General features: G+C 42.3%; 3 protein-coding genes and 1 non-coding gene across 6 annotated transcripts in view; 3 read left to right on the top strand and 1 right to left on the bottom strand.

Annotated features, from left to right (window-relative positions):
- The first annotated feature begins 686 nt into the window (after window positions 1-686).
- Window positions 687-834, top strand: LOC116084049. Its single transcript, XR_004116013.1, has one exon. It is a non-coding gene; the product is annotated as a U12 minor spliceosomal RNA (small nuclear RNA).
- Window positions 835-17,784: 16,950 nt separating this feature from the next.
- Utp15 (UTP15 small subunit processome component) lies at window positions 17,785-35,916 on the bottom strand. 2 transcript variants are annotated; one of them, XM_031360050.1, is made up of 13 exons: window positions 35,755-35,916; window positions 33,102-33,274; window positions 31,348-31,440; window positions 31,079-31,263; window positions 29,714-29,892; window positions 28,992-29,117; window positions 27,021-27,156; window positions 24,880-24,964; window positions 23,972-24,121; window positions 23,170-23,271; window positions 21,994-22,127; window positions 21,770-21,828; window positions 17,785-20,323 (listed from the first exon to the last, which is right to left on the bottom strand). In XM_031360050.1, exons 2-13 carry the CDS (start codon window positions 33,189-33,191, stop codon window positions 20,076-20,078), a joined length of 1,587 nt encoding a protein of 528 aa, XP_031215910.1. In that variant the 5' UTR covers window positions 33,192-33,274; window positions 35,755-35,916; the 3' UTR covers window positions 17,785-20,075. The 2 variants fall into 2 exon arrangements, with proteins under 2 accessions (XP_031215910.1, XP_031215911.1); XM_031360051.1 differs by lacking the exon at window positions 35,755-35,916 and adding an exon at window positions 35,419-35,747.
- Window positions 35,917-35,962: 46 nt separating this feature from the next.
- Window positions 35,963-47,109, top strand: Ankra2 (ankyrin repeat family A member 2). Of its 2 annotated transcripts, XM_031360052.1 has the most exons (9): window positions 35,963-36,360; window positions 39,162-39,539; window positions 40,269-40,427; window positions 42,134-42,199; window positions 44,374-44,471; window positions 44,953-45,078; window positions 45,554-45,620; window positions 46,096-46,176; window positions 46,571-47,109. In XM_031360052.1, exons 2-9 carry the CDS (start codon window positions 39,251-39,253, stop codon window positions 46,624-46,626), a joined length of 942 nt encoding a protein of 313 aa, XP_031215912.1. In that variant the 5' UTR covers window positions 35,963-36,360; window positions 39,162-39,250; the 3' UTR covers window positions 46,627-47,109. The 2 variants fall into 2 exon arrangements, with proteins under 2 accessions (XP_031215912.1, XP_031215913.1); XM_031360053.1 differs by lacking the exon at window positions 35,963-36,360 and having other exon boundaries at window positions 39,328-39,552.
- Window positions 47,110-54,118: 7,009 nt separating this feature from the next.
- LOC116083238 (low-density lipoprotein receptor class A domain-containing protein 1-like) overlaps window positions 54,119-71,349 on the top strand; it is a 27,882-nt gene continuing 10,651 nt past the window's right edge. Inside the window, exons 1-3 of the mRNA XM_031360054.1 lie at window positions 54,119-54,186; window positions 58,049-58,133; window positions 61,886-61,949. Coding sequence (XP_031215914.1) covers window positions 58,101-58,133; window positions 61,886-61,949 — 97 coding nt within the window. The 5' untranslated portion in view covers window positions 54,119-54,186; window positions 58,049-58,100. The remainder of the gene's footprint in view (window positions 54,187-58,048; window positions 58,134-61,885; window positions 61,950-71,349) is intronic.

Genomic DNA, 71,349 nt, shown 5'->3' on the forward strand with positions numbered 1-71,349 from the left:
GAGCCAGCTCGCCAGCTCCATGGACTTGATATTAAACACTACTTATAAGTTACATGTTGTCACTTCTTGAAATAAGTCAAACCAGAATGGGGAGGCCTAAGGCCTAAAGTCAATTCATATCCAGTCAGGTGGAGATCTGGAATACATACACCACAGGGTTTGCAAATGCATAGGGGAAAGTGCGACCTGTGAACCAAACTGTTAGCCAGGCTTGTCTTTATCTGGCTGACTCACCTTTTCTCCTTTAAGTTCTAGATCTGTCCAAATGGCCTGAGGCTTGAAAGGGTTAAATAGTTCCTTAGCACAATACTTGCCTCTAGGACAGGCAAGATTGCCACGAATCAAGATAATCTGAGCTTAATCTTGTGAAGCCACATGGTAGAAGGAGTGAACTAACTCCTACAAGTTGTCCTCTGACCTCCACACACATGCTGTAGCACTTGGGTGTTTGTACATGTGTGTGTGTGCTTGTATGTGTGCATGGGTTTGCATGCACAGACATAACATATTTTAAAGAAATAAATGTAATTATTACTTAAAATGTTTCCAATTTAAAACCAGTTACACTGTTGAAAATGTCTCCACTGTGGCCGGGCATAGGGCCACACAGTTCCTGTACCAAAGGCTCAGGAGCATTAAGGAGGACGAGGCAAGGAGATGGTAAGAGCCAGAGGACAAGCAAGCCAATACCTTAAACTTATGAATAAGGAAAATAATAATTCCAGGTGATGCCAGAGTCCTCACTGCTAATGTGAGAAGTTTTGAGCTGGTAAAGGTTGTCCCTTAAGGTGACCGCCTACTTTACAGGATGCCTGGGTGAAGCATATCAGCCTGACCCCCTATCAATGCTGGGCAGTGACAGAGTACACCTTTAATCCCAGTGCTCTGGAGGCAGAGGCAAGTGGATCTCTGAGTTTGAGGCCAGCCTACTCTACAAAGTGAATTCCAGAACAGCAGAGCTACACAGAGAAATCCTGTCTTGAAAAAAACAAGGCGAGGGGGGGCGGGGGCAGGTGTGGAGAAAGAGAGAGTCTGTTGTGAGATTGTGTCTCATGGAAATGACAGAAAAGCTTCATCCAATGTCCTAGGAACAGGCTCCTGAAGGTTAGAGTTGATGTGGTGGAGCCATAGCAAAGGCATGGCAGCAGGGACAGCTGAGAGCGCACATCTCCAACCGGTTTCAAGCAGGGAGGCAGAAAGCACTAACTGGGATTGGTGTGGGCTTTGGAAACCTCAAACCCACCTTCAGTGACACAGCTCCTCCATTAAGGCCACACCTCCTCATTCTTGGAGAACTATTCAGTCCTCTGGGAATCAAGCATTCAAATATGGGAGCCATTCTCATTCAAACCACAGTACCTGGGATAACTTAACAATATTGCTGCTAATCAAGTCTACACCAATAGACATTTAATTATGGAAGAGGGAAATCTGGAGGGATCCACCTTTAGACAAAAAAACTACAGACAACTAACTACCACTGGGAGGAGGAGGATTCATTTTTCCCAGAAACATGCTCCCTGACTGCTCATCCAATGCCGAGTGGTCAGCCCTGAAATCATGCCCATACAAGTAATGTAAGGCATGAGCAGGTTGTATTTATATATTTATAGTTATGTATGTAACAATAATAATTAAAGAAAAAGAGGCTATGAGTTTGAGAAGGAGTGGATGGAGACATAGGAGGAGTTGGTAGAAGAAGATAGGAAAAAGGTTAGAGAGAAGAAAGGGAAAAGGTAAATTATATAATTATGTTTTTTTAAAACTTAATAACTCCTTCACCAGAAAAAAAAATTTTATACCCATAGTTTCTCATGTCATCTTACAGATACCTGCCCAGTCTATGGTCTGTTCCAATTTCCTATTTCTTTGACTCTAGTGGTTCAAATATATATGTATATGAAAACAATGAATAACTAGAATAATTTGTGCCTCCTAGACTACTCCTATATATACTATACTCCTAGACTACACACATATATATGTATATATATGAAGCCACATATTAAATATATATTAATATATAAATATGTTAATTAAATATAATATATAAATATAATATAATTATTATATAATTATAATATATTATAATTATATATTATATATAATTATATAATTACAATATATGCTATATATTAATTATATATTAATATATTAATATATTTATTTAATTAATATATTTATATATTAATATATAATATTAAGAGTATATATTTAAACACTTGCCTAAAGTTCCAGTTCTCAGAACCCACATGAATGCAGCTGAGTGTGTCAGACCACCTAAAATTCCATGCTGAGAGAGGGGATAGGATTCCCCAGTGCAAGTCAACCAGTGCAATTAGCCTTGTTCTGGGCAAGCTCTGAGTTCAACAGATAGACCATGCCTCAAAAAAGAAAGTGGAAGAGCTATGGAAGAAAGTTCACTGTAGCAGCCTTGAGCCTCCACACGAATACACATACAAATGCACTTACACACACATACACATGAAAGGTATCCACGTTGACTAGCCTCCTAGACATATGTGCAGGAAGTTTTTCCAAATATTCTTATAAATTGCTTAAGTGTCCTGTGCACACAATTATGTCTTGTCATGTTTAATTTTTATTAACCTGTACAGTATAGAATACTTGTTTGCACAAACTGGAATGTTTATAATGTTGGTCATAAGACCTTCCTGTGGAGTTTCTGTGAAGATCAAACAGCTAGTGTTGTGCACTGAAGAGAGCGGCTCTTACTGACTCAGCTCACCGCAGAGTTTGACACTCTTGTCATATTGTCTATAATGTTCCGGATTGGTTCCTTTGTTGTTGCTGTTCTTGTTGTTGAGACAGGGTTTCAATGTATGCCCCTGGCTGTCCTGGAACTTGCTCTGTAGACCATGCTGGCCTTGAACTCAGAGATCTCCCTGCCTCTGCCTCCAAGTGCTAGGATTAGAGATGTGTGCCACCACTACCAGGCTCAGATTTACTCAGTTCTACACTTCATTTTTTTTTAAAGATTTACTTATTATCGTACATAAGTACACTGTAGCTGGCTTCAGACTTGCCAGAAGAGGGCGTCAGATCTCATTACGGGTGGTTGTGAGCCACCATGTGGTTGCTAGGATTTGAACTCAGGACGTTAGGAAGAGCAGTCAGTGCTCTTAACTGCTGAGCCATCTCGCCAACCCTTTACACTTCATCTTATAGCAGAATTATGCACATTCTTCTCTTTGAGTTGGCCACAGAGTTTGTTATCATTAATGATGACTAATTTATATTATGTAAATGACCTCATAATACATTCATAAGTTAAGTAAATAAACCACTGGACTCTGTTCAATAGTGATAACCTTACAATAACAAAGCATGTATAGAAATTTAGTCTTTGTATAAAAATCAATAAGGAAATTAACATGTGCTATTATATTTTACCACACAGTATCTATTTTATTCTTTCCTGATTCTTTGTCAGAACTTAACACCTACTTCCACAAAAGTGAATGATGCAGAGAAGCTGTTAAATCTCTCTTTTCTGGGCCACAGAAAAGAGAAAAAAAATCTGGCCACTGCTTCTTTCTTTGTTTCCTATGAGAAAACTGCTTTTAGCTAGTGAACTTCTAATTTTTGTATTACTTCGTTAAGATAATATCTCTCATTGCATAGGTCACACAACTAGGAATGGGAGCATGAAAGGGAGGGGGGAGCCACTGAGTAACATAGGAAGTAAAGAAAGACATGGAACACTGTTGTGAGATCTGTGATCACACTGTGACCCCTGAGATTGTGTTATTTACTGGAGAAAACCTGTTTTTAGTTGTGATGCGGCTCAGTCTTAGCACATGCCCTTAGTCGAAGAGCCTTCTGCTTGAATGTTGTAAAGAAGATTGAATAAAGTCAACCATAGGTCAACATGTGGAACAAGCAACCAGGTGACAGGAAGTAAACATAGGATTATTAAGAAAAAAACCATAGAGAGCAAGAGGGAGTCATGAAGATGGATAGAGACTCACAGGAAGTAGAAGGGAGGGACATTCAGTTTGAAGGGTTTTTTTGTTTTGTTTTGTTGTGTTTTTTCCGAGACAGGGCTTCTCTGTGTAGCACTGGCTGTCCTGGAACTCACTCTGTAGACCAGGCTGACCTCGAACTCAGAACTCCACCTCCCTCTGCCTCCCAAGTGCTGGGATTAAAGGCGCCACCACCACCTGGCAGTTTGAAAGGTTTTTGAGATGGTGTGAGGAAAGGGCATTCCTTCGGGACATCAGCCAAGGAGGAAAGTCAGCTGGATACTTTCCCGGCCTCCCTGAGCTAGCAGCATCTGGCTCCCAAGTCTTCATTAGGAAAATTGAACAATTGGGATTTTATTTAAAAAAAAAAAAAAGAGAGAGAGAGAATATAAGCAAATAGAAGAAGCAGGGATTAACTGGGGGAAACAAACAGAGGCAGGGAGGGGAACAAAGGAGAACAAAGAATATCAGTATGTGCGTGAAGATACCGTGAAAAAACCCATTGCTTCGTGTGATAATCCAAAACATGAGTTTAGAAAAGACAGTGCCTCACAGCAATACTTATAGCAATTTGCCAAACTCATTAAATTAGCATAGCTTATGCACTTAGCTTTTTGGAGAATAAAACTATCATATACACCAAGCTAATATGATTAATTTGAATAGGGAAATCTGAATTAATAAATGTTTGAAGATGACAACAATATCATTGTGGTTTGAATCTGAAATATCCCTCAGAGGCTCATGTATTTTGACACCTGGTCCCCAGCTTCTGGCACGGCTTTGTAAGTATTATGAAATATAATGTGGTGATGGCTAGGAGATAAGGGGATAAAGGGGCAGGTACCCGGCAGGCCCATGCCAAGGTGTCCCCTGAAAAATCATGTCTGGTATAAGAGAGGCTTATGTCGGGGAAGGGAGGGAGAAGAGGTAGAAGCAGACAGAGCCACGAGGACAGAGCTGGGATAAAGAAGGATAGAAAGAGAGGCCAGCTGTGAACACGTGGGGAACAGAGAGCGAGACAAAGAGTGAGAGTGAGAAGGAAAGGGGAGAAGAGAAAGGAGGAAGAGAGGGGTGGGGAAAGAGAGGGGAAGGGAGGGGCTGGGATAACAAACAGTCCTTTTAAAACACTGCCAGGCCACCTGCACCTGGCAGGGGCACAGGTAGTAATGGCGGCAGGTGATGACGTAACTGTTGTTAGGTCCCTGGGAGGAATCTAGCAGAATTGTCTGTAAGCCAACAATGAGGTTATTGAACTTTTGGAATGGGGGCCCTAGCTGGTGGAAGTGGCTCACTGGGTGGGTCTTGAAGGCTATGCCTCCAGTTCCAGACTTATGATCTCTGTGTCCTGGCTGGTCATGATGTGAGGACTCCCACATACTGCGCAGCTATCATGGGCAGATCTGTCTGTGGCCCCTATGCCTTCCCTGCCATGGCAGAGTGTACGCTCTGAAATCATGAGCCAAAATAAGTTGTTCCTGCCTCCCGTACCATCCTTCACCCAGGTCAGAGTGTTGAGAAAAGTAATGGAGACAAATGTCATCAATTTTCTTTTTTCTTTTTTCTTTTTTTTTTTTTTTTTTGGTTTTTCGAGACAGGGTTTCTCTGTGTTGCTCTGGCTGTTCTGGAACTCACTCTGTAGACCAGGCTGGCCTCGAACTCAGAAATCCGCCTGCCTCTGCCTCCCAAGTGCTGGGATTAAAGGCGTGCCCCACCACCGCCCGGCTATCAAATTTCTTACCAGTGACCTTGGAAGTCGTTTGTATAGACTGCTTTCTTCTCGTTTGTATAGACTGCAAACCATACCAGGTACTCTCTTCTTACTTCAGTTGATCTCAAGTCAGTTATACACCTATTTTGCCATTTTGTGTACCTCATTTATTCAGAAAATATCTTTAAGAACTGGGTAAATAGCTCAGTGTTAGAGCTATTTAGTAACATGTGTAATGCTCTGATTCAGTACACATACAGTGCATGTGCACGAACACACACACACACACACCAATATAATATATATAATATATATAATATATGTAATATATAATATATATAAAAGAAAACTTGAACTTAATTCTTACCTAAATGAACCAAATAATGTTAGTAATTAGATAAGCTAAGAAGAAGCTTAAACAAAAAAAAACAAACCAAAAGAAAAAACAATGACGTTTTCTGTGTCACCACACCCTTTATCCCAGGAAGCCTTCACGGGAGGCCATGTTTGCCCATCTGGCAGATGTGGGAGCAGAGCCCGTACTATCCTAAGGTTAGCCTGCCAATGCTCTTCCCATTATTCTATGTGGTTGAGCAGCTTAATCTTTTTAAATAGATCCTTTGTTAGATTTGTTTCCATATTTCTGGTTATAATCTCCTAATAATTCCATCTATTCTTTAAATCTACTCAGCATAGCAATAAGGAAAAGGCTTGAGCTCCTCCTGAGAACTTCAGAGAAGGCACGGAGGCTGGTTTCTCATGCTTTTCTAAGTAACACCGCCCTCTTGTGGGCCAATGGTGAGTTGCGGCACCATTTCAATGTCTCCTGATTAGCAGGCAGTGAGAACAGATTCCAGAAAGGTTTTCTGTTTGAGTTGGATCTCATGGAGAAATGAAAGCTTTCTCCATGTTATATTATAAGCTCTAAATATAGTATTTCTATGCAAAGCATCACCAAGTGATCATTCTCTCAGCTCGTGGCTATTAAGCACCAGAGATGTATTGGGCAAAAAGTTAGGAATACAAAAGTGAACAAGAATATTCTCCATGTTTATAAAACATAAGACATTATTTCTGCACTGCTTGGAAACGTTCACCTTTAAACCTGGACACTTGAGCTCAAATCCAAATTTGCCACTAATTGTATGACTTTGGACACATCATCTAAACTGTCACCCAAGCGTCATTGTATGAAGAACTATATACCCGTATCACCTGCTCTATCTAGATATCCAGTGTTCTGTGAAATATTAAACACTGTGTGTGTGTGTGTGTGTGTGTGTGTGTGTGTGTTTCAGGAAAACTGACATTTCCTCAGATGAAGGAGCTTTGGGGACAAGGGGTAACCAAGCACAAACTTGCAGTGGGAGAAGAGTCGTTCTCCAAGGTCCATGTTGAGAATATTTACTTTTTAAAATGCACCAAAGCTTAGGGAAAGCATTCCTAGGTGTACAGCTGCTTGTATATATAAGAGCCTGAAAGCCAGATTATAAATGCTTGTAGTTATAGAACCCTGAAAGGTGTCAGAATGCACATCTACAGGGGGCTGGTTACAGTAATTGTGGTACCTCTGTACAGTGATGGAGGACACAGCCTAGGAAGGAATGAGGTAGAGCTATAGGCACAGAGATGTCCTCAGTCTCAGTGCAACACAGATGGAAAACCAGAATGCACAACTGCAGGCTCCCATTTGTTTAGAAGCGAGCTAACACATACAACTGTGTTTACAGATGTGCCAACTGCAGGGGGAAGAATATTGTACTTACTGGCTTCTGGACCCTCCGTCTGGATGCTAGAGTGCCTTCAGAATTGCAGGGTTGGGTATTTAAAACCATGGTTCCCAGAAACTTTTGCAAATAATGTCCCAGATGAAAACTGGGCTCCTAGATGAGATGGATGTGAAAAGAGTCATTCTCCAGGGTCCATGTTGAGAATATTCACTCTTCAAAATGCACCAAAGCTTAGGGAAACCATTCCTAGGTGTACAGCTGCTTGTATATATAAAAGCCTGAAAGCCAGGTTATAATTGCTTATAGTTATAGAACTCTGAAAGGTGTCAGAATGCACATCTACAGGGGATGGATGGTTAACCAGATACAGACTTGGAATCACATGGGAGAGAGGCCTCTGGCATCTCTGTGTTTAATGAGGTTTAACAGACCCACGGTGAATGTGGTGGCACCATCCCTTGGGCTGGAGTCCAGGACTAAATTGGAAAGGGGGCAGGGCATTTGAGCACCAACATGGATCTCTGTGATTCTTGACTGTGGACCTATGTGAGCAGCTTCCTCACACTCCTGCTATCATGACTAGAGACACTCTTGCCATCATGTCTCCCTTGTCCTGACGGACTGACCTTACACCACTGACTAAAATAAACCCTTCCTTAAGTTGCCTTTGTTAGGTAATTTGTCGTGAGAAAACTAATATTGTGTGCTGACAGATGACTAGGAAGGCAGGGGTAAGGAAAAGCCAGCTTTCTGCTTGTTATTGTCCACAAGGCAGGAGATGGAAACTGAGAGGTGACAGTGACTAAGCCACCCAGGGTCTATTCTCTAGCTTGAAGGTGGCAGCAGTCCTGGCCTCTTGCTTTCTGGGGCTGTGCTCTTGAGCAGTGGCTCTATTCCAACCCTTTGATGCTGTCAGAAAGACCCAGTCCCCTCTACTAAATCCTTATGTGCATTAGCTTCCCAGCTCCGTGACCATACACGATATGTAGGAAACAGGTACTTGCTCTGTTGTGGTTAATATGAGATGTCAGACTGACTGCTCTAAAGGAAACCCAGATAACTGATAAAACATGAGCACAAGTGTGCCTGCGGGGGTTCTCTGAAGACATTAGCATTTCAATCAGTTGACCTAGTTAGGAAAGTCTGCCCTTAGCAGTGTGGCTGCCTCTTGAGAGCTTTGAAAGAAAAGACTACTGGAAAGGCAATTTCTCTTTCTTTCCCCTGGGCATTAGAGCTCCTGGTTCTCCACCCCACCCCAACTCCCAGATTTTGGAGACACAGACTGGAGTCCCCTCTTCCACATACCCTCTTCCAGATTCAGTCTACACCAACCTTTCTGGTTTTCCCTAATGCAGGAGACAGCAGATGGTGGTATCTCTGCGGCTCGGCAGTCTCATACAATACATGAGCCATGAGTTCTGTGTCTCTTTGGAAGCCTAAGGCAACCTCTGCCTGGACGAGAGGGTTCTCTTTTCAGTACGTACCCTTTTATATTATCGAGAAATTACTGAGTATATTTTATTAAAGGCAGCTCTGTGAGGACAGATCTAGAACCACAGCTGTGCCATTACAAATTTAACCAATGAAGACTTCATTATATATTGTACTTCTCGGCACATTGGGGAAAATCCATGTGGAGAATCTATATATGGATAAAACATCTACAGCCCTGCAGAAATGCACACGTATAAATACTTGTTTGTGGGGGCTGGAGAGATGGCTCAGCAGTTAAGAGCACTGATTGCTCTTCCAGAGGTCCTGAGTTCAATTCCCAGCCACCACATGGTGGCTCACAACCATCAGTAACGGGATCTAACGCCCTCTTCTGGTGTGTACTCATATAAGTAAAATAACTTTACTGTGAATGTGAACGCCTCCAGATGGCTAGGGTAAGGGATGACAGGGCCATCAATGGCCACCATGAACCTTAGAATCTTGTGCCTTATACATGAATTGCCTGTTCAAAATTATCTTGTTAATTAAAAAAGAAAACTCTAGTGTACTGGCTAGTTTTGTGTATCAACTTGACATAGGCTGGAGTTATCACAGAAGGGAGCTTCAGTTGGGGAAGTGCCTCCATGAGATCCAGCTGTGGGACATTTTCTCAATTAGTGATCAAGGGGGTAGGGCCCCTTGTGGGTGGTGCCATCCCTGGGCTGGAGGTCTTGGGTTCTATAAGAGAGCAGGCTGAGCAAGTCAGAGGAGCAAGCCAGTAAAGAACATTCCTCCATGGCCTCTGCATCAGCTCCTGCTTCCTGACCTGCTTGAGTTCCAGTCCTGACTTCCTCTGGTGATCAACAGCCATGTGGAAGTAAGCCAAATAAACCCTTTCCTCCCCAACTTGCTTCTAGGTCATGATGTTGTGCAGGAATAGAAACCCTGACTAAGACATCTAGTAAGTTTGAAAAGGAATAATTAGCTTTGGCCAAGGCACAGGTACCTTGTAGTAATAACCTGGTGGGAGGTAAAATCAAAATTAAAATATGGGCTGGGGCTTAGGCACTGCAAAGGAGCTGGGAGAACTGAGCATGACAGGAAACCTGACCAAGCTTCCTAGTTCATTTGTTTTTAATTGTTTGCCCTGAGTTGACTTTAGAAATCATTCCTTTTCAGGGCTGGAGAGATGGCTCAGTGGTTAGGAGCATTGGCTGCTCTCCCAGAGGACCTGAGTTCTATTCCCAGAACCCACTCGGCTGCTTGAAACCAGCTGTAACCCCGGTTCCAATGAAGGCAAAGCCTTCTGGCCTCCTCAGTCAGCGCACACATGTGAGACACATACAGGCAAAACAACCGTACACTTGAAACCTTAAAAATAATAAGTTTTTGTTTGTTTGTTTGTTTCGGGACAGGGTTTCTCTGTGTAACCCTGGGTGTCTGGATCTCACTCTGTAGACCAGGCTGGCCTTGAACTGAGAGATCCGCCTGCCTCCCAATGTAAGGTTGGATAATTTTAGAATTAAAAAAAGGAGCATTTAGTAGAAATGTATTGGTGAGAATGTATAATGTATAACCTTTACCTAAAAGGGCATGGAAAACCTCTGTAACAAGCCAAAAATGTAGACTAGCCAGTTTCAGGAACCTGCTGGCCACAAAGGCCCCCCTAATTAGGTCCAAGAACAAAAAGCAGGATATGAGCCATTTGGGTGGTTCTAGGGAACAGTCATCCATAAAGTGAATAGCATTGACCAGACCACATTCTTGTGAATAATGAATGTGTAGGATGTTTTCCTCATGACCCTGACCCTGACTAAAGCATGGGTTGGGTCCCTCTGAAATTTTCCACTGTTTTTTGTTATGTTTCCTTGGTAATCCCCTCACCCCCCCTAGTTTGTGATTTTTCCCTTTAAATACCCCTTACTCCTTGTGGTCTGGGTCGAACTCCACTGGCCTGCTAGGCTACGTGTTCGACCCCAGATCTGGCCTGAATAAACCTCGTGTGATTACAGCAAGATTGGTCTCTCGTGAGTTATTGGGTGGTTGTCTCATCCCGAGACTTGAGTGAGGGTCTCCCGAGCTCTGGGGTCTTTCACCAAGTGCTGGGATTAAAGGCGTGCGCCACCACTGCCCGGCATATAAAAATATTTTTAAAGAACATCATTCATTTTCAAGGCCACAGAACTAAGCAATATAGTACTTTCCCATTACCTTTACATTAAATAACTCTAACCAGGTATAGTGACACACACCTTTTATCCCAGCACTTACAAAGCAGAGGCAGGAGGATCTCTGGGAGTTCGAGGCTAATCTGGCATACATAGCAAATTCCAGGACAGCCAGAGATATATAACAGAAAGACCCCATGTGTCAAAAAATTAAAATGAAGCAAAAAAAAAAAAAACCCACTTCTGATGTGTTGGTCATGATGATAACAGGCCTAGTTACAGAGGCCATTTTTTTTGAAGAAACCATCCACTCCTCACTTGGGCCCATACAGACATCACCTTTTGACATCAGAAAGTCAAACACCAGCCTCGATTCACAGCAATGTGCCCATTTTGTGAACATACCTCTTATGGAAAGATATGTACCACCTTAGATCCCAGCGTCAAGAATGCTCAGACAGGGCGGTCTCTGTGAGTTTGAAGCTAGCTTGATCTAGAGGGCAGGTTCCAGGCCTTCCTTGGGCTCCATAGTAAGACCCTGTAGAAAAGAAAGACAAACCAGACCCCTGCTGGTCTCTCCAGGCAGGGAAGCGGAAGCAGGTAGGCTAACTGCAGGCCCATCTGCAGATCTCTCTCCTCTCCTGCAAATCCCATCCCCCAGGTCCACTCTTGGGTCTCCCACCCCACCCATGCACAGCAGGTGACCTGCTGAGGCCTTTCCTCACTCTCTGCCCCCTTTCCCAGGGGACTAAACAGATCCTGATGGCACACCCTACCTTCTTTTCTCCTGAGAATCTCCTCAGACCCCTGCTTTCTAGCCCACCCCCATTCCTAAGGGTCTGCTCCCAATACCTAGAAAACAGCCGTATCGTTAGTCTTTAAACAATGGAAGCTGCAGTTCTCAGGCACAGTGAGAAAAACTCATGAGGAAACGGACTTCTCTGAAGGGTAGGCCGCATGCCAGACAGTAGATGGCTAACACAAAACAAATTGGACGGCATCTTTGCGGGTTCCTTTTCTCACGACACTGTCTCGGGGCTTTGCTTTATTTTTTTTTTAATTTTAATTAATTTTTAAAATTTTAGCTCTCTCTCTCTCTTTCTCTCTCTCTCTCCCTTTCCCCCTCTCCTGCTCCCTCTCTCCCTACAACTCCTGAAAGACCCCTAGAACTGGGGAGATCCTTACTCAAGTCTCGGGATGACGCGACCACCCAATGACTCACGAGAGACCGAACTTGCTACAATCACTTGAGGTTTATTGGGGATACCGATACTGGGGTCGATCTCGTGACCTTGTCGGCCAGAGGAGTTCGACCCCCGAACACAAGAAATGAGGGGTATTTAAGGGAAAAACCACAAGCTGGGGGCGGGGAGAGGGTTACCAAGGAAAAAGAACATAAAGACAGTGGAAAATTTTAGAGGGACCCAGCCCAAGGTATTCAGTTAGGGAGGGGAACATATTCATTTTAGGGATGTAATCTTCATCTACTGGTCAACAGGGTGGAGAGTCTCATAAACCAGTAGACCTTCATTCCTAGTTCCGCCCTCATTGCGGATCAGCCAGGAGTGGCAGGTATCAGGAACCAGAGCCATGAGGCTCTGGAACTGAGTTCCATGAGTTCCTGGAACTGGCTATTTTATATTTCTGGCTTGTTATATTTCTACTAGTACATTACTTTTCGTTAACATGCTTTTTCCCAAATTTCTAAGTCTCCCAGTCTTTCACTCCTTTGCTTATATTTTATGGCTTCCAGTTTTGTTTTTTTATGGGATTCCTGAGTGTGCGAACCAGTGGGTCTCTGCATCTGTATCTGATTCTTGTGCCTTTTCTTGGGCTCTTTTTCTTCTATTTGTTTTTTTCCTATTCCAATGTCTTTGGTTTTGTTTTAACTTATTATATTTTATTTTATCGTTTTTAACCTGTTGTTTCCTAATGAGAAACAGAAAGGTGTTGGCTCCCAATGGGAGGGGCATGGGAAGGGACAGTGAAGTGGAAACTTAAGGGTTCTTTGGAAAGTGGTTTGTGAAAGACCCCCAGAACTGGGGAGATCCTTACTCAAGTCTCGGGACAATGAGACCATCCAATGACTCACGAGAGACCGAACTTGCTGCAATCACATGAGTTTTATTGGGGATACCGGTACCGGGGTCGATCTCGTGACCATGTTCGGCCAGAGGAGTTCGACCCCGGGGTCGATCTCATGACCATGCTGGCCAGAGTTTGACCCCGAACACAAAGAAGTGAGGGGTATTTAAGGAAAAACCATAAGCTGGGGGTGGGGAGAGGGTTACCAAGGAAACAGAACATAAACAGTGGAAAATTTTAGAGGGACCCAGCCCAAGGTATTCAGTTAGGGAGGGGAACATATTCATTCTAGGAATGTAATCTTCATCTACCAGTCGACAGGGTGTAGAGCCCAGTCATTCCTAGTTCCGCCCTCATTGTGGATCAGCCAGGAGGGGCAGGTATCAGGAACCAGAGCCCTGAGGCTCTGAGTTAGCCAAATTCCTGGAACTACCTACTTCTCATTTTTTGGTTTGATACAGAGGTTTTCTATGTCCCCCTTTAGGTAAAGGCTACACATTATACATACATTTCTATTAAATGCCCTCATTTTAAATTCTAAGATTCTCCAGCCTTTCAGTTTGGATGGTGTTTTGCTGGGGCAAACATGTGAAGCAGTGTTTTCCTGAAGTGGACATAGGTGAAAGGCTAAGGCAGACTCGTGAAGGAACATTTCACTGAAGCAGACACAGGAAAGAGGATGTTCTGCTAAAATAAACACTTACAAGGATGCGTAATAAAAGATTTTTTTGCTAATGAGATGCATGTATTGACACACCTACATTCCAAAGAGAGAAACACGCCAGAAAACTTCTGGTGGTGTGCTGTGGTTTCTTCTTGCCTTCCAGGACTCAGGCTGATTGGCAGAGTGATGTCAGCTGAGACACGTACACACCCTGAGGCAAGACCCCTGGAAGAGGCGTGATGTTTGGACAGAGTATAAAAAAAAAAGCCTCACCTGACAGTGAATGAGGCTGAGCTTAGCTTGCTTGTGGGTCTCATCTTCGCAGATCTTCGCTTCCCTGAGAGAGGAACAGCTGAGAACGTCTCCTGGCATCAGTTCTGGTCCCTCCTGTTGACTCGAGCTGAGGCTGAGGCCTGGCTGTCTCTGCTAGGTAGTGCCACCACTGCTGATTGGTGTTTGCCATCCTGACTCTAATAAACTGGACCACTGGTGTATCGGTGAAGTGTTTTCAAGTGAATCAAGCTACCACTGCTAACCTGATAACTGAACTGCCAATTTCCAGACAGCACAGATGGAGGTTGCTCCAAAGACCTGTCTAAACAGGTCCACTTGCCCCACATCCTTTCTTTTCCACTACCTTTGGTGGGTAGTGGGCTACAAGGGAGGTTAAAACGTTTTAAAAAACATCATTAAAAATAAGGTTTAAGTAGGGCAGTGGTGGCGCATGCCTTTAATCCCAGCACTTGGGAGACAGAGGCAGGTGGATTTCTGAGTTCGAGGCCAGCCTGGTCTACAGAGTAAGTTCCAGGATAGCCAGGGCTACACCGGGAAACCAGGCCTCAAAAAAACAAAAAACAAAACAGAACAAAAAAAAAGGTTTAGAAAAACCTTAAAGTTACAGGACAGGGAGCATAGAGGGTGGGGAAAAACAATGGTCAGGATGATTACATGAGAAAAAAATCTATTTTTAATAAGAGTGGGGCATGGGGGTTAGTTAATTAGTTAGGGCAGAACAGGAGACTGTTTATACATTTTTATAACTTATGCTCCTTGGTTTAGATAACAGCAATTTCTATATTCCTTACAGTTATCAGACAATTAAGAAAACATTTGGAGAAGTAGGACAGATGTTCATTCCTAGGCCTGCGAACAGGAACGTGTTTGACCCTGCAGTAAGATGACGTTGTCCTGAGATGTGTGGACTCAGACAACTGTCTCCTTACACGTTGTCCTGAGATGTGTGGACTCAGACAGCTGTCTCCTTATACGGCGTCCCTGAGATGTGTGGACTCAGACAACTGTCTCCTTACACGGTGTCCTGAGATGTGTGGACTCAGACAGCTGTCTCCTTACACAGTGTCCTGAGATGTGTGGACTCAGACAGCTGTCTCCTTACATGGCGTCCCTGAGATGTGTGGACTCAGACAACTGTCTCCTTACACAGTGTCCTGAGATGTGTGGGCTCAGACAACTGCTTACAGCAGACACTGTTCAGCTCCGGGATGTCCCCAGCTCCGAGGCCTGGAGAATTTAGATTCTCCCTGTGATTAAATGGAGTCTGAAAATGAAATGATATTACTTAGAATGTGTTTCTTTTCCTTGTTCCCAACAGGGGTGAGACCTCTTAGACTGTGTTCAGCATAAGAAACCTCCAGTAAACAGAGACTGCCTAATGTCCCAATGCCTAAGGTGATAACCGATGTTGTCATAAGCCCGGGGCCTCAGGATTCAGTATAGAAACAGCATGCTGATGTGGATCCATTAGCTGCGTGTGGACAAACTAACAGCTATAGCTGGGGAGACGTCGGCTCTAGATGTACCAGGAAGGTCAGCTCCAGAAGAAAGTAGAGAAAAGATCCATGTAAGAACTCATCAGTGGGGACAGGTGGCATTCAATAGGCTCGAGGCCAGGGAAGGACAGAAGGATAGAGACAAGAGTCCCCACCCCATCAGCTGACACTCTTCTCTTGCCTTTGTATGTCAGCCTCAGACTGAAATTTTTATTGCTGACTTTGGACTTGTTTCCAAATATTTTTGACTTGGATGAGGCCCCACTACCAAATGTCCCTATTATCTGGCTTGTTAGACAAGCCTGTGTCAGACTTAGCCTCCATAATTGCATGTGCCAATCTCCTTTTAAAAAAAAAAATTCCCCAACACCTTCAATGTTTCCAACACAATCTCTCTAGTTGTGTAAACCAAAGTTCAACTGACTTCATCCACTTAGGCAGAGTCCAGTCTACCCTCAGTCATGCCTTTGGATGAATCTCACTGTGCTTTCTCTTTAATTATTTTGCACCACCTGGCAGCCTTTAATGCCAGCTGCCCTAGTTTGCTCTCTTTTGAGGGAAGAAAGGGTTTACTTGGCTCACAGGTTACCGTGGCTCATCAAGGGAAACCGAGAACTGAAGCAGAGGTGGAGGGACACAGCTTACTGGCTTGCTCCCAGGCTCAAAGCTACTTTTCTTATACTCTAGGCCCGCCTGCCCAGACACCACCCACAGCGGGCTGGGCCCTCTGACATCAATTAATAACCAAGATAATGCCCTGTAGACATGCCCAAGGCCCAACCCAATAGAGGTTCTCTCTTCCTACATGTGTCCTCCAGGTGAGAATGGAAGCTGTGACACCAGTTGAAAACATTTCAGTCTACCCCACATCTGACTGTCCTCCACATCATTTACCACCATCTGACACACTATATAGTTTACCAAGGTTTTCCTTCAACCACGTTAGCTGGAATAGTAAGGACTGTTGACTATTTTGTTCACTTCTATAACCTCTGAATTTGCAAGTCTCAGGATCAGGAAGTCTTCAGTCAAACCTACTCACATCCACCTGAGCCACCTGAGTTAAATACACACATACACACACACACACATATATGTAAATATGTAATATATATAGATTTTTTATATGTACATGTGTGCGTGCATGCGTGCGTAGTTCCATAAACTTCATACTTCATGGAGGAGTACAGACAAGATAAATCCACCTGAGCCACCTGAGTTAAATACATACATACACACACACACATATATGTAAATATGTAATATATATAGATTTTTTATATGTACATGTGTGCGTGCATGTGTGCGTAGTTCCATAAACTTCATACTTCATGGAGGAGTACAGACAAGATAACATGGAAAGAAAGTCAGCAAGAACTAAGACAATTTTTCTATGTGGTGAGGCATGGCCATCATTGGCTTCATTTTTTTTTTTTTCCGTATATTAAGGTGCATTCTGGAAACCAGCTTTCTCTGCTGAAGACTCCAGTGGTTCTCAACCTTCCTAATGCTTCTGTCCTTTAACACAGCTCCTCATGTTGTGGTGACCCCTGACCATAACATTATTTTCATTGCTACTTCACAACTGCAATTTTGCTATTGTTAAGAACTGTAATGTAGCCAGGCAGTGATGGCACATGCCTTTTATCCCAGCACTTGGGAGGCAGAGGCAGGTGGATTTCTGAGTTCGAGGCCAGCCTGGTCTAGGGAGTGAGTTCCAGGAAAACCAAGGTTACACAGAGAAACCCTGTCCTGAAAAAAAAAAAGAAAGAAAGAAAGGAAGGAAGGAAGGAAGGAAGGAAGGAAGGAAGGAAGGAAGGAAGGAAGAAAGAAAGAAAAGAAAGAAAGAAAGAAAGAAAGAAAGAAAGAAAAAGAGAGGAAGATAATTGTTTTTGGAGATAGGGGTTTGGTAAAGGAGTCATGATCAACAAGCTGAGAACACTGCCCCAGATGACAGTTTCACTGCAGATTCAGATTTGTAGACATAGCCCAAGTGAGGTATACTACCCCTAGGCCAGGCAACTGTGGCCAAAGGAATAGGTATGTATTTAACGTAACACCACCTGCCAGCAAATGTTTTTCAGCTTCTTAGAGGAGCTTTGCTCAAAGATAAAAACTATTCATGGTCACTTGTTATTTAAAATAAGACATATTCAAACTTTAAAAAATTTTTTACCTTGGAAGTATGTAACTGAGAAACGACTTCATTTTAATAATCATGTTCAAGGGAGATTTTAATTAACATTTGGCAGAATTATTTAAGTTCCATCAACAGAGTTTCTAATGGTCCCGCTTGACATCAGTTGCTTCAGCAATTTAATAGCACAGACATTTTAAAAATTGACTAAAAACAAGCAATCCTTCCCTTATGTTGAAATCTGAATTAACATAATAAATTAAACATAAATGACTAGTTCTCAGCAATAATTCATTATTTTTGCATCAACAGTAAAATATAAAATACTTCCCAACTAAAAATCACAAGTCTAAAAATCGATTAGACATTTGACTCTTAAGGTCAACATTACATACTGAATGAAACATGTCATTATGTTAAAACACTTAACATAGCAAGTAATTGTTTCGATGAATATAAAAACAACTCCTGAGCTGTGGTGGTGCACACCTTTAACTCTCAGCGCTGGGAATGCTGGGAGACATGTGGACCTCTGCGAGTTCCAGGCCAGCCTGGTCTAACACAATGAGTTCCAGGACAGCCAGGGTTACCTGGGAGGCCTGTCTTTAAAAAACAAAACAAAACAAAACAAAACCCAGCTCCTGAACATAATTGTATTGAGGACTGTGGGATATGCTCCCTGATTCTTTTAAGGGTTTGTAATTGCTATACATTTTTACAGGCGCTGCAGCACTCTCATGTCTGTCAAAAGGAATGAGTAGTTAGGGCTCTCACAGGCCCGCCCAGTGCAGGAACGATAAGGACACCAGCTTGGGGAGTTAAGTGACTTTAATTAATTCAGTGTTCTAAGAGAATGATTTGACCCTTGGGTAGCTATGACAAGAATGAAATGATCTGGGGGCCAAGAACTGCTGCAGAGGTGCACAGGAGACGGCAGCTACAGCTTCCAGCAGACTCACAACTACTAGTGTAAGCTCTCTGCATACAGTTTTATTTAAGTAAATCAACCTTCTCAACTTAAAGCACAGCGTCTCATTTTTCACTAATGTTGTAACTACTCAAAGAAGACCTAGGCTTCTCACAAGCCACTGCTGCAGAACTGCTTCAGCTCACCACAGGACACTATACCCTACTGCTGAGCATATGTCCCCTTGTGCTTTAAGGAAAACTAAGTTTAGTCGGGTGGTGGTGCACACCTTTAATTCCTGTGCTTGGGAGGCAAAGGCAGGCACATCTCTGAGTTTGAAGCCAGCCTGGCCACAGTGACTTGCAAGACAGCCAAAACTATACAGAGAAACCCTGTGTTGGGCAAAAAAAGAAAAAGAAAACTCTAAATTTACACAACTGAGATTATGAGGCAAAATCATTACAATCTTTCCCTAAAGATTTCTTCAGCTCAGTATCTGCCATCAGCAGATACTTATTAACCTAAGTGGGGTCACTGAAGGAAGGCGGGGCAGTAACGGCTGCGCAGTCTGTATGCTGGTCAAAGCCACTGACTGTCCATTAGGAACTGACACACCTCAGAAAGCCAAGAAAAGAATCTCTTTATAAAAAATATAATTTACAATGAACTTTCAGAAACATAAATTTTCAAAGACTGCTGTTTGAGTCTGACCCAGAAAGTGAAAACAGAGAAAAAGAAGTGTTAAGTACAGATAAGAGAATCGTTATAGAGGGTTACACATTCAAGATACACTCCAGAGCGCACTTGCAGGCTGAAAGGCCTTTACTACAGAGGAGAGGGCAACTGAAGCACGGTGAAGGCGAAAGGAAGGCAGCAGGCTTAGAGAAAAGGTTCAGTCAGATCGCTCTGGACAGGCAAGGCTAAAGAAAACACTGGTAGCAGGCACAATTTGTAGGTGACAAAACAGGCTCATCATACCCTAAACGCACTTATTCAGTGGTCCAACACACCTGGAAGACAGTCCGACAAGCAGCTGAGCATGGTGCACAACTCAAGACTCCGAAGATACCAGCCGGAGGGACGGAAAGCTCCCCGGGGCACTGAGTGCAGAGAAGGAAATTTTATTGTTATTATTCGTTCTTGATATTTCCCAGGCTAGAAAGCAAAACAACAAAACCACGGTTTTGTTCACTTGGCAGGACTCCATCAGCTTGGAAACCTCTCCAGAGGGCCACGAGGCCCCACAGCAACTGAGATTCTGGTTCCATTAAGATCAGCATCAACTCATCCGAGGTCGACAGACACTGTGACCAAGACAACTAAGATCTTCTGGGTGAAGACAACACAAAATAAATCAAATCGATACATGGAAAACCATATCTTGAAACTTATGTCCCAGTTTTAATTGAGTGGTATTGAAGCTGCTTTCTTCTCCGTAATGAATAGAGTCAAACAATGCCCAGTTAGGAGTTCTTGTCCGTGTCACTGGGCTGAATTGGGGACTCTGTCTTCTCCTCTGGGAGTTCAGCAGGCATGTGCTCTGACACAGGGGCGCTGTCATTCCGTGTCATGGTAGCAAACAGCATGTCCATCATCCCCAAGGTCTCTAGGAGTTCTCTTTGGTAATCAATTTCTTTTTCTACAAGTCCTTGAAGTACTATAAACTTTTTATCAACTACTGATGACTGGCCAATCACAGGTAAATATATATCTAAAGGGGGACAGAAAATACATTAACTAGAAACATTTTCTGTATGTGAAATCAATATTTAGACAAAGTATATTAAGACACTGAATATCTGTACTTTTAATAATTAATTTGTGATTTACAGGGAGCATAATAATATATATGATTAAATGCATTTTGAAAAGAAATAATTACAGAAAATAAAGGGCAGGGAGTCTTATTTTCATGTTAGGAATTAGATGACTGGGGGCTGTGGGTTAGGTGCTTGCTTTGCAAACTATCTGAATTTGATTACCAGTAACCCATAAAAAAGAGAAGAAAAATAAACTGAACACCTGGCCCCAAGCCAGCCCCAAGACCACTAGCTAAGCTCAATGGTGAACTTCAAGTTCAATGGGAAGAGTGACTAGTATGAGGTGCAGGCTACAGGAAGAAAAGCCCACAGGTAAAGGCCCAACGATGCCAGGACCAAGTGCAATCCACAAACACTGAACTTTAGATTTGTAAATGAAACGAAGGACCCTATCCTACATCCTCAGAAGTAGACAGAGTGACTCTCTTCCTTGTGGCTTTAAGGAAGAGAAAGAAGGATGGCCTCAGTGAGCTGCAATTACATAACACGGCACACTAGAAGCAAAGAGAGCTGAGATTCACTTAGCAAGCAAAAGCTGGGGGTGGGGGGCGGGGCACTGCATGTCTTATAGCTTGTTCTCGCTTGTCATCGTGAGGAACCATCATCTTATGTTACTAATCTCTTCCAGGCTGCTTTCTTATCCTGTGGGTAGGAGGCACAGGCTTCAAGCAAAGGCCTCTATACAAACATTCCAAGAGATGTGCAATGGAGAACGTAAGGAAAGTAGAAGAGACATTGTTAGAGATGTTTATGGAAACACTTTCTTAAGTGTAATGATCCTAGCCAGGTCAACTCAGATCTGCCACCCTGACGTTTTACCACACTGTGATTGCACCGACACCTCTGGGCTTTCTGTTTCAGGTCTTGTTTGTTTGTTTGTTTTTTCAAGACAGGGCTTGATTCCCAGCAACCCATAAAAAAGAGAAGAAAAATAAACTGAACACCTGGCAGATAGCTGTACCCTGAGCCCCAAGACCACTAGCTGAGCTCAGTGGTGAATTCCAGGTTCAATGGGTCTCCAAACAAACAGATGAAGAGTGACTAAGGAAGATACAGATGTTGACTTCTGTGTAGCCCTGGCTGGCCTGGAACTCACTCTGTAGACTAGGCTGGCCTCAAACTCAGAAATCCACCTACCTCTGCCTCCCAAGTGCTGGGATTAAAGGCGTGCGCCACCACTGCCCAGTTCAGGTATTTTTTTTTTTTAAAAAGAATTATTTATTTTTTTAAGGTGCTGATGAAAGTCAAACTCAGACATGCTGGACGAATGTTCTACCCCTAAGCTCTCCAGTCCCAATTCCTCAATGTTGGAATTCCTACGGTTCACAGCTCCTTACCGATGATGATTTCAGCAGCATTAATCAAAACAGGGGCAAACCTCGGCTGAGACAGATTCCTGCAAAGCAAAACTTCTTTTTAATGAATCTTGTAAGCCTCACAAAAAGAAACAACAAACCCCTAAAACAAACATGAACTGCTCCACCAGAAGAGCAAACTAAGACAGCTGCCTCTCACTGAGCAGTAACGGAGACCTAAACCACAAAGTCAAAGTGAAACATACCTTATCAAAAAGTTAAGGACCCGGGTAATCTCCTTCTCGTCCCGACCTGCAAGAGCGTTGGCAAGGACGCCTCTCCGATTCAGTTCCTTTATGATGGAAACTGTAACCTCAGGGGTCTTTATCACACAATTAGGCTAGAAAAATGTTCACAGTCAGTACATCCGAAAGGACAGACAGAAAAAGATCGCTATCCACAGTAAACATCAAGCTCATTGTCACAGTCCCATCATGGTAAATCATAAGCCCAATGGGCCCCCACATGTCCTGACCCTTTGTTTCACACGGCAGCCTTAGCTGACCTTTGCCTCACACGGCAGCCTTAGCTGACCTGGAATTTCACTATGTAGCCCAGCTTGACCTCAACTTGTGATTTGCCTGCCTCAGCCTCCCAAGTGCTAGGATGGGAGGCATGAGTCACAACACCAGAGACTAAAATGATTATTTCAATGCTCCTCAGTAGTCAGGCACAGCAGCACACACTTACAGTCCCAGTGCTAGGAGACAACAAGAGAGTCTTGGGAGTTCACTGGCCAACCAATCCAGCCAGCTACCTGGTAAGCTACCAGTTCAGTAACAGACCCCTACCTTGGATATATTATATATATTTTTATCATAAGAAGAGTTCATTTGCAAAGGGGGAACTTCAGTTAAAAACTACCTCCATTATTCTGGCCTATGGACAAGTCTATGGGGGCATTTCCTTGCTGTAGGGCCCAGCCCACTTGGGTGGTGCCACCCCTGGGAGGTGGTTCTGGCTTGTACAAGCAAGCAAGCTGAGCAAACCACTAGGAAGAAGCCAGTAAGTACTATTCCTTCATGGCTTCTGCTTCAGTTCCTGCCTCCAGGTTTATGCCTCAGGCTCCTGCCCTGACTTCCAATTTTATGATGGATTATAAACTATAACATATAAGTTATAATATTTATAACATAAGTATTATATATTTATATATAATATAGACAATTAGGTATAAATTATATATAATTATATAATTAAGTATAGATATATAATAACAAAAAATAGATAAACAATCTATATAAGCTGTAAGCTGAAACCACTTTTGTCCCCAAGTTGTTCTGGTCATGGTCTTTCCACAGCATCAGAAAGCAAACTAAGATGACATACATGCCCACTGCAATCACAACTTAAAAATTAAGTGAAAGTTATCTCTCGCTCACCTCAAGGACTCTGTCGAGGGCCTTTGAGATCCGAAAACTTTTCAGATCCCTGTCATACCATTCTAGGTGCTTCTTTACTGGCCGGTTGACCATGATGTCATCCTGAATCAAAGAGCAAAATTTACAGAGGGAGAGAGTTGGTATCTACAGAGTTCCATTAGAAACAAATGTCTTCCTAATAAAGTCAGGGTGCTTTTACACTGCACCACAAATAATGTTCCTATGCTCATAAGCTAAGTGACACACTCTGCCATGTTAATATGGTTATACTTAGGATTCTTAGCTTATACATATCCAAGTGGCTCTATTCTGAGCAAAATTACTGAAAGAAATAAATAGAAAGATGGACAGACAAACGGACAGATAAAATTTGAGTAAGGCAAGTAGTATGACTGCATATAAAGAGAAGTGAAAACAAGCCAGAGAGACCAGGATCTCATCTTCACTTCTCTAATGAACTCCTGGGTGAATGAAACTTTACAACTCAGCCTCTGCAACACCAGGGAGACATTAGAGCTTTGCGCCATTTAGAGGACCACATCAGATGGTGGGTGAAGATAAGAAAGCACTTTATTATTGCATGATTCAAGGTATTAAGTAAGTCGTCCCTGTTCCCCACTATTCTTCAATAATGTCCAGCCATCTGGAACCTACTTTGATGGGGCAAGAAGAAGCAAAGTAAATGTATGTATTAGGTGGATCATACTTTACAATAAATTCCAGGAACAGGTAGAACTGACCCTTCTAAGAAAGAAATGTCCATTTAAAAAATGACCAAAAAACAAAAAAAACACATAATCACCCGTTGCTTCAAGTAAATTTTTCCTTTAATAAAGGTTCGATATGCAGGCCTCCTTCTCCTTGGAAGAGACTCCTTCTTTGCTTCAGACTTGCGGTGTTTAACACTCAGTATTCCATTGGTCATTCCTACAACTATCGTCTCATCTTGATGCTGATGGTAATAAGAAAAGTCAATGTACTTTAACCAACATTTTATAGTACCTTTAAGTCAAAATAGCATTTACATCATGTCTACTACTTATCTTATTACCCACAGTTCCACTCAAAGCAAACACACTCTTAACAATGATCTATCCAAGCTTTTATAGCGAAATCATCTTTTCCTCCAGGGAAACCTTCTTATCCTCACACAGCATTGCCAGTGAAGTATGTGATGAGAACCTTGATGCTGGCTGAGATGCTAAGAAGATGCTAATGGCATCCTGACATGTTTCAAAGGAATTGTCTATATTCTCTGAATACAAAAAGGACCCTGTAATGACATGACTTTCATAAGCTGGCTCCCACCATATCTTCTCTTTACTTTTCCTCTCTGGGTTGAGACTTCCCTAGAACATTTTCAAATATCCTCATGCCCAAATGTGTCTCATGGTGAAACCTGACAGTGAATACTCCAGGCAGCACAGTGCTCGCTCTGCAGCCCCTCCCTCTTCACCGTTTCTGGAGCCAACCCTCCTCAAGTGCTGCAGTGCCCTTGTATTTTTTGATGAAGCTTCCTAGCCCAGCCAAGGTGCTACCACCACAAATGAACCACTCAGTTACCACGAAATGACATGCCCTAGCAACTGTCTTCACTCAAACAAGCTAACGTGCCCTACTTAAATCCAAAGGTAAGACCCCAGAGATTCCATTTTACTTTTACTTCATAGGCAAGGTTTGTAACAACTTGAAAGAGCTGAAATCACTTACAGAAAGTGCCAGACTCAAGATTGAAGCTGCGTAGTCAAAGCTGTGGACAACTTTGTAGGAAGTTGTGCTGTAGACTTTAACTTTCCTGTGAGAAAGAAAGCTCCGAAGTCATCTCAGAAACTCGTGTAAAATACAAAGTCTCTGTTTTTAGCAAACTATATGAATGTTAAATTTTACACTGTCCATAAAAAACACTGACATATTAATTACAAAGTACTTCATCATCATCACTAAGCTCCCTGAAAAACTGTTTTGAGCACTAACCAGGTTTGAATAAAGACTGACTACACATTTATAAAACTAAAAGACAGTGACCCCATGTCATCTGAAGATGAGAAAGAGGCGTGAAAACAAAGGATCAGTGAGCAGACAGTGAGCCCCAGAGCAGGGTCCCCAGCACAGCCCTCACGGGGGCACAGCAGCAGCAGCCCTGGCCTCCACCCTGCATGGCAATAGCATTGCAAGTCTTTTCTTAAGAGCAGGGAAGAAATGGCAGCCTGGAAACAAAATAACCAATAGAAAAGTAAGGCCCACACCCTATGGACACCAGCTACGTGTGGCTGCCGAGCCCTTGACGCGTAGCTAAAGAAAACGGAGTACAGCCGGGCAGTGGTGGCGCACGCCTTTAACCCCAGCACCTGGGAGGCAGAGGCAGGCGGATCTCTGAGTTTGAGGCCAGCCTGGTCTACAGAGTGAGTTCCAGGACAGCCAGGACTACACAGAGAAACCCTGTGTAAAAAAACCAAAAAAAAAAAAAAAAAAAAAAAAAAAAGAAAAAGAAAAAAAAAGAAAGAAATAAAAAGGAAAAAAAAAAGAAAACAGGGTATGTTTAAAAACTATATATTTTTATAAAATATAAAACTTTTGTAAAATATTATATTACATATATTACATACGACATACATTTTAGAAACAATATTCACTTCTGGTATCTTACTAAGCAGTCGGATTACATGTTGAACTAACAATCCATGTATTGTAAATTTTCCTTTTGGGGCTGGTGAGGTAGATCAGTGGGTAAGAACACTGACTTTTCTTCCAAAGGTCCTGAGTTCAAATCCCAGCAACCACATAGTGGCTCACAACCACCCATAATGAGATCTGACGCCCTCTTCTGGTGCTTCTGAAGACAGCTACATTGTACTTATATATAATAATAAATAAATCTTTGGGCCTGAGAGAGCGGAGTTGACCGGAGAGAGCATAGGTCCTAAAATTCAATACCCAACAACCACATGAAGGCTCACAACCATCTGTACAGCTACAGTATACTCATATACATAAAATAAATAAATAAATCTTTAAAAAAATTTATAAAATAAAATAATAAATTTTCCTTTTATGTTAGATAATGGAGTACATGAAATATGTTACTAAAAGCAATTTTTAGATTTTAACCTCTTTTAATGTGTCTACTAAATCATTTAAAATTACATATGCAGCTTGTGCTATATGGCCTTATTTGACAACACAGTTTTAGAACATCAAGAATAGAATCCTTAACTTGGTTACTTCGATGCTGGAGATGGCGGTCAGGGCCATAAGCACATAGCTAAGCACTGGAGCCACAGAGCCATGACCTCTGTGCTCTAATCATCCACTGAAGACCATAGTACTTGCACCACAATGCAAGAAATATTCGTGTGAGCTTTTAATATTTTTATTTTGCTTTTGATTTTTAACACAGGGTCTTTCTATAGCTCTAGCTATCCTGGAACTCACAATGTAGACCAAGCTGGCCTTGAACTTACAGTGTTCCACCTGTCTCTGTCTCCCAAGTGCTGGGATTAAATGAATGGGCCAATACTCCTGGCTGAGGTTTTAAATTTTAAAGAATGTAACCTAGAACGAAATATATCTTCAGAATAAAAATTTCAAAACATTTAAAGAAACTATAGGAAAATAAACTATTTCAAAAGGTCAGTTGTGTTTAAGTACATAAGCTAAAATAATAGATAAAACTATTTCTGGGGAAAAATAAGTAGTTGTACGTAAATATAGAAGGTCAAACTATTTTTGCAATAGATTTTTATCCTCTATGAAAACCATTAGAACATCTTTTATCACAAATATTGCTAAAATAACTCAATTTCTCAAGCAGTAAATGCTAACAACAATGGACAAGAAAACTAAAATGCTACCTATCCAGTGAGCCGGAGAGTAACCTCTGTCCAGAGCTACTAAGACACAAGCATGTCACAGTCTTGTGATGATTTTTCAAAGACACAAGCAGCTGTCCTCCTTTTAACATGTCCCAGACTTTAACATAACGGCCTCCTGTGGAGAGAAACAAACAGCAGTTTGATATTCTGCCTATACGTGCAGAACGATGAGGATCTGAGAAGCACTTCTCGCTGCAGGCCCTAGGGTGGCCACTAAGCAGCAGCCAGCACTGCCCGTGTGATACTCAGGAGCCCTGACTCACAGAAATGTTGCCATGACTAAGTTACTGCTTATTTTAGGCACAGCAAAACAAATAGGAAACTGAAAATAATAAAAGAGGAGTGTAACAAATTCACTGAGAGAAACGCTGAGCCCATATGATAGCCATCTTGCAGGCAAAGGCTATTCCTACCAAGCCTCAACACCTACCTGAGTTTGACCCCTGGGATCCACATGGCAGGAGACACCTGACTCCTCAAAGTCGCCCTTTGAACTCTACCCATGTACACATTAGTAAAACATTAATTAAAAACAAACTTAAGGAATACTCTATAGCTATGGAAATAATGTAGATACCGTTTCCTAGAAATTTTATGAGTCCCCACAAAGCAAAAAGACTTCCCAGTAATTTTACTCTAAGAATCAGGAAGATCCTTCATGGGTAATTTAATCCTATAAGTCAAAGAATATATTTTTAGGGACTGGAGAAATGGCTCAGCAGTTAAGAGCACTTGCTGATCTTGCACAGGACCTGGGTTCAGTTCCCAGCATCCATATGGTAACTCATAGCCATCCATAAACCTAGTTCCAGTGAATCCGATACCCTCTCTGACCTATTATGGCTGCATGATGTGGTACACGCATATAGGCAGACCACCTACACACATAAAATAAACTGTAAAGGTTTCCAAGAAAACACCAAGTGGAAGCAGAACAGGAAAGTGTGCTTGAGGAGAAGGGGCTCTCATCTGCCTGGTTTGAGGCCCTGGGCCAACACTCCGCTCACAATGCCCACTTTCCTGTTCAGTTTGCAGCTACTAATCTAATGCAATCCTCCTTCTCAGGGCACAGGGTGTTAAAGGGTTGCCCAAGGTCACACAAATAGCTGGTGACAGAGGAGAGCAGTATAGAGATCTCCATCTTCCCCATTCAACTTGGTTTCATTTCTACCTCTTAAAACAAGAAGAGTTATGTCTGACAATGACATAAAAATTTTTTTTTACATTAAACAGGTACCAGAAAATGTATAAAAGAATTTTTAAAATAGAAGAAATGTAAAGATATATAGTGCCAGGTGAATACAGCCTTCTGATATCAACAGTTTTGCTTTAGTGACAAATGAAAAATTATGATTATAAAAATTCATTTTAGTAAACACAGTCAAAGCCCTCTTGCCTGCAGTTTGATGGAAATGTATGGAGGCCTATTTAGTTCTGCATTCTATCCTCTCCAGCACATGTGCTGTTTACTGGGCAGGAACTCGTCAAGAGACACAGGAGAGGACAGAGTGTGATCCACACCTGGGGGAAGGCTGCCAAAACTACAGATTTCCTAGCAGGAAAAACCGAAGCAGACTTCTGGGGTCACATGGGACACAAACCTCATCTATCAAGTTCTTACACTCCAGGACTTCAGGCCTGCCACTCACAGTGTGGCCTTGGACAAACTAGTTGATGTTTCATTTATTTACTTAAGTGTAAAACAGAATGCTAACCACCTGGGAGGACTGTGTAAGGCACTAGAGTTGACAGGCGAACAGCACATTGTTAGTTAGTATGAGTCAGATACAGTAAGTGACAACTACTGGCCCAACCCACCTACCAACAGAGCAACAGCTTACATATGTAACTCAGGTGAACACCAGTAATTTACAAATGGCAACTGATGAAGAAAAATCTAATCTATTTGAGACCAACAATAGTGGTGAAAGCTATTTTGAGAAGCAATACCTGCAGACACCAGAAGGCCTCCCGAGGGGAAAAGGAGGACGCTCTCCACAGGCTGCCCATGCTCCACACACAGAACATTTTTATTTGTCCGGGCATCAAACATCTTCACAGTATGATCATATGATCCTGGAACGCCAATGTTTGTGTTATGTAAATTTTGTTCTTTAAAACAATAAAAAGTTTGTCTATCCACAGATTAAGATTAAAAGGAAAAAAATATTGCATGGCATTTTTTGAAAACACACACTCCTAAACCTTCTGCTACTACTATTTCTGCAGCACTGTATAATACGACAGAATCTTAACTGCCTCTGACCTTCAGACTCCTGCCACCATGACACCACCTGAGAATCTAGACAGGCACTTATACAAACTAAGCTGTGCCTAACAGTGCTGTGGCTGCTACAGCTGGCTCTCTGATAACCAGGGTACCATGAACCCACTACAACCTGACATCTATGATACTTTCAAGACACCTGAAGCTATCTATTCCCAAACACACTTAGAGGACAGCACAACCCACTATCAAGAGAAGAAAAAGAAAATAAAGAATAGCAGACTTTCTTCAAATCTTTATGATTTTTATTATTTATGAGGTTAAGAATAAACACACTCTAGGCTAGTGCTCTACCACTAATGGACACCCCAGATCTATTAACAAGCATTTAAACCCCTCTACCCGAAGAGAATCTACAACAAAGAAAGAGAAATAGATCACCAACCTGTTACAAAAAGGTCTGGGTTCAGTTTGCTAGCACAGCTGCACCTCACATAATCAGAATGTTCTTTGAATGTCAGAATTTCTTTGGAGTTTGGAATATCCCATAATTTAACGGTATAGTCATCAGCTCCAGAGACCACATGATATTTGTCAGCTGTAAAATCTACTGTGTGAACTGCTCTGAAAGATCAAAAGTCAACAGATTACAAACCAAGGAGAAAACTGCTGTTGACATCTTCTAACGTAAAATGTTCCTTCATAGATTTTTTTTTAAAAAGATCTCTGAGGTTCAGGCCAGCAAGATGACTCCCTGAGTAAAGTGAAGTTTCATCTCTGGGACCTCAATGGTGAAAGGAGAGAACCAACTCCTGATTGTAGTCTTCTGACCTCCACATGCACACCATGGCATGTACACACCCAAATACACACACACAAGAAGTAAACAAATATTCAACTTCAGAAAACAGAAAGTGTCTATCCAAGAAAAAGTAAGATAAATGGAAAAACCTTTAAAATAGGTGTTTGTCCTTAAGGAAAACTCTAAAATGTAATACTATGTTACTATTAGGTTAGCAAGAATATTAAGCAACAGCTTTACATTATATTTTCTAGAATGCTAGTAACTAATGAAATTAAGTTCTAAATTTTGCAACAACAGTAATTTTCGAAGATTTTGTTTACTTATTTTATGGGTATAGTATTTTATGTGCATGTGTCTGTGCACTACACAAATGCCTGGCGCCCTCACGCCTGGGCTTACAGATTGTTGTGAATGCACTACACAAATGCCTGGCGCCCTCACGCCTGGGCTTACAGATTGTTGTGAAGATCGTGTGAGTGCTGAGAACTCCACCTTTTGCACTTACCCACTGAGCCATCTCTCCAGCTCTGCAAAGGTACTTTTTAAAATACAGAAAAAGCTCTTTCCAGAGACTTGAAAAAGAGTTGCCATAGAGTAGAATCTCATTAAAAGAGTTTCTGTTTTGAATGTTTCAATGATGGGTACAAACATCCTGACAGTTTAAAATAAAAATAAGAAACAAAAACAAACAAAAAAACCCCACTTGGATATTTTAAATCAGTAGCAGTTTCAGCAATGATTTTAGTAACCCTGAAACTAAAGTTAGAACACTGCATTTATCCAGGAGAAAATACCACAAACCATTAAAACACACAATTTTACAGAAATCCCAAGCTCTATAAACTGGATGGTAGAGCTCAGGTTAAGTTCTTTGAGAACAAGAAATAAAAAGTACATATAGCTAGAATCTTGGCACAACTAATATGTGTTTATAAAAAGCATGCAGACAGAGCTCTCAACAGAAAAACAACAAATTAAACAGAAACACGTTACACTGGCTCTTACTTTGTGTGACCTTCAAACTGCCTGAGGGGAGCCCTGCCACTTATGTCAAAAAGTTGAACTACGCCATCTTCACTGCCAGCGACAAGCAACTGACCATCCTGTCGAAAAGTAGCACAGTATGCTGTGTCCTTAAAACGGGAAAAGGTTTTTACAGGTTCTTGAGAGTACCGGCCATAAATGTGGATCTGTAAGATAAAAACCAGTATTTCACTACATGGCTCAGCAGAAAATCTTGTAACAAGACCAAAGACTTGAACCTTTGTACTTACTCTTGAAGAAGCTGTGACCGCATAGTTATATGGAGGCTGGGGAGAAAAGTCTACTTTGGACACTGCACCAAATTCCTTAATCTGAACAGGGGTCTTAAAAAAAAACAAGAGAGTATTGGCAGAGTTAAAAGGCAAGCCATACTTAAGCATTATGCCATTTCTTACAGAGCAGTTCCTTTAGTCCTTTAGTCTTTAGTAATAGTATGCTGTACTTACATAAACATATGAGGGAAAGAGAAAGAGAGAAGCAAAAAAGTCTGATGCCTATCCCCTAGCCTACCCCTGCTGACAGCACAGAATACAAGTACAATTAGAAAGCCAATGGTTCTTCAGCTGCTGACTTTACTCTGAATTCCAACAAGGAGCCAAGCCTATACCAGCATCATTCACTTATGGGTCTAAGATGATCAGACCATGTACACAGCTCTACATCATTTTTATAGCAACTAACCCACTTTATCGCTGCATATAAGCAATACATTTACTATCCTTTTTTATAAAAATACATTATAACTTAACTGAGCCAAATCACATCTAATGGGCTTATTTTTCAAGAATTCCAGTATATACTAAACAATAAACACATCTGTATGTCTTAGCAAATTCTTGAAAGTATGTTTTGTTTCAAACTATGAATACAAAGCCAAAAGCAATATGCTTTTAAAAAACCATTGCCAGTTACTGTCATTTCCCTCCCTCAACTTTTTTTTTTTTCATTTATGCCACTATAAGAGAACAAAACAGCATCTAAACCATTATCTTATTTGGTGTTATGTTATGCACTTTGCTAAAATCTTATATGTATATCTGCTTGTCTAAACATGCACAGGTGTGAAATGCCTGCTGAGGCCAAAAAGAGGTACTGGATTCTCAAGAACTGGAGTTAAAGGAAATTGTAGGCTGCCCAATGTGGGTGCTGCAAACTGAACCCAGGTCCTCTGCAAGAGTATCAAGAGTATCATGTAGCTGAGAGTCCCTTCAAAATCCCCGAGTAACTAAGGATGACCCTGATCTTATCATCCTGCCTCACCAACCAAGTGTGGGATTACAGGCATACACCACCAGATAGGTTTGTCAAGGCTGGAAACTGAACTCAGGCCTCATGGGACCAGAAAAGCACTATCAACTGAGCTACATCTGTTTTAATTAGCGAGTAAAGCTCGGTCTCTTCTTATGTTTTTATTGTCTGATTAAATATCATTTTCCACAAACTTCCTAATCCCAAATTTTTTCTATTTTCTAGGTTTTCAATATATATTTTAAAAAGTCATTGTAAGTATTACTAGAAGGTACACAGAAGCTAATTTCAGAGTAGAAAAGGCAAAAAGTCCCCTTGCATATAAGATTCAAGTTTTACAGTTTCTTTTTTATTTTGGTTTTTCAAGACAGGGTTTCTCCGTGTAGCCCTGGCTGTCCTGGAACTCACTCTGTAAACCAGGCTGGCCTGGAACTCAGAAATCTGCCTGCCTCTGCCTCCCAAGTGCTGGGATTAAAGGCATGCACCACCACTGCCCAGCTAAGTTTTACAATTTCACTTGCCATTATACACATGTTCTGTGTTAAGCATCTGTATGGTCAAAATAATGAAGTGGTATGGACTTTGACATGAAACTCTAAGAAAAATTAGATAACAAACTATCCATCCACACTATTAGTTTTAGTTAGTGGTTCTGCCAGCATGAGCTGGAGACACTGACATCAATGGATAAGAACTGTCCAAATGCCCTCCTCCCTCATTTCCTCACACATTTTACCTTATAGTTGTTCCAGTACAGAGTGTCTTGGGTGATTTTCTCACCAAGTACAGGATATGTTTGAATCGCTACAGGTTTATAACCGGCCATGGTTTCATGTAAGTGCACTGTTTATCCAAGGGTCAGTAGTCTGGAACTAATTTCAGAATAACTGCAGTGACTCTGCCTTGGGCCTGAAAAAAGAACAAATTTTAAAGCACATATTGTTTATAAACTTTCCTATGCAAGTACGATTTTCATACTACTTTCTTTCAAAAGGCTGTGTGGAACTTTATAGACTAATGACCAATAAACCATTTCATTGAAACCATGGAAGAGACACTTGAAGCATAGAGATCTGGGGTACCATATTGCCCCATCTATATATACAGGCTGTATACGTGTGTCCTTAAACCTCCCAGACCAGGCTGCAATGCTTGAGAATAAATAAGACTCAGCCTTCCAGTAGTTGAATCAGAAAAGCATGTAGGGCTAGAACATTCACTTTCTTGTCAAAGGAAATAATATAGAACTAGAAATACAACAGACTTGACTTGACTTCCTAAACAACAAAAGATGTCAAGAAGAAAGGAAAACAAAGTTAATGTTTTAGTGTAGAAACCTAAGATGAAATTAAAGATAATGTGCTGGCACAAGACATAAAATTCAACGTGAAAGGTTCAAACTATAGGAAAGAAAACGGAAATAGAGGAAACTTAAAGTGTCAGAATAAGGGAAAAAAAAATCTAAGTTCTTAACATGAGAACCATTCAACTGAAGACAGTCAAGAGTATCAGATGGACAATTCTAGAGATGATATTCTCCATCTGTTCTGAAAAGCCTGCAAAGACGACATCGGCAGCACCAAAGCAATCAGTGTGACTTACTCTAATTGCTACTTTGATGAAGCAGAGCAAACCAAGATTCATTCACTTCCACCTACAACGTACAAGATAGTATTCAAAGCACTGGAGAATACAAGGGCAATAAACACACTACTACACCTTCAAATACTTGTGTCTACTAGGAGTCTACTCAGCTTTCTTCCTCATCCTTAAGACTCAAAGAAGTATCAAGATCTCATCCCTCAAATATTTGTGTACAAGTGTGTGTTTGAATGTAGGAGCCAGAGAGTCTTTCTCTATGATGCTGCATCTTATTTTCTGAGACAAGACAAGGTCTCTCATTGAACATGAAACTCACCAACTGTCAATCCTGCCTAGCTACACAGATGACTAGCAATCCTGGGGGATCCTCCAGTCTCTGCCTCCTAGCACTGGGATTACAGGCATACTTGCCCAAGCTCCCCTTTTTACCTGCATGCTGGGGATTTTATCCCCCTTATCTACTAAGACATCTCCCCATTCCTTAATCTCTCAAACATTCCTAAACTTTAACTCCACTTAATCCCAGTTCAACTGTACTAATGAATGTCTTTTTTGACTACTGAAATAAAAGCTATACCACTTGAAAGTCTCCTAGATTCCCTCATTCATCTTCCAAAGAGTTACCAGTATTGCTTAAAACCCAACTACCCAGAAAATAAATTCCTAGTTCCCAGGCATATAAGGTTCCCTTTGCTCTGGCCTTTTAAGTTTCACCTCTTGCAATTACCAACTGTTTCTTTTACAATTCACTAGACACATGACATTCATCTTTGCTTCAACATACCAGGAATGTCCTTTCTCTATGTACTTCCTATTTAAGGTCACCACAGGAAATCATTCTGCCCCTCAGAAATCCCTCTCTGCCTTCCAACAGGTGCTCTCAAACACAAGCAAGGCCAGATGGGAAATAGGTTAGGTTTGGCCAACCAACAGACAAAACAGAAGGTGTTCTACAGGTAATGACATAGCAAGAAAAAATTTCACTAATAATCACAAACACATTTCTTGTTGTTGAAAGAAAATACAATTCTTTGAGGTCAAGGGCTATTTCATTTAGTTCCAAGCCAGATCACTGTACATAAGACAGTATGTTTATCTGCAAAAACATTCTTAGCTCACTAGATATACAAAAACAGGCACCGGAATAGGTCTGTCCCAGGAAAAGTACCTCCTAAGTCTAGTTTTCAAGAAATGAAAGCTAAGTGAGAAGTAATGGTGACTTGCTAAGTTACACAAAGGAAGAACAGCATTGGCGGGACGTGCGAGGGAAGACAGTGCAAGCAGCGAGATGCTTTGAAAACGAATGTAAGGAAAATCATTGGACCAAGTCAGGACCTAAGAAACTGGGATTCACGAAATAACAGGCATTACGACAACACACGGTGTGATCAAATAAACCCTGTAGTTAAAGAGTACTGAGAACATGGTAAGAGACAGATGTTTAATTCTACCTGGAAATAATGTTATTTCAGCGGGGTCTCTAAGCATAACGTGGCACGATGGGCACAAAAGGAGTAGAGCGTAGTGCGGAGAGAGACGAATACCCGGCCATTCTCAATTCACTAAAACAGAATTCTGTCCTTGGCCTTGGAGAAGAGCAGATTGCTCCAGGGACTGACAGCGGTGGCTAGGAGAGCGACTACAGAGAAGCAAAGCCTGGGTCAAAGTTAAATCGCAGAGGCAGGTAAGTTCAGTGATCTGAGAAGCCTGGGAAGCCCCAGAACAGATGTCCAGCACGTCAGAGATCACAGAGAGGCCTGAGCAGAGCCTGGGCCGCCATCGCCTACCTCCGCGGGGCACCGAGGGTCCGCCGAGGCACCCCGATCCCCAGGACGACTCCCCAGACTTTGCCAGCTCCCTACAGCAGACGGCTCTGAAGCACTCGCTCAAAATCACGCGGACACTCCGGGAGCCGGAAACGCAGAGGCGCAGGAGTGCGTCGCGGAAAGATGACGCGCGGCGCACGCGCAGGAGCCGTACGGACCACAAAACTACAAGCGGCCCGGTAGGCGGAGCAGTGGGGCGGGGCGGGGCCCCGGGCTGTTGTCTAGTGACCCGGAACCAAGGCGACCCTTAGTTCTCCGAGAAGATGGGCTGCGGATCACTAGGGAAAACAGAAGCTATCCCTGGAAGTCGTCTCGCTTTCGCTGAACGCTCTGGGCTTTTTCCAGAAGCGATAAGAAATAGGAAGTGACGTCTGAGCCCGAAGCAAGCCGGGCTCCGGACCGATCCGCAGCTAGGCCAGGCCGGAGCCGCTCTCCCGCTGCGCTCTGGGTACCCCCACCCGCCTGACCGGCCCCTGTCCCGGGATCCGCTCGCTGCGCTGGAGCCGGAGCGGGTGTTGTCACCCCGCGGCCATAGAGCGGGAACGCCCGCCCGGACACCTGTCGCCCGTGAGACACCTTTCGTTTTTTTATAGCACCTCTTACCCCTCGTAGGACAATTTCAAGAGTTAGGAAGAACCAGGAGCCTCTACGACTAGATTTCCACTAGGGGCTGTGCCCACTGCATGCATTGTACTCTCCCTTCCTGGGAGCCTGGCTGGCGAGCCTGCCCACCCTTTCTCTCTTAACTCTTCCTCATCATCCCTGTCATTTCGTTTTTCCCTCCCCTGTACTGCAAGTCTTGGCGTTATTAACAGTTTTTGCTTCTCTCCGTAATCGAGTCTAGATAACCGTTCCCTCTTCATTTCCTGTTCTCCGGTCAAAGACTGGTAATTCCGTCTATTTGAAACCTATTGTTCTATAGGGGTCCGCAAAGAATATTAGAGGTGATTGTTTTAACCCCATTTTAGAAATGACTGACTCTCGGAAAACTCGTGATTTACGCGTGTCTAGCACATCTAATTAGTTGATGTTGAGAATAAATTACCAGACCCAATTAGAAAATATAAGGAAGAAAATGTAAAAAATTGTTCAGATTAAATCAGAACGTACCGATGGGGCACTAGGTCGGTTTTGTGTGCCGTGGCCCCTAAGAGTGATCTTAAACCAGGTGAGGGAGGTGATACACACCTTTAATCCCAGCACTCCAGAGGCAGAGGTGAAGCTACAAAATGAGACTTTGTCCCAAAAGAAAAAAGTTCTCCAGCTGGCAATTTTTTTTTTTCCATTTCATGGAAGCTTGAAAGGAAGTTTTCAAGAGAATAGTGGTGTTAAAAGAGACACTCGACATCCCCTGGGGGAGCTGGAGTAGGGGACAGAGTTGCGCTCAACCCACAGGTGCCTAGAAGAAATTGTTCTTTCCTTATAAACAGTTCCCACTGAGCACTGAACTAACTTTCTGTTCCAGTTGCTTTCTGACAAAACGTAACGTCTTTGTTATGGGTTACTTTGTGTGACTATAGTGTCTTCATCTCTCCCCTGGAAGTTTTGTATTTTTGTATTGGTGCTTATTTATTGACCTCGGTGATGCAGCATATGTTTCTCAGGATTCAGGAGCTTTCTTTCCCCACTGAGCTGAACGTTACCCACCCATTCTACTCCGAAGATTGTGATAAGGATCAATCTTTTTTTTAAAAAAAGATTTATTTATTTATGTATATGAGTACACAGTATAGCTGTACAGATAGTTGTGAGCCTTCATCTGGTTGTTGGGAGTTGACTTTTTTAGGACCTCTGCTTGCTCCCGTCAGCTCGCTCAGCCCGGCTCACTCAGTCCCGGCTCACTCTGGCCCAAAGATTTATTTGTTATTATAATTAAGTACACTGTTGCTGTCTTCAGACGCACCAGAAGAGGGCGTCAGATCTCACTACGGGTGGTTGTGAGCCACCATGTGGTTGCTGGTATCCGAACTCAGGACCTTTGGAAGAGCAGTCAGTGCTCTTACCCGCTGAGCCATCTCTCCAGCCCGGACCAATCTTTTTTTTTAAGGAAGTGTTTGAGATGAGGTCTATTAAGTAGCTCTAACTGTCCTCGAGGTTACTGTGTAAACCAGGCTGACCTCAAATTCACAGAGATATGTCTGCCTCTGCCTTCCAACTGCAGAGATTAAAGGTGTTTGCCACCACACCTGCCTTGTATAATGTTACTTATATGTATGTTTTCAGAACATTACTACTTAGTATTGCATAACCAGTTGCTATGCGGCTTTCTGAGGGGACTATTCTCCACCTCTCTAGTGCTCCGCCATACTCAGCAGGATCAGTCTTTTGAAATAAATGGTTTTAAAACATTGAACAGTGGTCATATAGTGCTGAATCATTTCTCTCTTAATTCCAGGTAATTCTGATCATCACACACTCAGTTCCCATTCAAAATGTCCAAGGAGCAATATGCTGTCAAATGACAAAAATTAACTGGATCTTGAGTTCTTCCTGTTTCAAGTAACTGTGTACTTGGGATTATCACATATCCTGTGATACCAATCCATAATCTATATATTTCTTATTAAAACTTACATCAAGTTGCTTCTGCTTACTCTGAATAAAAGCTGATAAATATACTTTTAACTCTTAAAAAATAAATTTTGTAGGGTTAGGGAGGTGGCTCAGTAGGTAAAGTCACTGGCTCCCAAACCTGATGACTTAAGTTCAGTTCCTGAGACACACATAATAGATGGGGAAACCCAGTTCCTGAAATTTGCCCTCTTGACTTCTACATGCATGCTGTGGCCCATGTGTTCCCACATACATGCAAACAAAATAGATAACTCGTTTTTAAAATAAGTCTCTAAAGTGCCTCACTGTCTGAATCATGAGTATTTTAGAAAACAGTGCATGTCAACCTGGTTGTATCTCAGCAAAGATTTGGAAGATTTACAGAAATGGCCTTTAAAAAAAATGAATCTCAAATAATGGCTTACTGTTTTAGCATAAAAGTTTATTTTCTTTGGTAGCAAAAATGGTTGATCTTTAAACATTTGGCACTTGTCAGCTAAAGAGTGGGAGAAACTAACTGAAATGTGTTCAGATAGTGTTGGAGGTATGCTGTATTCCCTGCATCCTTTCCCAGGACCCTGTACAGTAACAGCAGCATCTCTTTTTACAACCGAGACTTTGTCAGACTCAGTAACCTGTACACATCATACAACAAATGGCAAAGCCTTGGTTCATGGGCAGATTCCCTGCCTCTGAATATCGTGAGCTTTCTATTATGTAAGGAGGCTTACAAGAGCACTGTTTGGGTTTGTAGTTAAAAAGATTGTGTATGTACATTTATATAAGCTAACATACTGCCTTATTTTTCCTTTCAGATATTTTAATATCCCAATTCCAAGAAAATACTGGATAACACCCTTAAAAAAATACGAAGAAATCATGAAGTGTTTTAATTATTAAAACCATGGCTACATCTGCAAATCTGGACATTGGGGCCCAGCTGATCGTGGAAGAGTGTCCCAGCAGCTATAGTCTCTCTGGGATGCCAGACATCAAAATAGAGCACCAACTGGACCCAAACTCAGACGAAGGATCAGCTCAGGGTGTCGCCATGGGAATGAAATTCATATTGCCAAACCGATTTGATATGAACGTGTGTTCTCGATTTGTGAAATCCTTAAATGAAGAGGATAGTAAAAACATTCAAGATCAAGTTAACTCTGACCTGGAGGTGGCGTCTGTCTTATTTAAAGGTTGAAAGTTATGGTACAACTCCCTACACTCACTTTCACTGGCTCATTCCATCCTGTGTTCTTTGAATCATGAGATTCAGAGTTGAGGAAAAGCTTGAAAGTCATCTTTTAAAAGGATTTTTTAGAATCTCACAGAAACCCACAGTAAATTTCTGTTGGTTTTTTAAAAATATTCCTTGCCTAAGCTGGGTATAGTGGCTCATATTTTAGTTAGTCCCAGCACTTGAGAGGCAGAGGCAGGTGAGTTCAAGGCTAGCCTGATCTAGCCTGATAGTGAGTTCCAGGTCATCCAGGGATACATAGTGAAACCCTATCTAAATAAATAAATAAAATCCTCATCTGATCTTTATTTATAATTTCCCTAATTGGGTTTTTCTTAGTTGTATCATTTTAAAGGATAGAAAAATACTCCTTTTTCAAAATTAGTCTAATATTTCCTGTTTTGTGACTAATTTACATCAGCTTCTAATACTGTAATTCAGTGATCTGTCAGCATGCTATAGTTACTTTGTAATCTATTGAATATTAAAACTAATAGATCAAGATTGCTAATTTTCTTTGTAGTAGTTACACTGTAGTAGTATAGACTAATATAATTAATAAATTAATACCACCTGATAAACACTTGTAAACTAAAGTTGTTAAACTTCATACATTCTTTTCATGTGAACATTAGCACGTTTATTATACTGCTGTCATTAAAATACAATTTTAATTTGTTTTATTTAGCTGAGTGCAATATCCATACATCTCCTTCTCCTGGAATTCAAGTAAGGCATGTCTACACACCCTCTACAACAAAACATTTCTCACCCATAAAACAGTCAACTACTTTAACCAACAAGCACAGGGGAAACGAGGTCTCCACCACACCTCTGTTAGCAAATTGTAAGTATGCGCTTAGAATGTATCAAAGTATTAGTATAAATAACTAATGCTGTTACAAATTAGGAGTTGGTGTTTGAAATACTAGCTTCACTAAATAAATATTATAGCTTTGAAAGCTTAAGTGATACATTAATTGTTTTAATAAATAGAAACTTTTTCATATGGTTTTCTATGTTTGAGAGTTCTTGTTATATCTCTATGAGAACAAATACAATTTAAAATATTATTAAAACTTTTATAGTTTTGCCAAAAAGAAGCGAGTTACTGTGATTTTTGTTTTTAACAAATTAAGGTATCAGTGCTTTTGTGTTATAGGTTATGTTTTACTTATATAGGAACATAATTTTAAATACAGACTTAAGTATTCACTGATCAAGAAGTGACTTTATAACAAAAGATAATTCCTATTGAAACATTTCATTAGCATATAATATAAACATGAACCCACTGTTTAAAAACTTTGAATGTAAAGTCATTATATAGGATGTAATGTTTCTGTGCCTAAGCTACCAGATATTCAGTGAAGCATGAGTATTTGAGTATTTGAATGAGAGCTATTAGATGATAGTAACTGCATTTGAAACTATAATATCTCTGTATTCTAAAGCCTGGTGAAATGGATTTCAGATTGCATACAGTAGCAGTGGAGCCAGGAAACATTCTAATTCCACCTACAGGCTATTTCCAGTGTACTTAAATGTGTGTGTGCCTCTACATAGCACTGAAGTATTATAGCCCAGTCATAACACTGAAGGCAGTATTAGTTAACGGTGCAGCTTACAGAGATTGTTTTATAGTATTCCAACTATAGAACTTCTCTGTTGAAAAAAAACACATAGCTGGAGAATATTCCACCTTGTTATGAATAAAAATGTGCAGTCAGCCAGCCAGCGTTAACATGCCAACTAGCCTCAGCTGACCTTCTGCTCATAAATGTACTCTTCACCAGCCAAGCCAGTCACACTTATACTCTCAGAGCTTGGGACACTAAGGCAAGACATGTATCCAGGCTTCACAGCAAGACTCTTTAAAATTAAACTTAACCCCTCAAAAAAAAAAAAATCCAGCAAGGCTAGCTTTCTATTTATGAATTCATTCCTAATGTTATGAAAACCCACCCAACCTCAAAATAAAAATATTTAGGAGACTGAAGAGCTGGCTCAGTGGTTAAGAGTACTGGCTATTCTTCTGGAAGACAGGAGTTGGATTCTCAACTCTTACATGGTGACTGTCAATACCACCACCCCTCTTATGGCCTCCATGGACATACATCCCTGTAACTTCAGCTACTCAGAAAGTTGAGGAGGGAGGATTGCTTGAGCCTACATGCTCAATTTGGACTGGGCAGCATGGTGAGACCCTCTCAGAAAAACAAGTTAGATTTTCAGTGGAGTCACTAAGGAAGCCAAAGGAACGCTGCTGTATCGTTACAGACTTCCTTCATAAGTTTGGAGTCAGGGGTAGCATTTTAAAAATTAAGCACCGAATCACTCTTTAGGATAAATTTTGCCCAAAAATAATAATTTGCAGGAGTCATGTTATGTGAGTCAGTTCTCAGAGAATATGACCGATGATATTAGGATACTTTGTTAGGCTTAAATAATAAGATGGTGAGGTTTGTTTTGGAAAAGAAACTGGCTTCACCATGGGATGATAGATGTTTGACCCACAAGATGCACTTGAAGAGTTTTATCATGTTGTTTCAGCTCTGTCTGTTCACCAGTTGGCAGCTCAGGGAGAGATGCTCTACCTGGCTACTCGTATTGAACAAGGTAATATCCTAGTGTTAAGTATTATATTTTGAATATTCATTTGAATTTATTAGAATTGTTATTGTTTGTTTTGTTTTTGTATAAGAAACTATAAAGACAAAAGAAGTTGTATAGTCTCACCAAACACATAACCCAATGGGTATTAAAAAAGGAAACTTTTAAGTATTATAAAGTATAAAATTTAGGATTTTAGAATGGCTCTGAGATTAAGAGCACTGGCTATTCTTCCAAAGAACCCAAGTCTAGTTCCCAGCACCCACACAATAGCTCAAGACTGTCTGTAACTCCACATCTAGGAGGCTCAATGCCCTCTTTCTAGCCTCCAAGGGTACCAGCTACACATGTAGCATGCATACATGCACATAGGTACAACACCCATATAAACATTTTTTTTTGTAAATATGTGCTTAGAAAATGTTCTCCACTAAAGAAACCACCCATTCTTTTGTTTGTTTTGTTTGTTTGTTTGCTATCACTGTTTTGATATTTTCTTTATTTACATGTCAGATGTTATCCCTTTTCCTGGTTTCCCCTCTGAAAACCCCTTATCCCTTCAGCCCTCCCCCTGCTCGCCAACCCACCCTCTCCCACTTCCTGGCCCTGGTATTCCCCTATACTGGGACATAGAGCCTTCACAGGACCAAGGGCCTCTCCTCCCATTGATGACTGACTAGGCCATCCTCTGCTACATATGCAGCTGGAGCCATGGGTCCCACCATGTGTACTCTTTGATTGGTGGTTTAGTCCCTGGGAGCTCTGGGGGTATTAGTGAGTTCATATTGTTGTTCCTCCTGTGAGGCTGCAAAGCCTTTCAGCTCCTTGGGTCCTTTCTCTAGCTCCTCCACTAGGGACCCTGTGCTCAGTCCAATGGATGGCTGTGAGCCTCTACTTCTGTATTAGTCTGGTACTGGCAGGGCCTCTCAGGAGACAGCTATATCAGGCTCCTGTCAGCAAACACTTGTTGGCATTCACAATAGTGTCTGGTTTTGGTGACTGTATATGGGATGGATCCCCAGGTGAAACCACCCATTCTTATGCTAGACTTACATGATTTCCTTCTTTATAGTCTTTGATGCATGTGAAATACTTTTTAGTATAATAAAGAGTAAGAAAACTTATTTTAAAGTTAGGTATCCCAATATTGTTTGTTGTTTACAGGGAGCATGATCCAAGAGTCTTATTTTTGTGAGACTTTGTATCTGATGCCTCTTGTTTTAACAACCCCTGCACTCACATGCATCCATACCCCCAACAGATACATAATTTAAAAATATAAATATTTTTTTAAAAAGTAGAAATTTCATGTTCCACCTACCAAGTAAGTGTAGGAGGAAAGCTGTACAGTTTGTAACTATTAGGCGACATTTAGGGAATAAAATGAAGCCGGGCAGTGGTGGCACATGCCTTTAATCCCACTAGTTGGGAAGCAGAGGTAAGCGGATTTCTGAGTTCAAGGCCAGCCTGGTCTACAGAGTGAATTTCAGGACAGCCATGGCTACACAGAGAAACCCTGTCTTGAAAAACAAAACAAAAAAAAAGAAAGAAAGAAAGAAAGAAAGAAAGAAAGAAAGAAAGAAAATGAAGTTGTGAAGTTGGAGATAGAATTGTGTGGCACTGTTTTCAAATTATCCAGTTTTCATATTCTACTAGGGACACTAGGGGCTGAATGGATGAAGGAAACTCACAGGCGGCAGTGCTAGCTAGAACCGAGAGTGGCCTTTGTAAGATGCTGAAGTTCTTAAGTTTGCATTCAGGTGAAACTAAGGGCTATCGTATCTCATTTTGTTGTGGTCTTCCCATCTTGTGTTGAGATGACATTGCTACTAATTGTGTTTAGCAGAAATTAAGTCGCTTGCCCAGCACCAAACCACTAGAAAATGAAAGAGCCAGGATTCTATCTTGGGTCTCCTGTCCCTGAGACCAATGCTGACCTGACATGATACTGTGTGTGGTATGCATACTTTAAAGAATGTGCTTCCTGAACCCAGCTTTGTTGTGAGGCCCGTTTTAACATGCCCAGACTGAAAGTCGCAACAGTAAATCCAGACCTCAGCAAACAAAATTCAGCCTGCCGAACTTCATTGAGTCACAAGTTTTTAGAACAAGTGTTTTCAAAGTGATATTAATATGTGGTTGTTAACTTAGATCACAAAAAATGCTTTTCTTTTCAATAGAAAATGTTATCAATCACACGGATGAAGAAGGATTTACTCCCCTGATGTGGGCTGCGGCACATGGGCAAATAGCTGTGGTAGAGTTCCTACTTCAGAATGTAAGGAAAATGCTCAGCAAATGTGCATGTGTAGTCTCTTACATTCTTTAGTCTTTAGTGCAGTATTTCTATCTGCAGCCAACTAGACAGAAGGATGGAGGGCACAAGAGAAAGACTGTCTAGTATTCCCATGGAACCTGGGTCTAGCTGGGAAGGCAATGGAATCCCACGTGAAACAGTGAGAAACAGTTAATGTCCAGCCCCTCTCTGAGTGGAGCAGGAACACAAATACTATCAACAGGTCCTGGAGAAAAGGCTTGGAGAAGCTGGGACCTTTCCAGAGTGAAGGAGAATTTGGATTGAGGCAGCTAGAGGGAGGAAGTAAGTCAGGCTTTGGTAACAAGCACATCCATCACTTGTGTTACTTCCTTATTAACCCTAGAATGTGGCCTGACCTCAGTGTTAAACTGTAATCATATTCACAGAGACCATGCTCTTGTTTAAATCAAATGAAAGTCCTTTCTTTTCACTTCCATAACAGGGTGCAGATCCACAGCTTCTAGGAAAAGGTCGAGAAAGTGCCCTGTCGTTGGCCTGTAGCAAGGGCTACACAGACATTGTCAAAATGCTGCTGGACTGTGGAGTTGATGTCAATGAGTATGATTGGGTGAGTCCACACTGAACTGAAGCTTCTGTAGTCGGCTGAACCTCAGGGAGGAAGGCTGGCCTGGCATGCACAGCATATGGGGTGCACAACAGTCTCCTGAGGGAACACAGGAGGACTGACATTCAAGCTCAGCTTTGGCTTCTTAGCTATTTTAAGGCCACAGAACTACTTAAAACTCTGCCTCAAAAAAAAAAAAATTAAACAAACAAACAAATAAATATAATTATTATAATATTTTTAGGATTTAATTTATTTCAAGGAAATATAACCTTTATTAAGGTGTTGGAAAAAAAAGTGTACTTATTTAGGATGAGCAAGTTAGTGTCATAAATCCAGTTATTTCTTGTGATTTAGAAGGTTTTCCACAAAATATTAATATCATTTTAAATTAGTTTTACATGCCCAGTTCCACAGCAGCATTTTATTGACTATGCTCACTGAAAGATGCTGACAACTGACAATTGTCCTCCTGCAGAATGGAGGGACACCTTTGCTTTATGCTGTCCACGGGAACCATGTGAAGTGTGTGAAGATGCTGTTAGGTAAGCAAGTGAATGTAGTCCTTGTTTGGAAAAAGTCCTGTGAGCATTTTAAGCTGTCCTGTTAAGAGGATCATACATATTGTTGGGTTGCATTGCTCTGCTAGAGTTTGCCCGGGGCTCCCCTTACCACAGGACTGCCATGGGGGAGGCAGCTCCATCACTGCCATCCACCTCTGCACGTGAAGCTTTGCCCTTCCTGCTCACTTCTCCGGTCACCTTTGACTCCACTCTTGTGTTCTCTGTACGCACTGTCTTCATGTGTAACTTGTGTCTGGTTGTTTATGACATTCAGCCACTCTAGGGATATTTAGTATCTACCCTTCAGCCCATGAATGTGAACTCTGGATCCCATGTGCTCAGTACTTTGTAAGAGCATGTTGACTGAAGCTCTGTTCAACCATTCACATATGAGCCAGGGATAGACGGACATTCACGTTTTCATTTTATTTATCTAGGTTTTGCTGTTTTCTTACAGAAAATGGAGCTGACCCAACAATTGAAACAGACTCTGGCTACAATTCTATGGACCTAGCTGTAGCTTTGGGCTACAGAGGTGGTGAGTATTTTAGAACCCTCAGGTCATTTTAAGAAACCTTCATATACAGTAAGTGCTCTAAACCGTCTCATTGCTTTCATGCATAAAACACTGTAGTATTCTAACTCCAGACATATGCTGTATGAAGTGCAAAGCTAAGGACTGAGTTCATTTATTCACATATAACAACATTGTACTGTGTAATAAAACCTCAGTGCAGAAAACTCAGAAGCTTGGGCAGCTGCTGAATTAGCAACAGCCTTGGTGTTAAGAGGAACTGTTGCACATTGTCCTCAGATGACAGTCAGTCCTAATAGAAATAACTTCATTGTACAAAATCCCGGGCTCAGTTGAGTTTATGGACTGACTTTTGTTTGCTTGGTTTGTATTGTGATCTAATGACTTATCCTCGCAGTTCAACAGGTCATTGAGTCACACCTGCTGAAGCTGCTTCAAAACATCAAGGAGTGATGACCTCAGAAAACACCATTTGCCCTTCTCCTCACTCCTCGGTCCTTAAATGATAGTTTTGTTTACATGTAAATTTTTATAGTTTTGTTTGAGTGTAAATTTTTATCTCAGTTGCAATATTTGCTGGTTTTTAGTGAGTTTTAATAAATATTCCTCTGGGTAATTTACTTGTTTATAATAAAATTAATCCTGATGGTTTTTTAAATAAATGTGTTTTACTATATATTAAAATTATTAATTAATGTTTTATGGCATGTAACCTTTTATGGTACAGGTGGTTATGTGTCTTTGTATCAAGTACCACAATTTGACACTTTAAGAAAATGTGTTCCATCTTGTTTGTCTTCCCTCTTGTATTAACTATGACTTTGCACAGGGCTTACTATAAGTCTGCGGGGAAAATAATGTTCTTGTTGAATTAAAAAGTACAGTGTGGTGGTTTACAAAATCATGTTTAAATAAAGTACTGTGTCTGTTTGCATTCTAGTTCTTTGATTATATGCTTGTCACGGATGTCTTCAGGATTTTCAGTTTAACGTTTCTGTTCTGCAAATAGATCAACAAAGGTTTATTAATGGTCATCTCCAGAAGTACGCTTAGAATATTTTTCTCTTACAAGTAGGCTTGAGAAGGAAAGTCATAAAAGAGAAGTGAGGCGCTCTCTACCCCTACTAGAGGAATGTCATTAACTTGCCTCTTACTAAAATCCAGAAGAGGGAACCATGGACTAGAAAGTAATTTGATGGACTGTGAGGCTTGATGGAGGTAAGTCCATCTGATAAATGGATATTATTTCAGTTGTAAACCATATAAACTCGATCTGGATAACATAAGAGAAAGAGAGCTAAGGGGAACAGGAAAGACGCCTTGGTACCTGAGCACTAGCAGGGCTGGGGTTCAGTCCCCAGCATCCACACGGCACCTCACCATGTAGCTCCAGTTGTAGAGGATCCACCAATCTTCTGCATGCATGTGGTGCCCATACAAACATGCAGGCAAATATTCATACACATAGAATTTTAAAAAGCTATGTTACAGGTAATGTTAGGTGAAATGCTGAGTTATATGCAAATGGATTTTGTCCGACAGGACCACACACTGCAGGATAGGGTGAGGTCTCTGCAGTCACTTTGACCAGCAGAGCAACAATATACTCAAGAGGCAAGAAGGTAATTCAAGATGACTAAGTAGCCAGTGTCAGTTCAAATTTTGATAGTCTGACCCCAAGTAGTTTATTTTAGGCATAGTTAAGCACAGCAGAATTTGTTGAAAACTTTCCTGGTGATAATTCAGTCCATGTGCACAATAAAGCTTAAGACATGGCTATATTGAAACTCTTTGTAAAGCCCATGTGACATAAAGATGGGCTCTATAGATAGGCTACATGTGACACCTTCGGTAGGTTCTATAGATGGACAAGCTCACATATATATAGGTCTGGAAAAGGAGAGATAGTACAAAATGTCACCACACTATTAACCACATCTCTTCCAAGCCTTCTGGACAGATAACTGGTTATACATCCCTCCCTTTGAGAACACAACCCTGTGTGTTTAACATTCCAGGTACCCATAGTGCTTATCTGTAAGCACAAGGTTCTCAGTGCTTCCCACAATATACCATAACCCATCAACATGATAGCTAACGAGAAGTCATTAGATCTGGCACCTTATTACTTGGTAATAAATTGAACTCAGAAAAGCAGCTCCCCTAGACTGAGGGCTGTCAGACCATTGTACATACATCACCATCAAGTTGCAGGCCGCTTAGCATATCCAGAGTTTCTCATTCAAGTGCAAAGACCACTGGCCCAAAGATCTCACTGTGTGTGTCTTCCCTTTTAAGCATTGACAGAACATGCCTCCTTTGTTAACATTCTTCATCATGAGTCTGATTTTGTTAGGTTTGTGTGGGCGAGCATGTGTTTGAATGTGTGGAGTTCAGAGAGACACAAGAGTCTCTCCTCCCATCATGTAGGTTCAGAGGATTGAACTCAGACCCTGAGGCTTGGTAATAAATGCCCTTACGTGCTGAGCCATCTCACTGACCCTCAGCCTGAATGTCTACATTCATACAGTGATTTAACTATATGTACGACCCAAACCAGCAGGACTGAGGGTTCCAAATGGCAAGATATTATGAAAGGAGGACCAAGAGGTATTACACAAACTGATGGCTTATGCTAAGCAGGTTTATTAAGTACATCATCATATATACTATTTTCAGAGATGAAAATAACTAAGGTCAGTGCAGAGATAAGTCCGAGAATGTTGGCCAGGAGAACATGGAGTGCCTCAGGTAAGTGCTGACAACCACAGCTCAGGAGGAAAGAGCCGGATCTCCAGAAACCACAACCTTAACTCCTCTGAGGCACTGGCTCCAGTTTTAGACTGGCCTTGCCAAGTCCACTCCTGGACAAGGACACAGACATAAATTTACCTTTGTCCTCTCATCAGGGCCCCTGAGAAAGTCTTGGGTTGATCTGGCCCACCACTTGTAAGCCTCACATTTCTCCCACAAATCTAGAGCTTTCCATGACTTAAGAATTAAGGTCAAAACAATGAGTTTCTGCTCAGCACCCTTCAAGACAAATCCCAGGGCTTCTGAAGCTTGAGTTATTTTTTTTCCTCTATTCTGGGTTATGGCCCTAACCCTAAGAAATTCTTCCCACATATTAGTTAGTCAGCTGAAATTCATTTTTTTCTTTGAGGTCTGTAAAATGCTCTAAGAGACACTTGCCTTCTTTTCTTTTAATTTTGCATGTATTTATTTGGAGAGATGTGTGCACGTGCTTACAAACATAAACACATGTACCATAGCACATATTTGAAGGTCAGAGGACAACCACAGGAGTTTGCTCTCTGCACCCCCCGGGGTTCCAAGATGGAACTCAGATGGTCAGCCTTGGCAGCAAACACCTTTACCTATTACGAGGTCTGATAGCTGTTCAAGGGATGTCCAGGGGTCTATCACTGATGTCATTGAGGTGGTGGTGGTATCTGGGACACTCTTCTACAAGGCACCCTTCTATTAGGCTGACATTTAGAGGTTGTGGGCCTCAAACAGAACCTCAGCTGTACTTCCAATAAAGGCAGGAGCAAAACTAAGATGGAGCACTCTATGTGGTTTGTCAGTGCCTCTCCTGAGGATAAGAACTTATTTCAGATAACAAGACTGCTAATGAGTCTTAGATGCTTTCTGGAACCTTTATGCTATCAGCATTTCACTATTGGGAAGGCTGAGCACCATTTCTAACCAGTTAATTCCTCATTTTCTTTACAAGCTAGTCAGAATAATCTTTTAATACCAGAGACATAATCAGGTTTGTAAATGTGTTGTATAGTTAGGGAATACTTCATACTTCAGTGATAGACCTATGTCATTATAGACATATATGCACAGAGAGCCATAGGTTAGAAAGATAGCCAAGAACTCTATCTTCCTCCCTCTTTGTGATGATAATGATGGTGATGATGCTGATGATGCTGAAAATGTTGTTGGTGATGATGATGGTGATGATAATGTTTGTGATGATATTTATAATGGTGATGATGGTGATGATGAGTACGGAATATGAGGCTTTGCAAATGCTCTTTGCCCAGCTGTTTGAGCGTGACTTTTCAAATTGTTTTTGTTTTAAATAAGATTGTATTTTGTCTTTAAAAACACTTGGCCCAGCCCTGGTTTATGTAAAACTAGCCTGATAGTGGAAGAAAGTTTCTTTAGGGAAATGGAATTGTAATCAACCCACAAGAGACAAAAACAATGATGTTTTGACACAGAGCATGGAATTCTTTTTTCTCCCCCACCACTCTTTTCTTTAGAACATGAAATTCCTTTTTTTCCCCCTTTTTTCTTCTTCCCCCTCCTGTAAAGATTTTTTCTTTATTATGTATACAGTGTTCTGCCTGCATATATGCCTACAGGCCAGAAGAGGACACCAGATCTGATGATAGATGGTTATGAGCCACCATGTGGTTGCTGGGAATTGAACTCAGGACCTCTGGAAGAGCAGTTGGTGCTCTTAACCGCTGAGCCATCTTTCCAGCACCAAACATGAAATTCTTAACAGACTTGAGGCTACATATAGACAAACAGACCAAGCCAGGCAAAACAAAACCAAAAGCATCAGTCAGTAGGACTCGCTGGCACCTGCTACTGAGACTAGATCTCCATTATACACCCTGCAGTGGTCACCAACAGTCAGATCACAAAGGCTGGAGAGATGGCTTAGAGATTAATAACCTTTGCTGTACAAGCATGAGAACTGGAGGTCTGATTCCATAACCCCAGCTCCAAAGTGGGAGGAAACTGGAGGATGACTAGAACTTGCTGGCTTGTGGCCCAGACAACATGAGCCCAAGTTTCAGGGAGAGACCTTGCCTCAGATAGAGGTGGTAACAAATGAGGATGCCTGGCTGGGGGCATCGTGCGCATGCCTTTGGTTCCAGCACTAGGGAGACAGAGGCAGGCAGATCTCTGTGAGTTTGAAGCCAGCCTGGTCTATAGACCAAGTTCCAGTAAAACCAGGAATACACAGAGAAACCCTATCTCAAAAACAAAACAAAACACAAGGACACCTGGCATTCTCTTCATGGCTCCATGTACATAGGATGGGCGCTCCCCTCCCCAACCACAAACATGTGTAAGTACATTCACACAAAAACACACAACACAAAGAAATAATAAATCTTTTTCACTTTACCACTAATAGAGAACAATTTCAAGAATGTGTGCAAAGCTGAAACAAAAACAAATACACAACCTCTGAGGAAGGTAGAAAGAACTGGAACCAGAAAAGCTAAATGTCAGCTGCCCCTTGGGAGTTGTCCGCCAAGGTGAAGGAAATGTGTACAGGCCATGAAGCCTGTGTAGTCTCAGCAAGCCAAGGCCATCAGACATCAGTAGGTGACTTTAAACTGTTCCAGCATCATTTTCAAAAGGCTACAAAGACACCCTCATACAACTGAGCTTGTGACAAATACTGTGCATTCTTTTCGTGATAAAGAAGCCACTAAGAAGTTACAACTAGTCAGATGTGGTGGAATGGAGCATGTCTTTAATCCCAGCACTCAGGAAGCATGGATCTTTGTGAATCTGATGCCAGCGTGGTTTTCATAGTGAGTGCAGAATAACCAGAGTTTCATGGAGAGATCCTGTCTCAAAAGAAAAAAAAAGAAAATGGGTTGGTGAGATGGCTCAGCAGTTAAGAGCATTGATTGCTCTTCTGAAGGGCCTGAGTTCAAATCCCAGCAACCATGTGGTGGCTCATAACCATCCGTTATGAGATCTGATGCCCTCTTCCGGTGCGTCTGAAGTCAGCTACAGTGTACTTACATATAATTATAAATAAATCTTTGGGCCCAAGTGAGTGGGGCTGGAGCTAGTGGGGCCAGAGTGAGCAGTGGTCCTGAGTTCAATTCCCAGCAACCACATGGTGGCTCACAATCATCTGTGCAGCTACAGTGTGTACACATAAAATAAATAAATAAACCTTAAAAAAAAATAAAAAAAAACCTTAAAAATAAAAAAAATAAAGAAAGAAAGAAAATAAAAACAACCTCTGTCTGACCTGGTTCAAGAAGCTGAGGAATTAGGGTGACATTAAGATGAGATCACTGAGCAGGCTAGTACTGGTCCACGCCCTTAATCTCTATCTTAGTCAGGGTTACTATTCCTACACAAAACATCATGACCAAGAAGCAGTTTGGGGAGGAAAGGGTTTATTCAGCTTACTTCCACATTGCTGTTTATCACCAATGGAAGTCAGGACTGGAACTCAAGCAGATCAGAAAACAGGAGCTGATGCAGAGGCCATGGAGTGATGTTCCTTACTGGCTTGCTTCCCCTGACTTGCTCAGCCTGCTCCCTTATAGAACCCAAGACTTCCAGCCCAGGGATGGCACCACCCACAAGGGGCCCTACACCCTTGATCACTAATTGAGAAAATGCCCACAGCTGGATCTCATGGAGGCACTTCCCCAACTGAAGCTCCCTTCTCTGGGATAACTCCAGCCTGTGTCAAGTTGGCACACAAAACCAGCCAGTACAATCTCCCAGCTATCTGGAAACAGGCAGACAGATCTCTGTGAGTTTGAGGCTAGTCTGGTCTATGGGGCAAGTTCCAGAACATCCAGAAGTAGAAAAACTCTGTCTTAAAACAAAACAAAACAAAGAAAGATTGGTGATTTATATAAACCTAGCCAATTGTCAGAAGAGATCTAAACTGTGTTGAATGGTTCACTGCCATGATAAGAAACTGTTTCTTTTTCTTTTTTCTTTTATGTGTATGGATATTTTGCCTGTATGCATATATATGTACACCACGTGCATGCCTATTGCCCTGGGTTCCCTGAAACCGAAGTTGCAGACAGTTGGGAGCTATCCTATGGTGAAACTGACCCGCAGTTTCACAAACCGGGTTCTGCCTCGACCGAAGGGAGAAAGGCGACCTGAAACACACAGTTCGAGAACAAAAGGACACCGGAGCCAAGTTGAGGGTTTCCAATCAAGGCTCTCCTTTACTTTGGGGGTTCAGCATTTATATACAAGAGAGCATAACTGAATCTCTAGGTTACAACGACGTTTGAATAACATAAGGAATTTGGGAGGAGTCAGGAAGAGTCCGAAAGGGAAACTGGCTGCTGGGCTGAAAGTGGAGGCTCGGCATCCCGCAGGTCTCGACTCCGGGGAATGGCTGGAGGCGCAGTCCACAGTCGGGGAGGAGGTCAACAACAGATGTCCTCAGGCTGTATACGTGCCAGCCAGCAGGCATAGCTTCCTCTGGAATCCTTGAAGGTGGAACTCATAGTAGTAAGTCTTTGGTTCAGGCACAGAAGGCATGAGTTAAGTCTGCAGTGGCAAGCTCCGATGTCTTGCAGCTGAAGGACCCCAACACTGTGGGTGCGGGAATTGAACCCTAGGTCCTCTAGAAGAGCAGCCAGTGCTCCTAACTGCGGAGCCATTTCTCCAGCCTCCAGAAACTGCTTCTTTACAGATTAAAAAATAAAAATCTTGGGAGTGGGGCAGGAGACATACCTCAGCACCCAAGGTATTCAACACCCTCTTCTGGCCTCTAAGAGCACTAGGCATGTGTGTGTGTGTGTGTGTGTGTGTGTGTGTGTGTGTGTGTGTGTGTGTGTGTGTGTGTATGTGTAGGTAGGTAGGCAAAACACCATACATATAAATTAAAAAAACATTTTTTTAACCTCTGATGTAACCTGTAATTTCACTCTGTCTGTGACCTTTAACAAATACTGACTATTGAATCAGATTCGGTTTTTCCAGATAATCCTCTGGGGGCCTTTGTTCCGTATGACATTAAAAGAGCATGTCACCATGACCTGTACAGACTTCGGGCAAAGCATGGCTGAAGTTAATGAAATTACCCTGGCAATTAATCTCCCTTCTTTCATCAGCTGAGGGATAAACTAATGCAGGTGCCTTCAAGTGTTGATGACAACGCTTGTCTTACATCGCCCTGCTTATGAGACTGAACAGTGGGTTCAGAATCACCTCAGAAAAAGAAGTGGCAAACTGGAGATCGGCAGGAAAAAAAAGGTTAAGGTTTTAATATGTTTGATCTTTACAAAAATAAATGCTTGGGTTCTTAAGGAAAATGTAATGGGGTGGTTTGAACCATGTAGCTACAGGATTTTCAAGGTTTGTAAGCTGAAATTTTCTTTAGAATGTCAATTAGCCTCCCAGGTAGATACGATTTTGTTGAAATACTTTTTAATTCTGTTTTAGCAAAAACTGTTCGTGTGTGTGTATGTGTGTGTGTGTGTGTGTGTGTGTGTGTGTGATAGATGTTGATAGAAACTGTTGATAGATAGATGGATGGGTGGGTAGGTGTGGATGGATGGATAAATAGATAGATAATAGACAGATAGACAGATAATGATAGAGAAATGATAGATAGATAGATAGATAGATAGATACATACATACATACATACATACATACATACATACATAGACACATTGACAGATACATAAGATAGATGCTTTGTTAGGTTGTACCATAGAGTATTTACATATCTAGTCAGAGGTAAGGATTCCACTCACATCTCCTAAAAGATTTGCAGTGTGAAAAATAAAATGTTTATAAATCTGATAATTTGAAAAAAATGCTTAAGAATTTCAGCACAAACTCCAGCTATTGTAAAGTCATAAGTATTCTTTTAAATATCTTTTTTTGTGACAAGTCTTCTCAAATTACCTGCCTAGTGACAATCTCAAAAGTTCACCTTCTTACTGATAAAATTCCAAATGCTATCCGTAGCTTCTTCCATTTTTATTGCTTATAAATTTTCATAATGTATGTATACTTGTTCTGTAACAGAAAGTAGCAGTAGCCAGACCTACAGTCCTAGAGCTGTCACCTCAGCTCCATGGGAGTCTGAGGCAGGAGAATGGCAAAGATAATGCATCCTGGGCTACAGTGTGAGTTCAAGTCCAGCTCAACAGCTTAGTGAGATCCTGTCCCAAAAGAAAAAGAGGAGAAAATAGTTGAGTTTATAACTAGGTGGTGGGATGCTTGCCCAACCATGTGTAAGACCCTAAACATAATCTCTAATCCTGCAAAAAAGAAAATGTAACAATAGAGAGATGAAGGGGACTGTGGCATGAGTCGTAGGCGTCCATTTGAATAGGAAGAGCAAGATCTAAAGAGAATGGGGTAACTGTTCACCGTGAACTTCAAAGGGTTGTTGTGTCATGTGCTGATCTTCCTCTGAGGGGAGTAAAGCTCGTCGTGTTGGAGTGCCAGAGCTAACTAAGATGCCGACTGTGTGCAGAAAGAATATGACCCAGGCTGGAGAGATGCTCAGTGGTTAAGAACATTTGCTGTTCTTGCAGAGGACCCAGTTCAGTTCCCAGCAGCCAGGTCAGGTGACTTACACCCACCTGTAACACCAGTTCCTCTGACCTCTACAGGCACTAGCATGTCTGTGGTTCATGTACATACATGCAAGGTACATATATATAACACATAAGATAAAAAATTAAAAATAACATAGACATTAGAGAGATGACTCAGAGTTTAAGAGCAGTTGCTCTGGCAGAAAACCTGGATCCTTTCCCAGAACCCACAATGGTCTGTAAATCCAGTCCCGAGGGAGCCAACATCCTCTTCTGACCTCTGAGAGTTCTAGACACATAGGTGAGGCACATACATCCATGCAGGAAAAATTCTCATACACATAAAATATTAAAAATAAGCTTAAAAATGATTCTTAAAAAATATGATCTACTCGTCATGTTTCTGAACCTATGACTGGAATCAAGGAATGTTGTACTCTCGGTGATCCCATGACCTACTGAATCGAAACTGGGATCAGATTAAAATGTGATTATTAATCTGGGACAGACTTTTGCAAGTTCATCTCCTACTAAGTTCTCTTAGTAAAATGAGTACTGTTGGTCCTCTATGTGTATGGGTCTGAATTCACAGACTCACTCAACTACTAGAAATAACCAAAATAATCAAAATTGCCTTCTGTATTGAATGGGCATAGACTCTTTTTTTTTTTTCCCACTGATTCCCTGCCCAGTACAGATCAGCAACCACTTAAGCATCCTTCATACTGCATTATTTAGAGATAACAAAGTATATGAGAAGATGTAGATAAATTATACATAAACACTGGCACCCATTACACAAAAGACTTGAGCATCTGTCCATTTGGGCATCATCTTCAAGGGTTCCTGGATTCTGTCCCTGTACTGGCTGGTTTTGTGTGTCAACTTGACACAGGCTGGAGTTATCACAGAGAAGGGAGCTTCAGTTGGGGAAGTGCCTCCATGAGATCCAGCTGTGGGACATTTTCTCAATTGCCCCTTGTGGGTGGTGCCATCCCTGGGCTGGAGGTCTTGGGTTCTATAAGAGAGCAGGCTGAGCAAGCCAGGGGAAGCAAGCCAGTAAGAAACATCTCTCTCCATGGCCTCTGCATCAGCTCCTGCTTCCTGACCTGCTTGAGTTCCAGTCCTGACTTCCTCTGGTGATGAACAGCCATGTGGAAGTAAGCTGAATAAATCCTTTCCTCCCCAACTTGCTTCTTGGTCATGATGGTTGTGCAGGAATAGAAACCTGACTAAGACAGTCCCCTAGGACTGTACAGGGGCGCTATGCAAAAAAATACCATGATATGTTTATTCTCCACAGAGACAGATTCACTTGTGTTACGCTGTGAGCACATGGCATCTGAAGTGATTAGATATTTCTATATTTTCCCTCGCGCCATCCGGTGGGGACAGGTTATATTGAGACAGTGAGATATGTGACATCCACCAAAATCCACCTGTGAAAAGCATCGGAAGTACCTTCATGGTGTTCAGTCCATCTGTCTTTCATCTCTTTTCCATGAAGTTTTAGGAGATTCCTCTAAACGTCATTAAGTCTTCAGCATGCATTTATGTAACCCATTAGCCCATGCTAGAGACCAGGCTGGCCCTTAAGAAACTGTGAGGTCAACAGCAATGACATGAATCTGCTTCCCAGGTGATCTCCCCTGAACCTAAAAGATCATATGTTAGCTGGTGTGGGGTTCCTCAAACATTAGTCCTTCTGTTGTGGGAGCACCTTGTTATTGGGCAATAGAAGCCTCCAGCTCTTGGGATGACCAAACTAAGGACAATAGAGTGGTGGGCACAAGTTCCATTCCAATGGGAACTGGTTCCCAGCCTGGGATTCATGGTGAAGTTATCGTGAGAGGGCTGAAGATGCTACCTCCCCCCCCCCCCCCCCCCCCCCAGTCCCCAGGCTACCTCCAGGTGATCTGATCTAACTCACACGGCCTGGTGAGCCTGATAATAATCACAAGGGAGGACAATTGTCATAGGGGCAACTCTGACAGATGGAAGTGCTACAGTCCTAACTACACTTGCCCCTCCCATCACTACCGGGCCCAAAAACAAAAAAACAAAAAACACCCAGTGATTTGTCCTTGGTGTCTGGCCTGTTGGTACTTGTTATAATTATTTTGAAAATATTCTCCTCCAAGTCTAAGTGGCAAGATAAAGAATTTCTTTTTTTTTTAAAGATTTATTTATTTTATATATGTGAGTACACTGTAGCTGTCTTCAGACACACCAGGAGAAGGCATTGAATTCCCATTACATGTTTGTGAGCCACTATGTGATTGCTGGGAATTGAACTCAGGACCTCTGGAAAAGCAGTCAGTGCTCTTAACCACTGATCCATCTCTCCAGCCCAAGATAAGGAATTTCAAAGCACCAATCATGCTTTTTGTGAATTAATAATGCACTGTTAGCTATGATTACACTCTTTATTAAGAGATCTAAAAGGCAGAGCCCACCTCTAATGAACTCACCTTGTTTACCTTCCGAAAGTTCCTGAGTATAGAGCACACCGGTTTGTATCAATGAAGGCTCATGAGCTTGCTTGCTGCTTTCTTCTCTAGGAGTTCCTAGAACAGGGAGCAGTGTTCACCAAAGCCTAGCCTTCTGGGATTCATGGCTGCTCACAGGGTTCATCCACAAGGCCAGGTAAGGACTCCAGTGCGCATGCTCAATATGAAATCCCCTCTTCCTGGGGTGTCCCACCGTTTGTTTGCCACAGAGCTGAGGAGTGATAATGAGGCTATTTGCTGGTGGCCTTGGCATCATAAGACCCAGCTTCTGAGCCCCTCAGTTGTTTGAGGAATGATTGTTAAGAATTTAAAAGTGTGCCGGGCGGTGGGGGCACACGCCTTTAATCCCAGCACTTGGGAGGCAGAGGCAGTCGGATTTCTGAGTTCGAGGCCAGCCCGGTCTACAGAGTGAGTTCCAGGACAGCCGGGGCTACAGAGAAACCCTGTCTCGAAAAACCAAAAAAAAAAAAAGTAACAGTGCACCTACTGAATGAGTCAGAGGTTAGCATCACAGACTTCTCTGGAGAATAAGCTGCCCTCTCTGACATCCTAGCCTAGATCACACACCTTCATCCATGAAAACTCCAAATAGAAACAACCCAGTTTTTAAGGTTGCATTTTATTTTAATTCTCTGTGTGTGTGTGTGTATGTGTGTGTGTGTGAAAGAGAGAGACAGAGAGAACGAGAGAGACTGAGACAGAGACACAGAGAGAGACAGAGAGAGAGACAGACAGACAAACACACATGCGGGGAGGGAGAGGGGGAGAGGGAGAGGGAGAGGGTGCATGTGAGTGCGGGCTGCTGAGGAGACCAGAGAAGGGCATTGGATCCCCTCAAATTAGAGCCATAGCAGTTGGGAGCCACTCCATGCGGTTGCTGGGAGCCAAACTCCAGTCATCTGCAGAAGCAACAAGTGCTCTTAACTACTGAAGCAATGTCTCCAGCCCTGACAACCCTCCCTCCACTGGTTAACTATATTGAAGGAGTAGGGAGTCTGTAAGCCCCTCTAGGTGAGCAAGTAGCCAGCTCCCCGCCCCCCCCCCGCCCGCCCCTAAGGACCTCCACATGCCAGGTTCTGCCCACAGAACACTCTATAGGCCAGAACTGCTGGACCTATCACCTCCAGATGCAGGTACCAAGCTCCACCCTACAGAGTGAAAAAGCCCAAGCTCAGGGCTTGAAATCCAATCCCCACCTGGAAACATCCGCCCCCAAGAAACCCTATGTGAAGCCTGGCTCCTATTCAGCTCTTTGCTCCACGCTCCTGTGTTTTACCCAGTGAACCTCTTGTATGAGGTTTGTTGTGCAGTGTACCTTCGTCGTTGGTATTCCTTGGCTCCCAGCTGCCAGGATAGCTTTTCCATCAGAACTGCCTTCCAGGAGTCTATTTACTCAAAAGGAGTGCAGCGTTACCCTCTAGGAACTAGAAATATTCCAAATCTTGCCTTGAGTAATGATTACATGGAAATGTGTGCAAAATCAATCAATACTCCATACCCTTATGCTCTCCTGTAGATATTTAAGATGAAAATCTTAAAGTATACATGGGGAGTCATCCCAGACAGCGTAGGCACCATTGTGATAGAGTTGCTTCCTTTGTGGATGGTTCTTTCTGGGGTGCTACAGTGGAGTAAGAGTGAGATAGTATTAATGTAACAGTTGATGATCTTCCTGTGTCAAAGGCAAAGAAAAGAATTAGTGTCCAGTGTTGCTGTGAGGAGCCAATAGACAGACTCACACCATACATAGCCTAGTAACTCATCTGCTGAGAGATGTTTGGGTTATTTCTTACAGATTTTATCATTTCTCAAATATTGTAAGGATGCAGTTATGTTTGTTGAATTTTTTCATTTTGTTTTGTCTTGGTAGAACTCCTTGAGCACCTGCAATGCCACATGTAGCATGCAGACACACATGTATACACATACAATTTAAAAAATAAATAAATAAATCTTCAAAAATATATACAATGGGGCCAGGCAGTGGTGGTGCATGCCTTTAATCCAAGCACTTGGGAGGCAGAGGCAGGCGGATTTCTGAGTTTGAGGCCAGCCTGGTCTACAAAGTGAGTTCCAGGACAGCCAGGGCTACACAGAGAAACCTCATCTCAAAAAAACCAAAACCAAACCAAACCAAAACAAAACAAAAAATATATACAATGCTCCAAGCAGGAAAGTGGTACAGGTCTTTTTGCATTTCCATTTCCCTTTAAAAGAGCCAAGAATTCTGGGGCTCTTCTACAGTCTCCCTCTACTAGCCTCTCTTGTAGCTTTATAGCAAGTGTGTGATCAAGACTTAAGTAGTCAGGCATACCAGGCTCTGAGTTTTTAAACATAAGGTATTGGTCCAAAGCACTAAGAAGTATGGAATTAATGGCAGTGACTACAGCAAGCCCAGCCTTGGGAGCAGAAGATGACACACTACATGTGATCCTGACCAGTAGGTTTGGGGCCATAGCTTTGTGGAAACTGGCTTCCTATTCTGGCTCTTCCTTGAGCTCACTACCATAGAGTTTTGTGAACCCTCAACACTTTAAAAAATAAAAAGATTTACTTGTACTGTTTTTAATTATGTATGCACGTGAGGGTGTGCACATACATATGGGATGCCCAACAGAAGCCAGGGAGATCCCCATGAAGCCAAAGTTTCAGGCAGTTGTGGGCTGCCCAAGGTGGGTGCTAGGCTAAGGGGGCCTTGGCAAGTGAGTACAGGCTCTTAACCAGTGAGTATTTCTCTACATCAGCTTTTCAATCAGTTTCTTCTCTGTTTACCCAGAGTTGTTTCTGCTGATAGAAATGTTGACAGGTAAAGACATAAAGAGGATATTCCTCTCACAGACTACGTGTCCTACGTTGACGTCTGAGGGTCACGAGTCCTTAATGAAGACAGTTCCTTCAGGCTTGATCACATTTATTCTCCCTTCCTGCTCTCCTTTCCTCTTCTTCTAACTTGCCATTTACTCACATCCCTCACTGATTCTGTTGTGTCAGGAAATGTCCATGAACCCCAAAAATACCGTTGAGGAGTCAATTTTGATGTGATCATATTAGGGTCTCTTTATTTAAGTTTGAGCTTGGACTCCCGGCCAACCCTAACATAGCAGGAAGGTTGGAGCCCTGAGCCTAGTTTCAGGGAAGCATTTGTAGAGGCAAGAAGGGGGTGTCTAACCTGGGACACATGTGATTAGGCCATTATGGCCTTTAACATAATTGGCTGGTGTTGGGAGCCAAATTATAAGCTTAACTTTTGATTTTCTTTTTAAATTGGTGGTTGTTAGGAAGTGAAGTGTCACGGGTGGGCTTGTAACCTGGGGGTGTAGATTTGTTGGGAGGTAACCTGGAAACTGGTGCTAGACATTGACCTGTTAGTTAATTTGAGTTTAACCTTAGGTCAGATTCTCTAAGATGAAGTCGGAACCTCCAAAGAACTGATCTCTCAGTTTAACATCCTCTAGCCCTCCCCGAGAGGACCCCCTTCCCCAAGCAGCACAGTTCTGTGCACAGGCCCTGGGTCAACCCACTTTTTCCCAGGACTGACGATTGACTTCAGAGCCTTATGCATAGGAGGCAGGTACTCTACTACTGAATTGCAACCCTGGGCCTCCATTTTCCTAATTCTAGAACCCCTTAAATACTAGGAAATAAGTTGCTTTTGAAACTACAGGTTATTCTTTCTAGAAACACCTGTCCAGATGCTTGCTGGCACTATTGCAGCTGAGCCTGACTCCTCCTCCCTGAGACCTGGGACCCTGCTAGGGTTTTTTCCTCTCTTCTCTGTCATCTCCCCCCTCCTCATGTCATTTCCTTCTGTGACCCCCTAAGCTTCTACTGAGCATCTTCCCACTGAGAGAAAGTGTTGTGTGGTTAAGGCGGTACCTTCTCTTTCAGGCGACAGGAGTATCTTTTCTTTCTACTGCAGCAGATATGCCTTCGGATCAGCATCGTAAAAGAGGTGACATTTCTGCTTTTATTTTTTTTAAAACTTTATGTGTGTAAGTGTTTTGCCTGCATGTATGTCTGTGTACTATGGAGACCAGAAATGGGCCTTAGATCTCCTAGGACTGGAGTCATGAAGGTTTGTGAGTTGTCATGTGGGTCCTGGTAAGATATAGTTAGGCTTTTTAATTTTGTCTCATAATTTATAAATAGGCTAAACCATTAGCTAAACAATAAAATTCACAAATGTTTTCCAAAGGAAATCAGTTTGAATGTACCTGAGCAAGTTTTTCACAGGACCAGAATAGATTTTCTGTACCTCTAGGTACTAAGATCTTACCAAGTTACAATCCTTTAAGGAAGATATAGTCAAGTCCTAGGACATTCATTCCAAGTCTTATCCATCAAGAGGAAGACATTGGAGGAAGTCCCAGGTGCTGCCCTACTAAGCTGGAGTCTTACTTCATCTGCTATGCATAGATCTGGGGTCGCTAACCCCAAGGTACAAGCTTCCTTTTATCTTTTACAAAAGATAGCTTTGTTATCTACGTTTTCCAGAAGGACAAAGAAAAGAGGGCAATAAGAATACGCACTGACCTCAGAGCCTGTCCTGGCTGCAGGAAGAAGGCACTTGTGTACTTTTCCTGAGAAGGGGAGCTGCTCAGTTGTCACCTTCTTGTGCTACAGTGATAGTCCACCAGCATGGTGTGTCAGGAGGATCTAGTAATTCACAGTAGATCTTAAAGGGAAAGAGTAGGGTTTTTGTCTATTATAACATTTGTGTAAAATAAATAGTCTATATTTTTTATTCATCATACCCTATTTCAACAATTCAGTATTACATCGCCCCTCTCTCTTTAACCTCTGAAATCAGGAATAAGCTCTGAATGCTGGGTCAAGTTGCTGGTATCACACAGGGACTGTCCACCAGGTAGCAGTCAGTAGGACATTTCCACTGACAATTGTTAGGATCAAGAAGTCAGCAAACCCTTTCTTTTTCAGCAGACTGAAGCTGGAAGGCTGTGTGGGTTATATAGTGAGTTTTAGCTTGGGTTACAATGTAAGAACCTACCAGAAGGGAGGGAGAGAGGGAGGCAGGGAGGGAGGGAGGGAGGAAAGGAGGGAGGGAGAGAGGGAGAGAGGGAGGGGGGGAAAGAGAGGGGGAGGAGGAGAAGGAAAGAAGGAGGAAGAGGAAGAGGAAAAGGAGAAGAAGAAGAAAAGAGAGAGGGAGAGGGCACATGGGAGAGGGGAAGGAGAAGGGAGAGAGGGGGAGCCCTTTCAGTTTAATGAAATATGGTTGCCCCACATCTGCAGATTCAATCAACCCCACATTTAAAATACTTGAGAAAAACTGCATCTGTTTTGAACATCCACAGAACTTTTTTCTTTGCATTTACTCTTTAAATAAGCTAATATAGTAGCGGTTTACCCAGTGGTTAAATTGTATGCAGTATCTCAAGATTATGAGGAATCTTGAGATAAAGTATACAGAAGGATGTGTATAGGATATATGTAAACACTACACTGTTTTATAGAAGGGACTTGAAAAATCCACATATTTCTGAGTCTGCAATAATCCAGGGACCAATCCCAACAGACTAAGTGACCATCATACATAATGACCTGTTTAAAGCTAAACAAGAGTTGATTTTGACTTGTTGGTTAAGAGCATATACTGGTCTTGCAAAGGACCAGAGTTCAGTTCCTAGCATCCAAGTCTGATGGCTCGCAGCTGCCTGTATCTCCAACTCCAAGGGACCCAATGACCTCTTCTGGCCTCCACAAACACCTGCACATGTGTGCACATACCCCCACACAGATACACATGCATATATGTAATTTAAAAATAGATATTTTAAAGAGTTAATTTTAAAAAAAATAAATTTTATCTGAAGGCTTTAGCTATTTCTTAATACTAGCTTCCAAAGTTGTGTGAGGTTGGTATTCTTATATATTTGTTTTATATATGTGAGTGCTTTGATCATGTGTATGTCTGTGTACTATATGCATTTTAGAACTGGAGTTATGGACAGTTGTAATCTGCTTTATGGATGCTACGAATCAAACCCACACTCTTTGCAAGAACAAGTGCTTTTAATCACTAAACCTTCTTTCCATCTCTGAGGATAGCTTTCTTTCGCTCTTTCTCTTTCACTCTATCTTTCTTTCTCTTTCCTTTCTTCCTTCTTTCCTTTCTTTCTTTCTTCCTTCCTTCCTTTCTTCCTTGATTTATCAAGACAGGATTTCCCTGTGTAGCCCTAGCTGTCCTGGAATTCACTCTGTACACCAGGCTGTCCTTGAACTTACAGAGATCCACCTGTCTCCACCTCCTGAGTGCTAGGATTAAAAGCATGGTTACTTCAGTCCAAAAGATAATATTTTTAATAAATATCCTTGTAATCATTTAAATGTTTCACCACATAAAATTCAGATTATTGGCCAGTTTGTCTTTGAATAAATCTGACATTACCATGCACCTAGTGGGAATAGTCTTTAAATGAGAGATAAAAGAAAGGTGTATTCCATACACTGTAGGCAAGCAAGGAGAGAAACTCTTGGTTGGGACAGGCTTATGAGGTAAGCTGCCCCTTGTCTCTTGTCTCAGGAGTTCCCTATTTCTATTTTACGTGGACTTCTTATGACAGATAACAGAACCACTTCACTTCCTGCAAGTTCCCTAAATCTTTTTTACTTTGTTTGTTTTAAAGGTTTATTTATTATGTACACTGTTCTGCCTACATATATGCCTACACTCCAGAAGAGGGCACCAGATCTCATTATAGATGGTTGTGAGCCACCATATGGCTATAAATTGAACTTAGAACCTCTGGAAGAGCAATCAGTGCTCTTAACCTCTGAGTCATCTCTCCAGCCCTCCTAAATCTTTTTTGATTAACACACACTCCTTCTTACATCATGCCTATGTAAATGCATTTTAATGTTTTACTTATGTGTATATGTGTGAGCAAGTGTGAGGGTTGTACACATGAGTGCAGGCACCCATGGAGGGCAGAAGAAGGCATCAGATCCCCTGGGGGTGGATTTACAGGTGGTTGTGAGCCACTGTGTGTGCTAGGAACTGAACTAGAATCTTTTGCAAGAGCAGCCTGCGGATCCATCTTTCCAGCCTCTAACCTCACCTTTTATAATTTTTTTTTTTACTTCATTGAAGTCTCAGCTTGTTTTTAAGCTTCCCTGAATTCTTTCTTTAATTGATTTTATTGTTTGGGGGCAGGATCTCACTAGATAGCTCAGGCTGGCCTTGAACTCATGATTCTCCTGTTTCTGCCTCCTGAGTGCTAGGACCATACACATGGACCACCATGCCAACTTCTTTCTTGTTTTCCAAGAGTCCTTTTTGTAAGCACGGCCTCTGCCCATCTCCTGACCATGCATCATCTCCTGTGTGTGTATTTAAAGATCAGTTATTTCACATGTTTCTTGCAACCTGAATTAACCTTCCCCACTATTCCTTTCTTCTACTGTTTTGTCTTTCATATTGGACCATTCTTAAAAGCATTCATTTTCAAAAAGGAGGCATTTGAGCTGGCAATATAGCTCAGTTTATAGAACACTTTGATAGGATAAAGTGACACTGGGTTTGATCCTCAGCACTGCATGTTCTGTACAGGACAGCACACGCTTGTAATGCTAGTGCTTGGGAGACCGAGGCAGATCAAGGTCATCCTGAGACCCTTGCCTACACAGTGAGTTTGAGGCTAGCTTGGGCTGCATGAAACCCTGTCTAAAAAGGACATTTACACTAGCAAGTAAGCTGCATCTAGGGTGATTTGAATGACATGTCACCCCTAGGCCCAGATGTTTGAATTCTTGGTCCCCAGTCGGTAACACTGTTTGGGGCGGGTTAGGTGTGGACTTGCTGGAGGAAGTGTATCACTAGGGGTGAACTTGGAGGTTTCATTCCTAGTTTACCCTCTGTGGTTGAAGATATGAGCTCTCAGCTTCCTGCTTCAGCCACCAGGCCTGTCTGCAGCCACACTTTCCTGGCATGACCATGATGGACTCTGGAACTCGTGTCTTGGTCAGGGTGATTTATCACAGCAATGGAAAGGTAACTAATACATTCTGCCTGGGTGGGATCTTGGGGACATGCAGTCGTTAAAGCACGCAGAACTTAGTGTATGAGGAAAGGTTCCTTCATCCTTGACCATGAGGAAAGGTTCCTTTATCCTTGACCATGAGGATGGATCTGGAGTTGGCAGGTAGACCTGTATGTAGCTTGTTTTCTGCTTTCTGACTCACCCTCCCCTCCAGCATGCAGGGAAACCCAGAGCTCCTTCATGCTCTAGAAGACAAGTCTCTCTCTTCTGTGCATGAAGAGTAAGTTGCCTGGCAGCCTAGAAAGAGACAAGGCCCTAAATACCAGCTGCTCTTCAGACAGACTCCCAAGCACCACCCCTAATGACTCTCTCCTGACCCTGCCTCTCACCACTCCAGCTCATCCTTGAGGCTTTCTGAAGGGAGAGAGGAGCGATTACCTGGCTCTTGGTCACATTCACATTCCGAGGTCACAGGAGCTCCCTCCATTTTCTTTCTTTCTTTCTTTTAAAATTTACTTATTTTATGTATGAGTGCTCTATCTGCACATCCAGAAGAAGGCATCAGAATTCATTATAGTTGGTTGTGAGCCACCATGTAGTTGCTGGGAATTGAACTCGGGGCCTCTGGAAGAGCCACCAGTGTTCTTAGCCACTGAGCCGTCCCTCCAGCTCCCTTCCTCCACTTTCAATCACCATGTGTCAGCCACTTTTTCTTACTCATCAATCACATCTGCTCTCCTACTGCTTGTCCTGGCTAACACCAGATAGGAAGGGCTCAGATGAGTCTTCATTCTGTCTTCTTAAAACCAAGGGTGATTTTCCAAAGTTGATCTCCAGAAACTTCACCATAACAAGAAAGCATGGAAACTCCGAAACTTATTTACTGTAACCTGAGCTAGCACATGTCAGCACTTGTAGAACTTTCTTGGTCTGTGGTGTACCTAGAAACTCACAAAAAAATGTACTTGACACTGGGCAGAAAGTGATTCCCTTCAGCCCTCTGTCAGTCTGTCCTTGCTGTGTAGTTATAAGGTCCCTAGAAAGCCAGCCAGTCTTCAGAGAAGTTAATAAGCCTTGACCCATTCCATGCAGACAGAAGAGGCAACAGTTCAAACGCAGCTGAAATGTCAATGGGCCCTGTAAAAGGCCAGTAAGCAACCCCAGAATAAAAATGCTGAGTTTGTGCTAATCCTGAGCAGCTGAAGACAGAAGTTTGTTACAAAGAATTCAAGACAGAGTTCTGGAGCTGAAAGGCTTAGCTTTGAGGAGCTGGAAAGGCAAGAGAAATAATCCTGAGCTATTTCCCAATTTAGAAAGATTCTGTTTATCCTTTTTCGCTAGAGTTGGAGCCAAATTTGAGTTAGCTCTTAATATTTCTGGCCACTCAAGTGAAAGGTGCATTTCTGGGAATAGCCTGTCACCACAGGCTCCAGGCTGAGACAGAGAGGGGGTCTGTCTGTGTGACAAGCTTTCTCCCCTTTCATCACCTTGACCAGTGACTCCAGGACACTGGCACAGTCCCATTGTCTTCATCCCAGGGACCCCAAGCCTCAGCTGTCCACTCTTTGCCTGACTTGCTGTAAGAGAGGAAAATCTTAGTATCAATCAACAGTTCCTAATAAACATTCCAGCTGCATTAAATAGGAAGACAGACACCTTTAATCCCAGTGCTAGGAAAGGAAGTAGAGGCAGGCAGATGTCTGGGAATTTAAGGACAGCCTGGTCTACACAACAGAGCTAGTTTCAGGCAAGACAGGGCTACATAGTGAAACCCTGCTCACATAAATTAATAAATTAAATACAGTTTTGCATGATCCTTTAGAAGACACAGTCCTTTAATTTGTAAATTCACCTTAATTATCGATTCATCTGCTCATTTACCTTATAAATGATTCCATTTACAACCTTTATGTAGCCAGCCGGTGAAGGTACACACCTTTAATGCCAGCACTTTGGAGCCACTGGCAGAAGCAATCAGATCTCTGAGTTTGAGGCCAACCTGGTCTATAGAGTGAATTCCATGACAACCAGGTCTACATAGAGAAATCCTGTCTCAAGAAAACCAATATAGGGCTGGAGAGATGGCTCAGAGGTTAAGAGCACTGACTGCTCTTCTGAAGGTCCTGAGTTCAAATCCCAGCAACCACATGGTGGCTCATAACCATCAGTACTGAGATTTGGTGCCCTCTTCTGGGGGTCTAAAGACAACTACAGCATACTTACATATAATAAATAAAATCTTTTAAAAAAAAAGAAAACCAATATAGATAAATAAATAAGCAAACATAAAATATTTACGTATAAGACTTACAAGACAATGAAAAGAAATGGAGCTTTAAAATCAAATATCTGGATCAAACTCCTTTAAACAGTGTTTTTTTAAAGTCTTGGTGTCCTCTCTGCAACAATAAAGCTAAGGACCAATCTTGACAAGGTTGTTTTGAAAAAAATGTACCTTGTGTTACTGGCATACAGTAAGTACTCAATGAAAGGAATGCGGTTGTGACTGTCTTTCTATTATTACATCACTCTGTTATGCCTGACAAGTCTAAGTCCAGTTTTGACATTCACCTAAGGGGAGTGTTTTCATCCTTAAGGCTTCGTAGCTGGACAGAAAGAGACTCATTCTCACTAACTTGGAATTGGCTCAAACTGAAGGAAGCCTCGGTCCGTGACAAAGACTTTCTCTTTAAACCATCACAGTCAGGCTCAGCTGATTCTGTAACTAGGCCCACTTCCTTGACCTCTGCCTGCACTCTTAGTTACTTGTCTATTGCTGTAAAGAGACACCATGACCAGGGTAACTTATGCAAGGGAGGCATGACACTGGAGCAAAAAGCTTACATCTCATCACAAGCACAAGACAGAGAGAAAGCTAACTGGAAACAAAAGCCCCAAGGCCACACCTCCCAATCCTTCTCAAAGAGTTCCTCCAACTAAGGAGTAAACATTCAAACACGTGAGCCTATGGGAGCCATTCTCATTCACACCAGTACACCTGCTAAGCTCAGTTTCAGCACAAAATCTTACATACACCAGTTAGCGACAATTTACCCACTGGTGTCATGTGCTGTTTTGCCATGTCATATTGACTGTCCCCTCACTCTGCTTGCTGGCTGCACATACTCAGCTCTCTCTGAAATATGTTGAGTTGGGGCCTGTCTTTTTGCCTATTGTAGTTGTCTTGGGGGAAGGCTTCTTCCTCATCTTAACAAGAGTTCACAATAACTGTCCCTTTACACCCCTCACCTCCACGTGTCTCTTTCTGACAGGACAATGCCGCTGTCCACAGTGATACAACATGAACTTGACCTCTACTACAGTTTGGATTTCATTGTCCCCAAAGGGTCACAGGACTTTGTTTCCTGTGGTAGTAGAGCTGAGAGCTGGGGGAGCCTTGAAGAAGTCAGGTCAAATGTGAAGTTCTTAGCCTACTCAGGGCTGACCCATGAGAAGGGTTAAGAGAGTGCTCATGGGTCCTCTGAGCTCTGATAAGAAGAGGAGGTTGCTATAGAAACAAGGGTGATCTCTGAGTGGCTTTGGCTTTCTGTTTCAAGGTGGGGCTCTCTCTTCCTTTCACATGCACTCCCACTGTTGTGACAACCTCTGTCTTGTCATGAGGTCCTCACTGGAGCTCAGCCAACGCTGGTGCCATGCCCTTGCACTCCAGAGCTAAACAGACCTGATATATATAGTCAGTCAGTTAGTTAGTTAGTTAGCTAGTCAGTCTGCTTCCAGCGCTTTATTGCAGCAAAGTAAAGTGTACTAATACAAGTCTCCCATGTCAGGACATGTCACCAGGAGGGTCCAGTTGATTCCTCTGAAGCTGTGAAGCTGAGCCACCACCAACTCACATTGGTATGGGCAAATGCCTTTCCTATGAATCGAAGGGGCAGAGCAGACCCCTCAGATGCAGCTGCCTCCATTGCAGACCTCCTACCCATAACTGCCTCAGCCTCAGAAAACTGCTGTTCTTGGCACTCCACTGCCCCAGCCCTTGTCTCCCTGTAACCCTCCATTCATCCTTTAACACACCACATTCCCAGGTTCCCCGGAGTCCTCCCTCTGATGAAAACGGGCCTATCTTGTTCTCCCAGTTCCTTCAGCCTGGCTGAGGGACTCACTAACACATCTGACAGCTCTCTCTTTACTGTGAATGACTGAGGGTGCCTCCAGGATCAGCTTCTCATACTTAAGTGTACAGTGAACCAGGAGCTTTTTGCTGACCACGAATTTTAGAGCCTTACCTATCTAATCCTGTTTTCCAGGCGACAACAGTGATCTGGGACACTCATTAAATGTGCATTCCTGAGCATTGCCTCTGGGCGCTTCAAAGTTGGGCTGAGGCTCTAGAAGTGTAAGCTTTATAAATACTCATCAGGGATGCCAGGGAGTGTTCCCGAAGGCTCAGGTGTGTTAGGAAAAGGGGAGCAGAACAATAGGAAGAGGGGTGGGCCGTGCAGCCTTTTCTTGGCAGACCCAAGTCCAGCATCAGGCTTCCCCGTCCAACATAGCTTGATTATAGAAACTTGACTGGAGCGATGAAGGAATAGAGAAACGATAGACACGGGATCAGAAAAAGCTGGGATCTGATGGAGAGGCACCAAGGAGAACATAACCCAGAACGTCATCACATCTATGTACAGCGCAGTGGGAGGGGTTAGCTGGTCTCAGTTAAATGTCCCTATAGGGGAGCAGTCTCAGTCTCTGGGTTGCACACTGCCAGCATCAGTTCAAGGTCCAGAGGAAGGTTTTGCCCATTCCCTGAGCCCAAACCCCGATTAGTCTGCGCACTGGCCCTTGTCAGCGATACTCATTCGCTCTGGGCTTCGTCAGCTACCCACCGTCATATACCCCATGCTTGGGGAAAGGGGAGCCTCCGATGCTAACATTCTTGTGCCTCGTTGGCCTATGGGAACTCTGTATTGAGGAATCACTCCTCCCGCCATGCCCCACAGTCTGGTCTCCATGTTTGAAACAGGATGGTGGTAGGTCTGCGGGATTCAGCTTCCTTGAACTCTTGCTATGCGGTCTGTGCCCCTGCAGTGAGCTTAAAGTATACCATCACTTTATCCAACTGGTCTCTGGGCCATTTATGTGTAAAATAAGGTAATTCTACTATATTGGAGCCAAAGCTTTTCTCAGAAGGAGCTTCCAAGCTTATCTGAAGGTGGGCTTGCAGGAAGGGAAAAGTTAGGGCTTATATTACTGGAGAAATGCCTGCGCTCACTAGTGAAGCGCCCTCTAGTGGGAAAGGCAAGCAAGGGCCCTACCCTGGTTTCTCAAACCCTCATGATCAACTGGTTACCTCGAGCTCCTGGGAAATCATTGTGGGTCCCTAATTGCCACCGCTGC

The sequence above is a fragment of the Mastomys coucha genome, unplaced genomic scaffold, assembly GCF_008632895.1.
Source record: "Mastomys coucha isolate ucsf_1 unplaced genomic scaffold, UCSF_Mcou_1 pScaffold8, whole genome shotgun sequence".
NCBI lineage: Eukaryota > Metazoa > Chordata > Mammalia > Rodentia > Muridae > Mastomys > Mastomys coucha.

What these genes read in the sequence shown, in the direction of transcription:
- Utp15 (XM_031360050.1), bottom strand. Translation starts at nt 33,191, where the DNA reads ATGGCCGGTTATAAACCTGTAGCGATTCAAACATATCCTGTACTTGGT. An exon ending in TGTACTGGAACAACTATAAG is followed by an intron (nt 31,441 to 33,101) that starts GTAAAATGTGTG and finishes TTTTTTTTTAAG; the next exon opens with ACCCCTGTTCAGATTAAGGA. An exon ending in CGGTCACAGCTTCTTCAAGA is followed by an intron (nt 31,264 to 31,347) that starts GTAAGTACAAAG and finishes TTTATCTTACAG; the next exon opens with ATCCACATTTATGGCCGGTA.
- Ankra2 (XM_031360052.1), top strand. Translation starts at nt 39,251, where the DNA reads ATGGCTACATCTGCAAATCTGGACATTGGGGCCCAGCTGATCGTGGAA. An exon ending in GGCTACTCGTATTGAACAAG is followed by an intron (nt 42,200 to 44,373) that starts GTAATATCCTAG and finishes TCTTTTCAATAG; the next exon opens with AAAATGTTATCAATCACACG. An exon ending in AGCTTTGGGCTACAGAGGTG is followed by an intron (nt 46,177 to 46,570) that starts GTGAGTATTTTA and finishes TTATCCTCGCAG; the next exon opens with TTCAACAGGTCATTGAGTCA.